General features: G+C 41.3%; 2 protein-coding genes across 6 annotated transcripts in view; both read right to left on the minus strand.

The window, feature by feature from the left end:
- Nucleotides 1-15,498: 15,498 nt before the first annotated feature.
- Nucleotides 15,499-43,875, minus strand: CAPZA2 (capping actin protein of muscle Z-line subunit alpha 2). 2 transcript variants are annotated; one of them, XM_042815932.1, is made up of 10 exons: nucleotides 43,795-43,875; nucleotides 28,960-29,023; nucleotides 27,583-27,634; nucleotides 26,859-26,922; nucleotides 26,159-26,365; nucleotides 24,657-24,736; nucleotides 23,646-23,724; nucleotides 20,166-20,237; nucleotides 17,365-17,427; nucleotides 15,499-16,485 (listed from the first exon to the last, which is right to left on the minus strand). In XM_042815932.1, the coding sequence occupies exons 1-10, from the start codon at nucleotides 43,867-43,869 to the stop codon at nucleotides 16,345-16,347; spliced, it is 897 nt and encodes a 298-aa protein (XP_042671866.1). In that variant the 5' UTR covers nucleotides 43,870-43,875; the 3' UTR covers nucleotides 15,499-16,344. The 2 variants fall into 2 exon arrangements, with proteins under 2 accessions (XP_042671866.1, XP_042671867.1); XM_042815933.1 differs by lacking the exon at nucleotides 43,795-43,875 and adding an exon at nucleotides 33,128-33,229.
- Nucleotides 43,876-66,344: 22,469 nt separating this feature from the next.
- The window catches only part of MET (MET proto-oncogene, receptor tyrosine kinase), an 89,701-nt gene continuing 83,956 nt past the window's right edge, over nucleotides 66,345-72,089 (minus strand). For all 4 annotated transcript variants that reach the window (XM_042815566.1, XM_042815563.1, XM_042815564.1 and 1 more), the window contains exons 19-21: nucleotides 69,873-70,038; nucleotides 68,847-68,983; nucleotides 66,345-68,693 (exon numbers count right to left, since the gene is read on the minus strand). In XM_042815566.1, the coding sequence (XP_042671500.1) occupies nucleotides 68,483-68,693; nucleotides 68,847-68,983; nucleotides 69,873-70,038 (514 nt within the window). In that variant the 3' untranslated portion in view covers nucleotides 66,345-68,482. The remainder of the gene's footprint in view (nucleotides 68,694-68,846; nucleotides 68,984-69,872; nucleotides 70,039-72,089) is intronic.

Here is a 72,089-nt window from a genome sequence, read left to right on the forward strand (position 1 = left end):
CGCGGCGGCAGCGGGCACCGGCAGCGTGATGAAACGCTACGAAACGGCCGGAGGCTCCCGGGGGAGCTGAGGGGGGTGGAGGGAAGGGAAGATTAATAGCGGGAACGATTGGGGAAAAGAAAAAACCTGCGCACACTGCAACTTTTTTCTTGGTTTTGTGTGTTTGCACAAGGATTTCAGCCGGTGTTTTCACAGCCCTAACTGGGGCTCGCTTTTCTGAGATCGGGATCACATGGGATTTTTGTACGGTCCGGTTTTTTTGTTTTTTGGTTTTTGGTTTTTTTTTTTCCAGTTTCTCTGCCCATCCCTCTTGCTAGGGCAGTGTCAGAGGCACACAGCACCAATTTGTTGGGCGTCGTGTGTCTGTTTGTGTGTGCATTGCTCAGCACTGTCCTGAGCTGTAAAACCCCGACTCGGAAGGCTCTGCACAATGAGAGAAATTAATGTCTTATTAAGAAAAAGCGTGTATGAACCATAATCACCAAGTAGTAAAACATTCCTTTTGTGACCTGTGTTTTTCTTCTAATTTGGCTCTCTCAGTGACACATTTCTACATAAAACTAGGTTTGTCAACACAGACATGCAGAAGTTGGTTACCATCACTAGCTCCTACTTTCAAGTGCTACATCATTTACAAACATGTAGGTGCCACACACTGCAGCTTCTTGTCTCAGATTTTCCCCTCAGTGTTTCTGCAGTCTACAGTGGGACAGTGCTCCCCAACATAGAATCATAGAATCATAGAATCATAGAATGGCCTGGCCTGAAAAGGACCACACTGATCATCTAGGTTCAGCCCCCCTGCTGTGTGCAGGGTCGCCACCAGACCAGGCTGCCCAGAGCCACATCCAGCCTGGCCCTGAATGCCTCCAGGGATGGGGCATCCACAGCCTCCGTGGGCAACCTGTTCCAGTGTGTCACCACCCCCTGTGTGAAAAATTTCCTCCTAATATGTAGCCTAAATTTGTCCCATCTCAGTTTAAAACCATTCCCCCTTGTTCTATCACTATCCACCGTCATAAGGAGCCGTTCCCTTTCCAGCTTATAGGGTCCCTTCAAGTACTGAAGGCCACAGTGAGGTCTCCCTGGAGCCTTCTATTCTCTAAGCATCTTAAGGCATAGCTCAGTGCATCTGTAAGCGATACCAAAAGGACATGAAATCCCATCAAAAGTTTCAGACATAATACCCACGCTCTCCTGACATTTTCAAATCTGCCACTGAAAAGGCCCCACAGATAGAACATGGTCACTTCTCCAGGATGTTTACAATAGCTAGAAGACACTACAGTAAAATCAATCTGTGTTTGTACAGACCTGTACCTCCTGGTGGTAGCAGAGGCAGCGAGACACAGATGTGCTCCTCCATGGGCCGTGCAGTGGTTGGGGTTGTGGCCGGACCATGCACAACTGCAGCTTCAGGATCTTAAGGGACTGTGGCCCCCACATGGCTCTATTGCTGTGGAACTAACAGGTTTTCCCACTAATAATCATAAAGCTTTTGTAAATTAGAATGTACAGGTGGCACTTTCACTGTAACTACTAAAAGGACATTTTTAGTCAAATTATAGAAAACCACATTTCAAACATCTCAGCCTCCTTTTCCAGTTAGAAAGGAAATAAATATTTTAGACATGTCACATCTGAGAAAAAAATCAACATTATCCCATCATATGGTTATTTCTAAACTAAAATATTGATCTCATGTTATCTTATGTATAGGTTAAAGAAAACAACAAGCACTCAGCATAGCTGTAATTTGTATAATTTTTGTCTATATATGCAGCACTGAGAATATTATTGCCTATAGTGCATAACTATGGTCAATTCCCTTTAAAAACAATCAAGAAAGAGGAACCAATGTGTCCAACAACAAAAATCTGCATGAGGTGATGAGAAATTACCTGTTAAGGGATATCCTGAGCCATGAGTGTCTGTGCACTCGTGATGAATTGTGTTTCTCTTGTGCCACTGAAGCAACAGCCAAGCTCACAAGCAAGAGGTGTTTGCAGTTCAGGCTCTTTTTAACACCACTTCTCTCCCCTCTTTCCATTCTGGTAGCAAAGGGTGCTGAGTATCAATAAAAAGTCTTACAACACACATTTTACAAGCCAAAAAGGCAAACTTTTCAGTACTATAAAGAGATTTTATTAGGATTTTATTGTGTCATCTGGCTCCAGACACTCACCCCTTTGCTAGGCCAAGACCTAACAGCATACAGCTGAAGTGATCACTGCATACAAATCACTTTAAAAGCATCTGTTACCTTTCTGCTGTGATCCTGCACACATCTTTCTCACTCAAGTGGTCCCTCACATTGTTCCTCAGGCACTCCAGTCCCTTTCTGCAAACGCTGCCTGAGTGCAGTAAACCAAGCCCAGCCTTCTTGGTTTCTCAGAGGGCTGTTGATGACTTTGCTAAACTAAATCAGGAAGCAGAGGCACTGACAGTTACCAAACGTGAGGCACAGAAAGTTACCTTTTTCTTTTCCTAGAAGAAAGAATACTTTTGAATGTAGGTCCTGTCAGGTAAGAAATAATAGTTGCTGCCTGCATACAACAAATGGGTAGTTTTAAAATCCCACCTACCTGTCACTGTCACACAGAGCAGAGCTCAGCGCTGCCCTCCGCTCCCTGTGAGGAGCTGCAGCCATCACGAGGCCTCCCCTCAGCTCCTCTGCTCTGAGGACGCTGAGCAAATCAAGGAAAATCAGCCACCCTGCATACATCTTGCCCTCTAGGCCCTTATCTGCCTTCATAGCCTGGGGTGGCCAGAAGCATTCTCTGAGGATGCTCAGACAGGGCACGAGCAGTCCCTGCATTGGCTTCAGGCACCTGTGAACACTGGGAAGTGATGTGATGGCAGCCCAGTCCCAGCCTAGACACCCCACATTCTGCCAGCCCTGCTGGCAGCAGCACCCTCCTTGCAACTCCCTGCCTGGTGCCTTTTCATCTAGGTACATGGTAAGCAGCCAGATGTACACCCATGCATACCTACACATACCTACACACTTGTGTACATGGATATAAATCCACTCACATACAATGGATATGCAAACATATGCAAACGCTAATTAAACAATATCTGGGATGAACTGGAGATGGCAGTCTAAACTGAAATCTGCAATACTTGCAAACAGCATGCCAATGGGAGGGTGTTATGGCATAGCACAGCCAGCACCTTTCAGACATCCAGAAGTTGGAGTGTAACAGCTTCCACAGTCCATTTTCAGCTAAAGCATGCAGTTCTCTGTCACAGTCCTGAAAATACGATAAGGACGATGAAAATAAAAAAAAAAAACTTAATAACTTAATTAATGTATTTTCATTAAAACAGAGATGCCTAAAGTACTTTATTGCAGGCTTTTGTGCAAAGTGCCCAGCCTGAAGCTTTTGCTCTGTATCTTGTGGCTGAGATATTATGCTACTACAGGAGTACACTTCAGCTGAAAAGAAGATGGTCATATTTCAAAATATGCTGCCATTATTAGGAAACAAAAATACTCATTTGTGTGCCAGACCATTTCTCAAAAAAAATTTTTAGATAATATTTGTTACGAATTTCCAAGTGATATGAAGGTCAGAGCATGGGGAATGAAGTTCTGCCTGTTTTCACAGAATCACAGAATAATCAAGGTTGGAAAAGACCTACAAGATCATCCAGTCCAACCATCCACCTATCACCAATAGTTCTCACTAAACCATATTCCTCAACGCAACATCCAAACGTTCCATGAACACCTCCAGGGTCGGTGACTCCACCACCTCCCTGAGCAGCCCATTCCAGTGCCTGAAGACTCTTTCAGAAAAATAGTACTTTCTAATGTCCAGCCTAAATCTCCCCTGGTGCAGCTTGAAGCCATTCCCTCTGGTCCTATCACAGTTACACAAGAGAAGAAACGACCCCCAGCTCACTACAACCTATAGAGAGCAATGAGGTCTCCCCTGAGCCTCCTCTTCTCCAGGCTGAACATTCCCAGCTCCTTCAGCCTCTCCTCATATGGCCTGTGTTCCAGACCCCTCACCAGCTTTGTTGCCCTTCTTTGAACCCAGTCCAGGGCCTCAATGTCTTTCTTGCAGTGAGGGGCCCAAAACTGGACACAGTACTCGAGGTGCGGCCTCACCAGAGCTGAGTGCAGGGGGACAATCACTGCCCTGTTCCTGCTGGCAGCGCCGTTCCTGATGCAAGCCAGGATGCCATTGGCCTTCTTGGCCACCTGGGCACTGCTGGCTCACGTTCAGCCGAGCATCAATCAATACCCCCAGGTCCATTTCCTCTACGCAGTCCTCCAGCCACACCGCCCCAAGCCTGTAGCGTCGCCTGGGGTTGTTGTAGCCAAAGTGCAGGACCCGGCATTTGGCCTTGTTGAAACTCATCCCATTGGCTTCAGCCCAGCTATCCAGCCTGTCCAGATCCCTCTGTAGGGCCTCGACAGCCCCCGTTTTATTAGTGCATAAAGCAAAGGTAGATGAACGAAATGTAGATGGATCCCAGATTCCCAAAGATCTGCTTAAACTGCAGGAGGATGGAGAAAGCGAAGGTCAACATACCCTGAGCACATGGGGTGCCCATGGACATGAAGACTCAGTAAAAAGAGGATAAAGAATCATAGAATCATAGACTGACCAAGACCTCCAAGACCAAGTCCAACTGTCCACTTATCACCAATATTTCCCACTAAACCATGTCCCTCAGTACAACATCTGAATGTTTCTTGAACATCTCTAGGTACAGTGACTCTACCTCTCTTTGGGCAGCCCATTCCAGCACCTGATCGCTCTTTCAGAGAAAAACTTCCTCCTAACATCCAATCTGGATGCAACTTAAGGCCATTCCTTCTAGTCCTATTGCTTGTTACACAAGAGAAGAGATCAACCTGCACCTTACCACAGCCTTCCTTTGGGCAGTTGTAGAGAGTGATAAGGTCTCCCCTGAGCCTCCTCTTCTCCAGACTAAATAATCCCAGCTCCTTCAGACACTCCTCACAAGACTTGTGCTCCAGACCTCACAGCTTCATTGCCCTTCTATGAACACACTCTAGGACCTCACTGTCTTTCTTGCACTGAGGGACCCAAAACTGAACACAGTACTCGAGGTGTGGACTCACTAGAGCTGAGTACAGAGAGATGATCACTTCCTTGCTCCTGCTGGCAACACTATTTCTGATACAAGCCAGGATGCTGTTGACCTTCTTGGCCACCTGATCACACTGCTGGCTCATGTTCAGCTGAGCATCAGCAACACCCCTAGGTCTGTTCTTCACATTCTTCCAGCCACTCTGCCCCAAGCCTGTAGCGTTGTCTGGGGTTGTTGGGGTCAAAGTGCAGGACCTGGTACTTGGTCTTGTTGAACCTCATCCCATTGGCTTCAGCCCAGCGATCCAGCCTGTCCAGATCCCTGTGAAGGACCTTTCTCCCCCCAGGCAGCTTGACACTTCCTCCCAACTTGGTGTCATCTGCAAATTTACTGAGGATGCACTCAATGCCATCCGTGTCAAAGAAGAATATGTGTGGGTAGTTATGAAGAAGGGATGAAGTGCAGCCTGGAAGGAAAGTCAAGGTTTTTTACCAGGAAAACCAACCCACTGCATTAGCTACAAATCACAGAAACAGAATTGAACCTGGCTCAGTTAAAAGGATGTCAGCACAAACACGGTGCAAAGAAAGGAGTTAACAAATAGTTAAGTCCAACTCTGAGCAGTGTTTCAGTAGTTTCAGGAAGCATTAGAAAGAAATCTTAGCCAGAAAACAACAAAAATAAAACAATACATCTGGTTTTCCTTTATTCTTTTTCTTTTTTTTTGTTTTTTTGCCTAACAAATGACATTTCTCCCTAGAAATTAGATGGGTATTCCACCCTGAACATCAGCATATGCAGGTGTCAGTGCAGGGCACTGTGCCTTCTCCAAACACATCTATGTTTAATAAAGCTTATTGAAAAGTTATTGAGAAAAAATCTACTGAGATATCCGTATTTATTACAAATTACACTGACCCACATATTCACTGAGCTATTTTATGAAGATCCTTTATAGAAATCAGGTGGCATACAAAGAACATCAGTGTTTGCGCAGGATTTTACGTGGTCAGGATTTGTAAAGAAATAATTAAAAGCTGTGAGGTTGGCCTCTGGTCAAAACAGAGCTCTTGGCAAAGTCAGAGTTTGGCATCCACACCCATCCACGTTCTGTACGTCATAAGAGGCAAATGAGGCTGTGGGAGAAAAGGGGAGGCAGAGACAAACGGCTGAGAGCCTGGGGGGAACCTGCACTGCTTTCTCCCTCCCCAGTTTAGGTTGAGAAGGACAACAGCTGAGCTTTTCAGATCTGTCCCTTGGACCAGAGCCAAGGGATAGGTCTGGTTTTTTCTTACTGAGGTGAATTTGGAGGTGCAGGAGAGAAGGCATTGAAGTTTCTTGCCATTCGGTATCTTGCCTTTTTTAATTAAGATGTTGAGAGTGGTTTTCAATTTGCTGAGCATTGCTACCGCATGCTAAATGAACCTTCTAAACTGAAAAAAGTCTTGACTCCTCTATGTGAAATCTGCAATTAATGTATACACATAGCATTGTCTACTTTTCGCTTCGCAAAATGGCAGAATGTTCTGGGTTGGAAGGGACATTACACACCATCCAGTCCCAAGCCCCTGCCATGGGCAGGGCTGCCACCTCCCAGCTCAGGCTGCCCAGGGCTCCAACCTGACCTTGAGTGCCTCCAGAGATGAAGCACAGCTTCCATGAGCAGCTGTGCCACTGCCTCATCACCCTCTGAATAAAGAATTTCTTCTGAATGTCTGATCAAAATCTGCTTTATTGTAGGTTAAAACTGTCACCCCTTGTCCTATCACTACCTCCTGAGAAAGAGTCTCTTCCTATCTTTCCTGCAGGCCTCCTTAAGGTCTCCCAAAACCCTCCCTTTTCCAGGAACAACCCTGATTCGCTCAGTCCATCTTCATAGCAGAGGTGCTCCAGCCCTCTGATCATCCTTGTGGCTTCCTCTGGACCCACTCCAACAGCTCCACATCCTTCTTATGCTGTGGGTCCCAGCACGGAACACAGTAATGAGCTGAATGCCTACACAGTGTCCTTGCCAGTGAGGTATTGGTAGAAACACAGGAACTCACTGACATTTATATTTTACTCATTTCCAGAAATCCAGGCGAAAGAAATGGAGAAGTCACAGTGCTGAGCCATGAGCAGATAACTACTGCTGCTTGAGGCTGGCTGCTGCTACAGGGAACAGGAACAGACTGCAGGCAGATTCAGAGACAGCAAACAGCACATCCTCTGTCACCAGAACAGGCTGCACTCACATGGCACACTGAATTTCACTCTGTCACAGACAGATTTGGCTCCTGAGCTGAATCTTGCTAAGCCTTTGCAACAGTGAGTACCACAACACTTTTCCCCTTGTCTGACAGAACTCTTCCCTACTTGGCCTGCTTGTATCACTTACTCACACCCCCTGTATGTCACCGTGACAAAAACCTCTCCTTGGAGACTGTGGAGACACAATCTTCTTTCCCTTTCTACAGGGGAAGGTCTGTATCAGGAGATGTCCCATCTCAGTAAATAAATACTGATTTGTACATCTTTTGAATCCTCACTTACTTTTGATTCCGCACTACCTCACTTCACTTTCTGTTTAGTCACAGTCAATAGAGCTCAAAAAGCCAATTCCTCTTCAGCTGCTGACTGAATCAGCTGCTGTGCATGGCAGCAGGGAGGCAGGCGACAACAAAAATCCCAGTCAGCAAGCAGATAGCTTCACCTACATATAGTTTCATTCTTTCAGTGTTTCCTAACCTTGGTGGTAGGCACAAACAGCCACACACAGGTTTCTTTCTCCTTCTATGTTCAATGGATGACGAGAGGTTTTCAGCAATAGATGGTAACTTTGTTGTCCGTGGTCATCACCACAAGGCTGCAGGAAATCCATCATCTGCTCAGAATATCCACTATTATAAATAACCTCAGAACCTCATTCACAGGGTCAGTTACTGGGGCAGTGACTGACTTTCCCCAGAACTTGGTTCTGGGATTGCCAAGGTTATGTCTGCTCTTGCCCAGTTTCTCAACATCATCATCACTGGCCTGGCTTGGGTAGCAGGCACTGCGTCACCACACCATGTCAGCAGTTACAGTCGGTTCAGCAGCTTTGCTGAGTCCCTGAGGAACCTTTTCAGATGGATGAAGTGTCCAGTAGTTGAATTTACTCTTTTGGAAGTTATGTGCGGGCATGCTCTACCTTCATCCTTTCCATTCAGGCAGTGTAATTCCAGTCACACAACTGCTGGTTGCCAGCAAAGCAGCCAGCACACAGCTGTGAGACACAGGGTGCTGCACTTCACTTTTTCAGCTTCAGCTGACAGCGATGCTTACAAGAGAGCACTGAATGAACTGCCTGCTGTCGGTACAAATATACCAGAATAAAGATCCGGTGTGTCAGCCCAGTCAAGTTCATAGCAGCTTTCTGCTCTTTTTTCCAGGATGCCCTCAGCTCAGGATGATTGCTGGCTGTCATTATTAGGATACATAACAATTTCTTTTCTTTTTATTTCATTTAGAATCAGATTTAAAATTATACAAGAAATCTCACTGCTGATGAAGCCTTCAATGCCAGTTTCTATCAGAAGGAAATCCAAGAACTCTGCTAATACCGTGATACTTCAGCATCACAGAGACCTACAGTAACAAGATGTGGAGAAAACCAAACAATTTGCTTTTAAACATGAGCAGAAACCAAAGGGCAAGATGTAGAGAAATGACGACAAGTGTTGAATTTCATGTTGAAACTAGAATTGCTGGTATTAATCCTGAACCTAAAGGCAGCACAGTCTGGAAACACTCTTCAAACACATCATTATGTATTTGGCACAGCACCCAAGAAAGGGTGGTGTATTTCACCTCTTCAGCTTTGACTGACACCAGGGCTTACATACAAGGTACTGCTGGATGAACAGTCTGCTATAGTACATATTTGAAGACACAGTAAGGAAGATGTAACATCTATCCTAATAATAATATTGTTAAAGGCCTACAGGAATTTAGAGGGGAAAGTTAGATTTTACCGTCAGCTGTTTCAGAGCGGACAGGTCTCTGTTCTACTAAGCGCAGTCAAGGTGCAGCTGATCCTTAATCACAGAATCACAGAATGGCCAGGGTTGGAAGGGACCTCAAGGACCATGAATCTCCAACCCCCCTGCTACATGCAGGGCCACCAACGTCCCCATTTAATACTAGACCAGGCTGCCCACGGCCGTCCAACCTAGCCTTGAACACCTCTAGGGATGGGGCATCCACAACCTCTCTGGGCAGCCCGTTCCAGCACCTCACCACTCTCTCTGTAAAGAATTTCCCCCTGACATCCAACCTCAATCTTCCCTCCCTCAACTTAAAACCATTTCCCCTTGTCCTGCAGTTATCTACCCTTTCAAAGAGTTGATTCCCCTCCTGTTTGTAGGCTCCCTTTAGGTACTGAAAGGCTGCAGTGAGGTCACCACACAGCCTTCTTTTCTCCAGGCTGAACAAGCCCAGCTCCCTCAGCCTGTCCTCATAGGGGAGGTGCTCCAGTCCCCTGATCATCTTCACGGCCCTCCTCTGGACCCTCTCCAACAGCTCCCTGTCTTTTCTGTACTGGGGGCTCCAGTCCAGGACACAGTATTCCAGATGCTCTTATGATGCCTCATAAGAGCAGAGTAGAGGGGGACAATCACCTCCCTGTCCCTGCTGGCCACCCCTCTTCTGATGGAGCCCGGGATGCTTTCCGAGCTGCCAGCACACTGCTGGCTCATTTTATGCTTTCCATCTATCAAGACTCCCAGGTCCTTCTCTGCAGGGCTGCTCTCAAGGATTGCTCCTTCCAGCCTGTATGGATGCCTGGCATTCCTGCGGCCGAAGTGCAGAACTCTGCACTTTGCTGTGTTGAACCTCATGAGGTTCACCCAGGCCCACCTTTCAAGCCTGTTGAGGTCCCTCTGAATGGCATCCCTTCCTTCCACCGTGTCAACCGCACCACTCAGCTTGGTGTTATCCTGCCACACTGTGGAATGAAAACCAAGATAAACTTTTCATTCAAAGATTTCAAGATTCCTAGCACTATTTGTTCAGAATTATTCCAATCCAGTCTCTGACCTTTGGACTCCTTTGCCACAGCCATTTTTTGGCCAACTATGGTTCTGCTTTCTCATGTTCATGTTTTCACAATAAAGTGAAAGTCTTGTCAAGTTCACTGGTCTCACATCATCTGCAAACTGGTTTAACAATGCAGCACCATTTGAAAGGGAAGAGGAGAGTTGACTTTTCTTCCTGGTACTTCATTTAAAACTGCTAATGGCTCCTGACAGCTCAGATTTCTACTCCAGTTGTTTGTTCAGGTATCAACCTGAAGTGTCACAGCAAAGCTGGAAGAGTGTTTAGAAGTCTGTTCATCTTTGGAACACTGATTTATTTTGTAATTAGCTTACCTCTTTCCTCGCTTTCAAAATGATATGGAAGTTATAAATGCCAGTTGTTAGAAAGATGGGAGAAACAAGTGCTGGGTCAACATTCAGACTGCAGGTACAGAAGATTCACAGAGGTTTTGGGACAATACCCTTGTTTTTGACTGGATTAAGATAGACTGAAATAGGAAGAACAGCTCAAGCTCCTCAGAGCTGCAGTGTCAGACTCCTTTCTCCAGGCTGAACAGGAGACTTGGAAGAACTGCAGTTGAGCACACCCTTGTACCTCTTATGATCTTGGTGACATATCTTGCATTATCACTGTATGTAGTGCCTTAAAGACAGTATGATGGCATCTATGCAAGGGCACAGCTGGAGCCCTTGCTGGCACCTCAATAGCACAGCAAGGTTTTGAACATTCCTGCCACTGAAAACCTAATGTCCAGATACACAGCTTGTGCAACAGATGCTCAGTTCTTAGATTGTACACATCCTACAATGCTGTACTTCAGAAAGTCAGCACACGGGACAGGCAGATGGCTGAAGAACTTGAAAACATTTAATAGTCATCGTACGCCAAGGAAATCAGTAGTTTTCTTCCACTTAGAGAACTCGTGGCAGTAATTTTTGTCAGATGCATAAATGCTTCATTTGCAAAAGAGGAAGTAGCCTGGTTTCCTGGGATCCTTTTACCCCATGAAGTCCCTTCTTTATCTCAATGGACAAAAACTCTTTTCTGCACCTAAGAAATGTTCCACAGGCACCATGTAAAGTAACTTTTGCCTCACCTCAGGCAGGCTTGCAACCTATTCATCCCAGCAACCAGCATTCCATTAGAGAAAATTTTTATCTGCAACAAGAGGCTGTGAACGCTGCAGGTCTTGCATTTGTATTGTTGCACCAAAGCCATACCTCAGCCTCCTGTGTTATCATTCCTAAATGATTTCTGAAGTAAGTTTGAAGGGTAACTCAAACACTGACTTGCAAAATGGAGAACTACATATCTATTCAGAGAACTGCTCCAAATTCTTTCACTTTTATCGACAGAACTGTACTTTGTACACACTTGACACTGAAATATATTAAGTTCATTCAAATATAAAACCAAAAGGAGCATTTTGGAACGATATGGATTTGACATGGGGACTGTTCAGTGGATGAGGAACTGGTGGTCAGAGGCTCAGTGTCTGGATGGAGATCAGTGACAAGTGGTGTCCCTCCAGGGGTCAGTACTGGGACCTGTGCTCTTTAACATTTTCATCAGTGACGTCGACAGTGGGTTTGGGTGCACCCTCAGCAAGCCTGCGGATGACACCAAGCTGCGGGGTGCAGCTGACACACCCAAAGGACAGGATGCCATCCAGAGAGACCCAGACAGACTTGAGCAATTTGCCCAGAAGAATCTCATGAGGCTCAACAAGTGCAAGGTCTTGCACCTGGGTCACGGCAACCCCCACTGGCAGTTCAGGCTGGGGGTGTAAGGGAAGAGCACAGCCCTGAAGAGGATGAACTGGGGGCACAGATGGATGGCAAGCTGGACATGAACCAGCAATGTGTCCTTGCAGCCAACTGGGCTGCATTCACAGTAGCATGGCCAACACAGCGAGGAAGGTGATCCTACCCCTCTACTCTGCACTGGTGAGGTTTAACCAGGAGTACTGTGTCCTCATATGGAGTCCTCAGTACAAGAGAAATGTGAATCTGATGGAGTTCACCTAAAGGAGGGCCACAAAAATGATGCAAGGGATGGAACAGCTCTCTGAGGACAGGCTGAGAGCTGGGGCTGCTCAGCCTAGAGAAGAGAAGGCTGCAAGGTGACCTGAGAGCATCCTTCAGCATCTAAAGGGGCGCGGCAAGAAGTAACTGGACAGACTCTTGAGTGGGGTCTGTGGGACAGGACAACAGGAAATGGTCTCAAACTAAAAGAGGGGAGGATTTAGACTGGATACAAGAACAGTTTCTTATGATGAGTGATGAAGCACTGCAACAGCTGCCCAAAGAGGTGCTGGGTGCCCTGCCCCTGGAGACACCCAAGGTGAGGCTGGACGAGGCTGTAGGTGTCCCTGTTCATTGCAGGGGAACTGGTCTAGATGGCCTCTAAAGGTTCCTTCCAACTCAAGCGATTCTATGATTTCCTACAAGTGATTATTAGTAAGGGTTGACTCCTGCTCCAAAGAAAGCCAACAACAAAAACCACAACCAACCAACCGACTCCTTATTGCAGGCAAATTTAAAAGCCCCAAGTCTAGAAGTTGTTTCAAAGCTCAAGATACTTCAAACAACCAGCAGACAGGCAACAATCCCTACAAGTGCCTCCTAATTAAAAATAAAAGCCTGACTTCTTTGCCAATGCACAATTGCATTAATTTGCAAGAAAGGATGCATGATGAAGTCCAAATGTTTTTCACAGTATATATTCTTATGAGGCAAATATTACCAACTCTTATCCTCTCTTGTGAGGAGTACATGGGTAAAAACCATGTTGTGCACCCCAAATTACAGATAAGCCAATCAAGGCAACACTACCAGTAAGAAAGCATGACAAGTATTAACTCTTCTGTTCCTTTCCTCCAGCTATTCAAAGAAATTGACTTTTTTTAATTGGATGCAAATGTTCACCTTTTACAAAAAAGGAATGTATTGTTTTATCATGGAGTTGCCACTGTCAAAAACTGACACTTCTGCAAGGTTATGAGCAAACAAAGTTTAATCTAAATCTAGTTCATAGGATGCAAGATTTCAGTTTTTCCAGTAAACAAATGTGGCAGAAGCTGCATCTGCATCAGCAAGTAACTCAGTATGATAGGAGAGGATCCATAAAATCAAACTGTTGGTGCTGAACCTCTACACCTACACTGTAATAAGTCTGGAAGTTGGAAAGCTAGATTTCTAGATTTCATGTGATTGTGCAGACATCCTCAACACACGGGTGGCTTCACGATGTCTGAAGGACAAACCACTGCTATGGCCCCATATCCCTCTGAGGAGCTGGAGTTTGGTGCAAAGCCAGAGCGCACCTCGCCGTGCAGATTTCTCCACAAGGAAGTGAACTCAAATGTGCCAAAGTGTGCAAAACACAAGAAACAGAAGTGATGTAACTAGCATTACAGTGATGGTAAAGCCGCCTCCTACTTGTAGTGTGAGAACAGAGTCATATAAAAAAAGGGTTGTTCAGGAGAATTTGAAAGCAGAAGTGTAACCCCTGTTTCTTGTGTTCACAAGGAGCAATTATTTACCTGCGTATAAGTTTAAAAAAATCCTCAGTGGAAGGGGGCACTGAGATGCATAAGATAACACATTTCATAAACACAAACCTTTTACAAGTCCATATCACAAGCCATAATACCTAGTACAGCAACATTGCACAATACAAAGCTTGTCTTTCTATTTAAAAAATAGAATATAAACAAGAATTAGTTCACATTGACACAACTGCCACAGCAAAATTTCTCAGAAAGTGCTTTACCTACACAAAATATCTTGAAGCCCACCAAATAAGTTGCAAAGTTCTACAATTTAGCAATACAAATTAGAAAATAAAAATGCAAGTGACATCCAAAACTTTTGAGAGAAATTAAGAACTCACGATGTGCCATCTACCTCAACTGAATTCCTGTCAGCTTCCTCCGGGGAGTCATTACTCCCAGATATGACATAAGGTACAATCCAGAAAAAGTAATGGAATATTTGTTTTACTTCTAAATTGCTTTACTGACACTGTAACTGTATGGATTTGATGTGCAAGGCATAGAACTCCTCAATACATTTAGTCTAAGATAAAAAGGTACAATACAAATTTATTCAACTAAATCTGTGGCTGAATTGAACATCCTCCAGGGATGCCACTTTTTGAAGACAGGAATTGAGACTATCATGGAACTGAATGAACAGAGAGGAAAGCACAACCACGGAGTACATCACAATAAAATACCTCTTTATTAGGAATATATTTAAAATTAGCCTTTTATTTCAGATAAGAAAAATAGCATTCTGACTTTCAGCCAGCGCTGATTCTGATCACACACAACATTCTAACAGCTAGAGTAGTTATCTGCACCACTGCTGCCCACAGACAGTTCTCCTAACTGTCCATTCACTGCCTTTTATTCTTCTTAAGTATGCAGAAGAGAATACTGTAGCAAGGCTCATATTTAGATCTTAAGGAACATGGACAGACTGACTAGACTGCGACTTTGGATGTGTCATCAGCTCGTGTACAACTTTACAAGCTTTCTTTAAATAAGAAGAACAAGATGGTTCAAGAGCTGATCTATAAAGACAACTAAGAGGACAATTCTACAGGAAGGCTGTTGTAGAACAAAGCTCATTCTTCTACTGGACAGTTCAGAACTGTAAAGTAGCAGCAATTTCAAGAACTTCAGTCAGCTCCATCCCCCTTTAAAAGAAAACACTGACGAACAGCATATGGGGCATTGCTATTCCAATCCAAATAGAAACCTACCTTTGGTGAACATTTTTATACTCAGTACAAGATCAGATTCTCTCTCTTGCTATGCTGTAACTTACGGTTTAAGGTGATTAACAGGACCATGCTGTAAACAAAAATAACCCTTGTGTAAGCTTCACTTTTTGGAGTCTGCATAAGTAACTAACATCTAGAAAAAAGAAGCTGTTTGTTTTTCCATCGTGAGCATAGAGTTGCATAGCATCTTTTGGAACAGGCTGTCATCCAACTAAAAATGAAATCCATGCATTCACTGAAGTGAAATACATAATTTGTAACAAATTTTGCCTTTTCTTTTAAAATTCATTTCCAATATCAGATCTATCAGATGGGGAAAGTATTCTCCAGAAAAAAACCACGTTATTTTTATCTTGCAGTTTCTTCCATATGAAGCTATAAGATACACATTTCAAAAAGAGTTCCATAGGCAGATGCTTCTAAAATGTGGGTGGAAACCATGAATGATGACAACACTACAATAAATCTCCAAATACACTGGAAATAGCCAACAGGCCACAAGTTCGTGGCTGTTTTAAGCAACACTCTAAAAATAAATACCAAAAATAGGCTATGTCAGGAAGCAATTTGATACTCAAATAAATAGAAAATTTGCATTTTAATGTCACATTGAATTTTAGTACATTTCAATCCAAGGAAAAAAAAATGACAGACATGGTAACGAGTACAGGGTTGTATATATATTACAATATGCCTTGTTATAATACACTTGTGGCTTTATGACAAAAACTTTAGGGCAGATGGAATTTAAGCTCATTTAAGTAACTGTCAGGAACAAAGCATTAAGTGGATTTCTGGAGTAAGTACTTTTATTTAATTTCAAAACCTTAAAACAGCATTAGACCTTGGACTTTTCTTAAAAAAAAAAAAAAAAAAAAAGTTTTGTTAACACTAAATAAGTATTCTCAAAGGTTTAAACAAGATAGAAAATGCTTTCCCCAAGATGACATACAGTGGAAGGGTAGATTTCAACAACAGGACCTACTGCTAACTCCACGTTGACCTTGACCTAGAAATGCACACTAGTGATCTCCGCAAGGAATCCAGCACATTTTGGAAGTTGTCCATTTCACATGAAAGCAAGAGAAAGGGTTATCATATGCAAAAATATTTTCAAACTGTTCTTAACTTGTAATCGGAAACTAAAGGCATGGTTTCTTCATTATAAAAAAATAAAGGTATAACAGAAACTTTAAAGGAAAATACTCAGCTATACTGAAGTTGCAACCCTTTGAAGAGAAAGAAAAAGGAAAAAAAAAGATCAATTAGCTAAGCTTTGTGCTCTAACCAAACTACTTACAGTGATTTTCAATGGCAAAAGCCCATGCTGACTGGGTGATTTGACAGTTCCAAATACCTTTTGTATTTTTTTTTTTTTAATTTTATACAAGGACACTAAAATGATCCAGTCATGCAACGTTCATTTTAAGCATTCTGCATCTCTTTTCCAATCTTATAGCTAAGAATCTTGTTCCAGTCAATCTTGGTGCGGGTAACTGGCAACTGCCGACGTAAGGCCTTGAATGTAGTGTCCGACATAGTCTGGTAATTCTCACTGATTGCAGTCTGTTAAACACAAAGTCATACAAAGATGCATGAAAAACAGAACAAAGATGTTACATAGAAAGTTAAATGACTGACTAGCCTGTTAGAGGCTTAATACACTGAAATATTTTATGAATAAAATATGTTTCTCCTAGATTGAAACTATTCGAAGACAGTTCAACAGATGCAATAAATCTGGTTCTAGGCCAGGGGACTCAGCAACCCTCAGTGTGGTTACTCAGTAACATGAATGAAATGTTGATCAGAGTTAGCTCATACATCATTAAGTGCACACACCAAAGTCTCCCACTGTTATTTCTGGGGGATGGCTGAGTCAGTCAACATCACAGCATGACTTAAACAGAATGCATATGATACTTAACACAATTTTACTAATGAGTATTTCTTTCCAAGCTGACTGAGCAAGGTGTCTGAAATCTACCTTATGTTAAAGACCTAAATGAACATGAAACCACTTCTACAAAGGGCATCTAAACAGCTGTACTTCTCTAACTTCAAAATGACTAACTCAAATGCATAATGCTTACAGTCATGTTCAGCAGAGCTGTGTAAGAGAGCCTCCTCCAAACAAAATCTGTACAAAAATTCCATTTAAGAAATGCACTTGGGATGAAAGGGATGAGAACCGCTGATATTTAAACACAGTAGGGTCCTCAGAGATTCATCTTCTGCTCTCAACAAATGACTTACACTATTATTATGTAGGCGAGTGCAATCACCAAAAGGTTTGGAAAGGGAAGGTACATTTAACAGCAGCATGCAATCTACTTGCTTGAAATGACATAATCTTAGCATCAAGGTCGCTAATTGCAGAACAGTAGCTCTGGTTAAATACATGATAACGTTTGATTATGGCTGTGGTGTTTTTATCCAACCCACCTGATACTCATTTTCCGCAGCCTCCACAATTTTTATAAACTCCTTCGCCGTCTGGGCTTCATTCTAGACAAAGAGAGTGTTTGAGTCAGGCTGGAGGTACTGCATGGCTCTGTGAAGACTACTTACATTTTGTTTGTTCCACTATCATGAGAGATTGCAGAAGACTCCATGAGAACACGTTACCATTTAGTGACTAAAACACAACTGAACTCAACACTCATCCAACAGATATACACCACATCCTTTCTTGTTACACCTTAATTAGCCATGCGAGTTCAGAGCACAAACTAAAATTATGAGGAAACAAATCAACTAAGTACACAGCAGTACTGGTTTATTTACATGAGTCAAGCTAGATTTAATTGTGGTAGGAAATGATGTGAAGAAATTAGAGCATTTCAACTGGAACAAGCATAAAGATCACTGCAGAGCTCATTAAAATGCCTTGATTAAAAGCTCTGTTTTGATAAAAAGACATAAGGAAAGAACAACATTTGTAAGTATGAAAAAACACACGCCTCTAAACATCAATACTTTGCTTGTTTTAACACTATCAACATTTAATCTCCAGTAGAACTTAAAGAACATCTGCTAAACAAAAAATACACAAACTACAAACAAATAACAGCAACAACAAAGATTTATCTCCAAGTATTATAAACTAGGCAACTCAGCAGAGGCAGGAAACACAAATTATATGCAGTCTTAAAAAAAACCACTCAAGTAAACATTACAAAAATGAGGGTGCAACAACTCAATTTCCAAAATTCATCATGATTGATAGCAGTGTTTTGATGCCTCATCCTTAAGCACGTAAATTCTTGTTTGTTTTAAAAATAAACAACAACCCTTCAGTCAATTTGAAGGCAAATTATCTAAAGTGCTTGAAAGAGGTGTTAGGAAGGAAGGGAGTGTTTAAAAATTTAGAAACCTCCAACTTGGGTCTTGGTGACACTCCTGAAGGGACATCTGCAGCAGCAGCTGGAAAGGTAGAATGTGCAATCCCTTGTGCCTACCCAGGTTTAGTTCTTTGAGCTTAATTGCCACTGGTGACAGAAGTGCTAATAAAAGAGTAAGGCTGGACTGCATGGCTGGAGAAAAGCTATGGCAGGCTCAACTAGAACTGCTTCAGAGTTTCAGAGAAAATGCATGTAGCAGCTGTGACAGTGCTCCTGAACACGGCAGAAAGAGATGAAGGTGCTAGAGAGCAAGCAGAAGAGTGCAGGACAAAAGGGCTTTGACTTTTCAGCGAACCGTGACAATGATTTCAAAGGCTCAGAGAAAAACTAGGGAAAAAAAAGCAACCCTCACTACAATTATTCATAGTTCCAGCAACTAGACAACTTTTCACTTCACTTCTTTCACTTGTGCCCATTGCTGGTACAAAATCACTTCTTTGCCAAACAACAAAAAAAGAAGTCATTAGGGCTCCTTTTTTTCTACTGTTCTGCCTGTGTGAGATAAGAACCTCTACCTGCTCTGAAGGCTTTAGCCATGGCTAAAAATTGGTAACCAGCAGCATACTTGCTTTTGTTCTACTAGGAGGCAGGAAGGTTATGTAAAAGATGTTCTTCTACTCTTTGGTCTTCTAAATTGCAGAACAGGATTAAGTTACTTCCAATAGAAAGAGAAGCAAAAGCTATTGAAATGAGACCTTCTTCCAGACAGTTCCTTCTGAAACATCTCTTAGTTGAATGAAAGACTGAACAGATCTCTTTGCTTAGGGGGTGAAAAGTAATTTTATATCTACAGCTACAGAAGTGTTATCTCTTGGCACTACAGTCTGCCATTCTCTATGCTGCTACTGCATCTGAAAAGCCAACAAGCCTTGCTTTATATTAATGAACAATGTTCTCTATTGATGAACTCAGATTTTGAGACCCATAGGGTCACTACTACTCTTTATCTTTAAAATACTTCTAATATTCATGCTTAAAATCTCACTTTACCAGTTTAACTTCTCTGGCTTAAATTTTTTAAGGAACACCCCAGGATGAAATCTTACCACCTGTATGTATCACCTCCAGAAAGCAGGAAGATTGTAACTTCAAAAACAACAGTTCATTTTGCAATACCAACTCCTAAAGAACATCTGCTACTATTTCCAAACTTTTATTTCAACCCCGTGCTCCTCATTGCTACAAGTACTGGAAAGAAAACTTTAAACTCCACAAGTGTTAATACTTCTCAAGCTGAAGCATCTCTGAAAGAGGTTTTTGTACGGAAGCCACGATGCTGAAAGCACCAGTTACAGACTGGGAGGAAATGGAGGAAAAGTACTCACTACTGCTTCTCAACTGCCAGCATCTGCTTCCTAGTTCTTAGCATACCAGTTACGTTGCCACAAACAAAGCAGTACTACAGGTGATCTCCTAGAAGCTGCACTAATAAAGTGGATTATTATAACTCAAACCTTCTTCATACTCAAAAATTAAATCTATAAAACACTCTGCATACCGAAATTTAAATGCAACACAGGTGTAGAAAGACGAGACAGCAAGCTGATTAAAACTACAAAGTGAATTTAGCTTATATAAGCCACATGCAAGCACACGTTTAATCAAAACATTTTAAAATTAACATTAACTACATGTAATTGTAGTAATTTAAAATTATTAAATGTAGTTGTAATGTAGAAGTAGAAAATATTACATATAAAATATTCACAGATTAGAATATTCATTCTCATTCACACAGGAAAGAAAACTAGCCCTCACATTTCTAAGTAATTTTTTAAGCTAGCTTCTGTTTTTAAATCAGTCACTTCAGTGTACACGTAAACGTCTCTAAAGTCCACTTACAGACACTGTTAGAGAATCCTGTATGTCTTTATGGCTCACAAGCTGAACATTACCATCTTCATAATAGTGAACCTAGAGAAAATTAGACAAAAACCTCATTAGGTGTCACAGAACGTCATCATACATGAAGATCAAAACGTCGTAGAAATCACATAGTTTTAGAAAGACAACACTGAAGAAGCTACTAAATTTAGAATAGTCTGGTGTTGACTGCCTCAAGAACTATTTCATGCAAACAAGTTTAGGCTTTGATTAACAAGAAGTAGAAAACTTGCTACTTAATGTGATAACTTCACTAAAAGTTCTTCAAGTGGTAACGACATATTTAACATGAGAACAGCTTTGGCAAGACTTCAGGACACACTGAAGTCCCTTTCTTTCCAGCTTTGCTCAAACTGTGTGCCAGGAATCATGCAACATTAAGCTCCCCTTTCTTCACCTGCCTGTTTTTGATATCTCCCTCTGTTAGGTACAGCTCAAAACAAACCAGGTACACATGCAGGCAAAGGAGCAATTCAGCACAAAGTTTGACAAAGGTAGTAAGGCAGAATGAAATTTATTTACATTTGAAATGTTAAATCTACAAACAGCTTCCTTGCGCATCCTGCAGGAGGAGGTAAGTGGTAGAACTCTACTCAAGCTAACTTTAGTTCTAAATTCAGTTGGGAAGGAGAGAAGGATCTGAAAACATTCACGTTCAAATGCAACTATCAGAGAACTTGAAAAATCAGAAGCATATATGAAATTATGTGTAATCATTTACAATGAGTGATGCAAAAGAGTTACGGAACTCCAACATTTAATTTTTTATCAAGTCAATACAATCACTGTAACTGATGGTATGAGAAATAGAAGCATTGATGCTGCACCCTACTAAGCAAGATAACATTTGAATGTGGTTATTAATGCACATTTGAATGGTGAATAAATACTATGATTTCATATACATTATGATCATGACATACGCAAGAGGCCCTCACTTTTACACAAAGAGAGAACATGACAAAGCAAGACAGCTATACCTAAGCACAAGAAGCATTTCCTGTAAGAAATTATTAGTTCATAAGACTCACTGTGTCTTATTTTGCTCACAAGTTCTTGTTTTCCAACAAAAGATATCCTAAGTACAAGATTAGCTTATTTTCAAATCAAACATCACGGGCTGAAACTTCTATCAGCCTTTTTCAATCCAGCTCCTCAGAGGTGAGAAGTGCTTACTCAGTGCAAAACTGTGAGCCCTTCCAATGAAACAAGAGAACCCAGTGAGGTATAATCTGGCCTTCTCTGCCACGATCCATTGGAGAGGGCTCAAATCTCCCCTGTGCTCTAAAGCCCGTATCAGCACAAATACCTGCCTCACCAAGTTATATTCTTAGCAAACATCCAGACCAAACAGGGATTTAACAGGGATGAAAAGTCAAATCTCATCCTGAGATTTCTTATGTCAAGTGAAATACGAGAATTAACTGTTCTGTACTATACCTCACTGCTGACATCCTTCTAGAATGCTACATCTGGGTTCAGAAGACTACAAGAAGGATGATGTTTATGAACAGAACCTCTTGGAAATGTTAACTAAGGAGGGATGAGAATAACAGATAATCTAACAGATAAAATCAGTAACCAACACTTATCAATTATTTTCCATGCATAGCTGGGGCACGTCAAGCACCAAAGGGACTTAAGTTTGAGTAAAAGACTGCTGTTGCACAGTATTCACCTTGTGTAACTAAAATAAAATCAAAACTGAAAGAGGTTAAGACAGTTAAGACTCCCCTATATTGGAATGTATTAATAGAACAAGAAAAAAAAAAAGATCATATATGTGACCTTAACAGTAAATAAGACACCAGAACACAGGTGATGCTGGAACTTCCCCCAAGGTACTTAGGAAAGATCTTATCAGAACCAAGGCAATGGCAGTATTGTTGTCATAAAGGTTCCCCAGTCGACTAAAGTCACGGTAAGTTTATAATCCAGAAGCCTGCTTCACTCCTTAAACTAAAGCACTCAAGGTACTTCTATATCCATTGCAGAAATTTAACAAAAATTTCTAAAACTCTGAAACAGAATTCAGCATTCCCTAGTGAAATAGGAACGCCCTAAGCAAGCAAAAAGCTCAAACCTTTAATTGCTTCCCAAAACATGCACTTTAATAAACAGAAATAATGTCTTGATTAATTATACAAGATAGTCATAAAGGACAAAATCAGCTTGAGATGCACATTTAACTCAATTCCCTGTTCAGGCTACTTTCTGTTGTCATTTAATCCAGCAGGCAGCTATGCATCACACAGCTGTTTGCTCACAGATTTCCCAGAATGAGATAATTGCCTGCTTGTTCTGGAAAATCTCCTAGACATTTAACCTGAAGTGAATGCTGTGGACAAAAGGAGTGTTTTGTTGCAAGACAGATTTAAATGATAGTTTATTTGGATTCTTCCAAAGTCTCAGCAGGTCTAGAAGTTACTTAGAGTGCTTACTATGACCATTTTGATGTAACAACATAGTAACAATTGTCCACACTGAATATCATTCTAGCTTACAGAACATTGACCCCAAGTGGGAAACCAGACTCAGGCCCCTGCTTGGGTAGGCCTGAACACAGCTACCACAACCCAGAAGAACATACTAAGCCTCACACTGAGAATATTTTGGTGCATCTTCCTTCTGAAATCAAGTCACTGAGCAGTAAGGTCAGAGGCAAAAGTTACTGAGGGTGCAGAAAGAGGGAACTTGGCTCACATCTAGTAAAAGAAAAAAAAAAACGGCAAAAAAACCCAAATGAACCAAAAAGCCCTCCTACACTGAAAGGCAGGCTGCAGTAAAATCCTAGTCCCTGATCCTAAAACTGTTTAAATAACCTCCTGCAAAATATGTGTACACATTCCAGGGAATCAATCCAGAAAGCCAAGATTGCCTGCCTACCACATGACAGTCAGACTTGCTCTTGTTTCAAGAATTCTGCATTCCTGCTTGGAAAACGTATTTCTGAATGCCTTAGAGCCAACAGAAAGGGAGAATTCTTAATGAAAAAGACCTAAATTCAAAAATTTCAGATAACAGAATGATTCAAACCAAAGGTACCTATCTTTCTAAACAACAAGGTGAGTAACGTGAAAAAAAGCTACTGTCACTTAAGAAGAAAAGACCTCTCCTTCAGAAAGGGACTACCCTCAAGAAGCTTCTCCGTGTAACATGGAATTCAAGTTTCTACTGGCTCACTGTACAGGAAATAGGTACAAAACTGAAATAGGTATATGCCCATCCAAGATGAACACATCTTCTGAAGTCCACAGAATCACTACAGTATTTGCAAGAATCAGGCAAACACGCAGCCAAGTGGCTAACACTTCATTAAACTGCTCTCTCTTTGGCTTCCTGGGCTCCCCAGTTCTCTCGAAATATTTAAACACATTGGCTAAGTCTCTCCTGATAACTGGATACTTCATTCATCAGGACAGTTTAGGATAAACATACCTGAATTTTCAAGATGCCAGCCACTTGAGTGGTTGAAGGGGAGATTGTAAACTTCCATTCTGACCTCCAGCGGCCATTCCTTTCAAAAATAAATATTAAAAACAAGCAGATTTCAGCTCATAAGTTAAGGGGAAAAAACCAACAAAATATACAATTGTCAATCAAAAGAAAAGAACAAAATACCCAGTGGAACTACATGTGCACATTGTCTTTCAAATCATAAATATTCAGCCCATAGCCAGTCATGAGAAAAACAGTTTTCCTGGAATACTTATCCAAGACTTGGATGAAGACCAAGGACATCTATTAGCAAGGAGCTTTTAACAACAGGGCTTAGCTTCTGAAAATATCTAAAGGCTTTAGTGCTCTTTCCTTCTTTATTAGTATACACATATAACCAATCTTTCTTTCTTTCCAGGACCTGGAAAATTTGCTGGATCAGCCAAATTCACTTCAGAGCAGGCTATCAAAAAACAGAACAAAAGGAACCTTAAAGTAGCAAGACTGCCTGCTAGTGCTGAAACTCTAACAAAATCTTTCAGCTCTTCTACAATTTCTGTTCCAGAGTAACTTGTTCCCATCCAGTAGAAACAAATTCAGTAATCTTGCATAATTCCTTAAAGGAGTTTCAAACACTGAATAGCAGTATGGGGAGACTGTAGTTTCACCTGATTTCTTCCCTGTAAATCAGACACTTTCATTCTAGCTAGGAGGTTAGTGGGTTAGAAGGTTAGCTCAGTAAAGCTGTGTTAGGATGGTGCTGCGGCCACGTCTTCAATTCCGCTTTGTCTGCACTTAAAGAAGAAAGTTTCAATACTCTGAGATCCAGCTCTCCTACAGCTAGGTGTAAATTCCAGAGCACTCAATGATTTCCGTAGTACAGGTAGAAAAGCTTGGTAGGGAAACATGAATGGTGTACGTGCACTTGTCTGACGTTAGGATAATCAGCGTGATGCCAACAGTGCAGTTGTTCAATGCACTGTATTTCACTGTATTTGTACAAAAACTTACCAAAAATTTTTTGCTTGGAACTGATGGCTCTCTATGCATGCAATAATGGTTTGCTGTCCATCAATTGTTTTACCATATACCTTAGTTAGAAATGAAAAAAGCAGAGTTAACATTTCAGCTATCATGTTCACACACAGTGATATCCAGTCCTAGTATATATTCCAATGTAAAATTCTATTTTACAATCAGTATGATTCTTATGTAATACTCAGCACATAAAATATGATTATATACTAAAAATTAGAAAAGATTACAAAATCTAGAGGTTGAGTATTATAACCTGCAAAGGCTTTTGTTGCTGTTTTTGTTTTTTTCAACTAGAAATTTCAAGCATACAAACTGTCATGGCAGTCATTGCTACAAGAGTTTCAGACACCAGTTACTCTTTAATTAAAAAGTGATTCAAGCCTTTATAGATTATTGCTGACGTGATAAAAAGGTAGCTTTAGTTCTCTGCTTTGCTGTGCTCCCTAAAAACAAATAAACAAACAATACAGAAGTTCTCTTGTTGAAAGTGCAATCTGCTTTCCTTTATAGAAACTTGGGCACTCATCTGACTTACACACGAATCCAATTCGTCACGTTAAATCAGCAAATGAATATTCATTTCTTTACTACATTAGTTTTCCATCAGGTTAATACAAAGCCCAGGACAGCTATCCACAGATCAGCTTGCCAAACTTATAACAGTCACAGCAAATCAAATGCTACTTAAGTCTAGAGTTTTATTTCAAGAAGCTGCAGAACTAGTGATGCTGGTGGTAAGAATTTTTATATGTTTTCATATTACACATTTTTACACATAGGATGAGTGACAGTTTGCTTTACTGACCGTTTTGTCAGTAAGCCAAATGGCACATATCTGTATCTCATGCAATATTTGTTTATTTATTTTGTTTTAAGTAATCTATCAGGTATCCAGGATCAATGAGGCCTATCTGCAGATATCTACAGAAGGTCTCAAGCCTTTTCTATGAAAGGATTGAAGTAGAAATATAACCCGTAGTAACTATCTGTTGGTAGTTGCTGAAATATTAAACATCTGAAGCTTCCCCTGATCTCCGTAACAAACCCCTGTGCAGATTAATTCTTCACAGTTGAAACCAACTATGCTCCTGGTTCACCAAGTTAGTTACAATTTCATTTAAAATTTTACCTATAGGAGATAAAATCCACACATATGGAAGTGGAATAAAATTTACCATGAATTTACATAACTTTTTTATTGACTTGATGTTAGGAATTTAATTTGCAGACATTCACAGAAACCAAACTAAGATAAGGCATCATAAGTTTTAAACAGACACATTCCTGAAGCAGAAAATTTCGTCTTCAGAGTCATGTATAATACCTGCAGCAGTGCCACTGGTGGTACTCTTCTGTTTTTCCTCACACTTTTCATAGAATATAGTAAAGGATGACAGCACTAATAGAGCATTTTTACTTTATTTTTCATTCTATGCTACACCAATAGTTCAGTGGTTAGATAGCTTAGTACTTACCGTGCATACGCCATTCGGGTAGTGCTCTTTCACATACGCCTTCATTGCTGTTTCAACTGAATTTCTCCAGGATTCTATGGCATTTTCAACTTCATGGGGTCTAGGATCTGTAGCCTCCTTTCTTAAGTGATCAAATTTAAAAGAAATCTTGTTCTTGGGATCCAAAAATTTTCCATTTCCCAAATCACCATGTTCCGTTATCAGAACCTGTATTATGAAATTTCAGTTAATCGTTTTAGCATAAAATCAAGAAGGAAAAAATATCAGGCACAATTGTACAATTGTGCCTTTCAGTGCACGCTTAACTGAAGATTCCTCAAAGAGTCACATTTTAAACAACATGTGCATGAAGGGAGGAAGAAGCTAAAAGGAAGCACTGACACAGAATCAAAATCCAGATTACTACCCTCTTACTGAAACAAAAGGCAATCAGAAGTTCTTCTCTATGGTCTATAATGACTTCAAGTACTACAGGTAAACAGCTCCTACAGCTCCAAATCAGAATGCAAGGCAATAACACAGAATGAAATGGCAAGTTCTTTAGATGCTCTATCTGATTAACTTACTAAACTGGTACCACTTGTGGGCCATAATATCTGTATTTTAGTAGAGAAGATGTATTTCCTTTCCTTTGCTTTCCAAGCTATGTTCCAATACCAGAACATCTTTAAAAACGTAAGGAATGTCACTGTATTCATACCTGCTCATCGTAACCGTCAATTTTTACTGGAGTAAACTGGTCCAAGTTGTACTGTGCAAATGCACTACAAGAGGGAAAAAACACCAAAAACCTGCATCAGGCACAATCTTTTTTCCTTAGTAAGAGACTTAAGACAATAGCTAATAATCTGAACGATAAAAAAATTTATTGCCTCATTATTCAGCAGTCCCTAAAATACGGGCTCACCTTGATTCGCTCGGCACTGATACTGCTATTCCAATCATTACACAACGATTCACATTCAAAAGTCACCTCGTATAGACACCCACAGGAAGCGAAAGAACAGAAAATGTAAATTCCACTGAGTTCCTTCCTATTCAATTAGACATCTCTACTCTTACAGAGGAAATTAAATCTGGCATGAAATACAGTAGGCATAATGTCTTCATATAAAAGTAGGGTCTTCCCTACTTCTACAAGCCTACTGTCTACAGCATTTACCAATAAACAGAAAACAAAATGCAAAAATGCAGAGACAAATTCCAAAATCCAGGTCTCCCATTTCAAATGCAGCTGTTATAACTGATCAGGATACAACACTGATTTCTTCGCTGCCAAAACGCTGCATCTTAATCAAAGATGCACAATGCTCACAACAGGGTTTTATTTGCAAAAGCACCATTTTCAACAAATCACTTACTGCCAGGGGAAGCCTTACTGAACTGATTTTTATGCAACTGAGTACATGGCAGCTGGTACTTACTGGGCTGCTCCTTCCCTGAGAAGATTGTCATTATTAAGCAGCAACCGAACATCTGAAAGGAAACGTTTGTAACATAGAAGTATACTTAATTCAAAGATTTTTCCAGTCACATAGCAAATGGCAACAAACTACTCAAAACAATTAAAACCCAAACCATCCCATACCATTTAGATAAGTAGGCAGAAAAATCCATTGCTTCAGATTTTCTAATTTTGACCGAACTAAATGAGAAAAGCCCTACTGAAATGGGATTCCTTCCAATGCATTCTGGTTAAGAAGATACAAGCCATACCCTATAGGCTGTGTAACAGCTCAAGGAATTTGTCAAAGAAGTAATTCTGAATTGCATATAAATGCTTCTGATCCTTAGTACTCTGACACTCAAGTCTTTGGCTAGACATCTACAATCAAATGTGTTGTTGTGTGTCATCACCAAGCATGCAGCTGCATTACTGTGCAGAGAGCTGTAACTACAAACTGGCTTAATAGCAGTTTTAGCAGCACTGCAAGAAGAAAATGTATTTGCTTTCAGAGATCTCTGCTCACCAGCAGTTTATTTCACAAGTACACTACAAGCTATGTCCAGGTATTAATTACCTGCTCACAGTTTAACTGAAGAACAAAATACTTCTCATTACATTCCTTAACAAATTTAAGCTCCTGTCACTCATTAGAAGTTTAGTGTACTCACCTTACTTCCTTATCTAAATAGCATCTGAGTTACTGTAGGCTACAGCTGCCAGTGTATGCCTTCTTACACTTTGTGTACGTCCACACACATTGGCACAGGACAAATGCAACAAGTTTTGAAGAAAAATAACATCTTAGATAAAGCTTAGGAATTAATAGCAGAGGGAAACTAATTCCAAGTCTCCTTACAGCTTACCTACATATCAGTAAAATGTAGGATGCCATAACTTAAGGGTTAAAAATGTTTGCAGGGGATTAATACCCTTTCCACACTGTACGCAGTATCCCTTTGTACATTCAAGGCTAACTACTCAAAATTATACTCAAAGAGACATTTTAATTTGAGTTAGTTTGATTTCTATTGAAAAATATAATTGTAAATTGCTGAAGTAGAAGTGTATGCCTTGTAAAAGAACACAACTATTAAACCACGGCTGAACAGAAACAGAAAGCAGGCTCATTTTCACATCACAAAGAGAACTGCTAAGTTCTCACTATTGCATTTAAGCTCCAAGCTGCCTTATGACTGCAAAGCTTGTATGCCATGCTACAGAATCAGGATTGTAAAGTTCTTACAGCAAGTGAGCTCCTACAAAGCTAAGCTACATGAGATTCAGGAGAGCAATCAGCAGTACGCTTTTGGGAACAGATGCCTTAAATGAAAACACGCAGCAGAAAGACACTTACCATTGAAAACCTCATTGAATTCCCCAGGAGGAGCATGAATTATGAATTTTGCTGCTATACGCACCTAAAAAACAAAAAATAAGTGGTTTTATAGAGCTGTAATTATTTTTATTCACATTAATCATGAGAAGCCAGATAACTTCAACAACCAGACATGAAAATGCACAATTCCTGTTTCATTGGTTCATTCACACTGCACTGCCCTTTTTCAGAAACACAGAAGATGGATTTCCAGCTCAACAGGACAGAGATGGCTACAAGTGACAGAACCAGGAGACAGAAGTTAAAAAAAACCAAAACACAACAACCCACAAAACAAAACAACACAACTCCCCAGCCCAAAGAAAAACACCTGAGAACCATAACTTTTTTGCACTCAAAACACAGCAGAGGTCAGCACTTCCACTCAAAGTACGCACGCCTGCCCTGGCTTTTTCTCTACCTGTACTTGCACAAGCACTTACCCAACTGCACAGTGAGCAAAATCAGAAAGGTAATCTTTCTTTTTTGCAGACCAGCCCCCCGAGCTGGCTTACTGCACTGCACAGCTGCAGACATGTGCTTGCCAAAGGAACACAAAGCTGCTTTCTTCACTATGGAACAACCAACCTGAAGATGTCTGAAATACTACCTTACCTTACCAGTGTCCCTCTGCTGACTCCCTTTCATTCTTGTTTTCCCCTTTAAGCTCTTAAGAACACTCAGAACAAATAAACAAAAGGTGGATTCCCAACTTGGCAAGAGTTCCTACTCTTTCTAATTTACAACTATCCAAGTTGAGGACGCATTCAAGGCTGTCTTTCATCTTTGTCATGATATTGCTATTCAAACCTAACGATTTGAACAGTATTTCCCATTTCTAACACCTTCAATTACAGTTCTGTGGAATAAAGATCTAGGAGATGCAGCTTCTGCACTGTTTTGGTCTTTCTGTTTGAAATAAAGAAGTCTGTGAAGCACGTACTTTAGTGACAAATACCTAAACAACCACAAAACACTTTACACTTAGACATTTACGGGTAAACGAAACTGAAGAAGTAACTGTCTGAGCCTTCATGAGCTCCTGAATCAACCTGTAAGAATCTATTATTGTCCAGGTTGATAATAAACCCAGTGCTCAGCCAGGTTCCAGTCACCTTCATGAGAGGTGATTCAAGCTCTGAGTGCCCTGACAAAGCACATGGCTGCTGCATCATCAGCTGAGTTCAAACTCAAGCAGACCCCAAACCACTTGCCAAGCAGCTTCCTGCTCAGTGCAAGTCAGAGCTGCTAATGGAAATGCTAATGGCTGTCCAGGGAGGCTGCAGAGTCTCCTTCTCTGGAGATGTTCAAGACCTGCCTGGACACCTACTTGTGCGACCTGCTGTAGGGAACCCGCTTTGGCGGGGGGGGTTGGACTCGATGGTCTCTGGAGGTCCCTTCCAACCCCTATGATTCTGTAAAATGAGAAGGCTGCCAGGTCTCAGCTGCCTCAATTGAATGCTGTGTTTTGGATTGCTGACAGCCTTTATCTGCTGCTTCAAATGCATACGTCAGAACTCCTCTTTGCACGTAAACGCATATTTTGCATTATACTGAGGTAAGTGCCACAGGGCTTACTCTTTCATCAAAAGAGAAACAGCAGCTAGGTGGGAGTGCCTTGTTTTATGGCAGCTTATTAAAGCACTCACCCAGATAAACCCAACTGCCTTCTTTGACACAAAGGAATTTAATCTCATTCGCATAAGCCAGAGATCACCCCAGCCAGCAGACTGGGCGCTTCTCCCCAGTGAAGGCACGCTGCTCCACTGCCCTGCAGGAGCAGGGGCACCCCGTACTGTGTGCAGTTCAATGCTCAGACCAAACCAACACAGAGCACAGACACCAGCTAAGGAACTGCCTTAATGGGCTGCTCCAGATGGAGAAGGGCAAGGTGAGCTCTGGGCTCTTCTGCCAGGGCACTTGAATCAAGTGACCAATTACCAGAGCCTGGGATTAGGCTGGACTTTGGGCTCACACCGAGGAGCAGCTATGGAGGCGTGCTGGATGAGGGGGCAGTTTGCAGGCTCTGACTCGACTCCAGAACACAGACAGGCCTGCTCATCCTGGGCATGGCTGGGCCAGCTCTGGGCATGCTCAGAGGCAAGATCTCCAGAGAGCCTGAGCTCTGAAACATACGGTGCAGTCAGGGGCAAGATAAAGGAAAACTCAGATGCTCGAACTGCACTTGAAATAACCATGTGGTTTGAACTGCAAATATGTGCAATGTCATATAGGAAATCTGCACTGCAACCCAAGTAATACCTTGTTTTCAGCTGTTCTGGTAATGCTACATTGATTTTGCTTTTTTTTTTTTTTTTTTTCTTTTTTTTGCTAGCAATACAAACTGCTTTTCTTCTTATTGTCAGATTTGCTGTAGTATGAATAATATCTATCCAGAAGAAATCAATAGTAACACATGTTTCCTCGGGACAGACTAAGCAAGATATTGCTTTCAGTGAACACTGAGTAGCAAATTAAATTCCTCAGTACGACTTTCTTCAGTGCAGCAATTCATCATAGACACCACTTTCTAAATAATCACCAATGTGCAAATCAAGACATGTAAGGTACACTCATAACTGCAGAAACCAGAAAGCTGCTGTCTATCAGTCAGCTGCTCTGTATTTTGCTAACCTACCTATGCGAACGGAGCCCTATTACAGCTAACCCAGCTCTTTTTCAGTAGTTCAACCAAATTAACTTATTATCAATACTTATCCAGCATTCTTATCTGATACACAAGACTGAAGATCACTTAGGGATTCTCTATTGCCAGAGAGTCCTTCCCAAAAGACACGCTGAAGGCACACTTTGTGCTCCAAAGCCAGACTAACACTAAAGGAGAAATAAATGTGCTCCCAACGTGCCTCACCGAGCTCAACATCTCCCCCTTTTGGCAACAAGAAACCAGTGGCTCAGGTACCACCCCAGAAAGCACGAGTTACAACACTGGAGCAGACAACTGAAAAGTGGTGGTTTAGTTAATTATTTAGACAAATAATAAAAGAAAAAAAGGATAGAGATACAGCAAAAGTACATTACTTGTAACACACAGCAATAAGCTAAGAAACATCAAGTGCAACGCAGTACAGATAGGAAATTAGGGCTTTCATTAAAGCGTAGAGGGATGCATGACAGTTGTGAACAATGCCAGTCATTTGAGACACCGAGACTCTTAAAACTTGATCAGAACTGATTTCACAATCAGAACACAAGGAACACAGCACTTTAAAGTCTAAGGGACAAACGCTTTTCATTCAAGAGAAACGCAGGCTGGCACAAAGTACGAGCACTTCATATGAACAGCAGCGAGAAGCAAAAATCCAGGTTATAACCGAGCATTCCTTCAAAATCTCAAATAGCCAGAACTGAGAAAATACATTATATGTCTCAACTTGTTACTCTAGTTTTTCCCAAACTATCATCTAAAACACCACAGCAGTGTTTTCCTGCTGTAGTTTCCAAGATTAGATTTACAGTCACTGTTTTAGTTAGAAGTCTTCCAAACAGCTTACAAGAAATTGCAAACTTCAGAAGTTCTAATGATCAGTGCTTCACAAAAAAAACCAAAAACTCTTGTGGGCAGCTTTTACTATCATTCTTTGCATTTAAGTGCACATTTATTGTATTTAATTAACTGAATGCAGAAAACCAATCTAAATACATCTTCCTAAAGGCTTCTGCAACTTGCTTGCAGCTTTGAGGATTAATTTGGACAAGCAACAGACACATCATAAGGGAACACAACTTCTTCAGCACTAAGAAGAGAAGCACCCCCTGCTGCAGATGCTCTATTTTCACTTGTAGATCAGAATTCACAGTGCGGACTGAAATGCAGTCTGTGATCAGTAAGTAAGAGTCAGCAAGACTGAATCACTCAGTGTAAGTGAAACCAAATACTGCCCAGCATATCAGTTAAAAGCTTGATTCCTATGTAGAAAATGATTGCAGCTAAGGTAAAAATTCAGACTGATGAGATGAAAGAAGGAGAAAAGGAAAGCTTTGTTGTATGCAATGAGTGTGGCTATCAGACTTTACTTCGTCTTGTTAGAGATTGAAGCAGTTGTTATACAAACAAGCACCTAGATTCGGGCATGTCAGTATTTGCTGTTTGTTCAGATTACACAAGGACAAAGCAGTCACTTACTGAACAGTGTTTTGCTTTCATCCTTTTGCCTTTGTTTCCAATCTCTCCCAAGGCACACCATCACTCAGGTACACACACAGATCCTCCTTCTTCACCTTTTCCAGACTGAGCCACCATGAATTTTGCTTGAATTTAAGGTCACATGCAGTGACTTAAAATGCCCCCAAACCGCTCTTCCTGTTTCTGACAAATCGGAAGCTGACATTGGTTGAAAAAGCCCAACCTTCTGTGCTGCATGTGCCTATATATGGCCATGAACACACGCTCAGACACGCAGGGCTCTCACAACGCCGTGCCACAGCGTCAGCTCTGCTGTGAGATACGCTCATTCCCAGCCACCGGCCAGGGTACACCTGACAAGAAGAAAGGCATTACAACCTTAGTCAGCTTTTCTTTTTTTTTTCCCCCTTTATCTTTTCCTCTTTAACTTATCTGAATTACAGTTGTACTTGTCAGGCAGCCTGACAGTTCCTTCAGTGAACAGCCACACTGCAGAGGAAGAACACACCAGTAAGCAATATGCTGTGAAACCGCATGCTTTGCCATTATTCCTTCCTGCACATCACTTACTGCAAGTTCAGCTGCAGATTCACTGCAGCAGGGAGACCCGCCCTTCCTCTGCTCTCATAACAGGTTAAAGTTTACTGCTCGAGACCAGTAACAATGAAACTGTGAGTACATATAAAAAACCCTTTTAAACTAAAATCTTTTAAAAAACAAGCAAAATAAAAACAAACAAACAAAAAAAAAAAACCCAAAAAAAACCCAAAAACAATGGAGTGGGAGAAAAAAACCTTGGTAATCCAATCCCACCCTATAGAGCCATGACAACTTTGTTGCTGATCACAGGAAAAGAGTTTGCTTGAGCAGTTGCCTTTATCAGCAATTACAGCAATTATTGTACAATGAATAAGGCACCACGCATCGTGCATTTTATGTTCCTGAGAGAGCCTTCACTTCCCTGTAAAACCAAATCTCATACTCACAGGTGAATCTACGTTTGGCAAAACAAGCAGGTGAGACGCCCTATTTAGTAGAAGGGAGCTCTTTGTTCCTTCTCTAGGAGCAGTAACGGGCCCCAAGAGTCTGGTGCCCACTGCCATGCCTTCTGGCACGGTTCTCGCTGGCTCAGGAAGCCTTTCTGCAGACAACTGAGCAAATGGCTTAGTCCTGACCCACTGAGCTCTATCTACAGGCAGCTAGGGGGGCTTCTCACAGCTAGCCCATAGCTGCAGGAAGGCTGACACTGTTAAGATTTCCAAGTAGGTGAAGAAATTTCAATCCTCTGAAAAACCTGTCATTCACAGACAAAACCATGCAAGTCAGTCGGAGATCAGCACTACTGACAGTGGGACTGAGCAGAAGACTTAGCCAGCTTTATCAAGTTCTGAGTTTGATTCAAACTCATGTTTTGAGTTCATCCAAGGCAGTTTTTCTCATGATACTCCTTCACTGCTCAATGAACAACTAAAGTGCTCTGGTATCTGGTACCAAGTAAAATTCACTTTGCACTGATGCATGTAGAATATCATGGAACACAGCCCAAGGGTCAATCAGCTACCTTAGAAATCACTTACAAGATACAATGGCTGATGAGCTGTCAGTATTGCAAACATCAGAAGAGTTCAGAGATTGTGAATCCTTCAATGCTTAAAACAACTACAAAAAAAAGCAACTGGCTTTCTTTAGAAAGGTACATACTTGGAACTCACTAGCTTCAGTTAATTAAATACCAGGGTTGGATACTCCTCAGAATGTTCCACCAGCAATTATGATACATCTTTTAAAATAAAAATGATCTGGGGGTGTTTTGCAAATGGCATAAACTGATCTGCTGTGCTGCTGCCACCAAAATAAATAATCTCCATCCCCTCTCACCTGGGTGCCCCACGAACCCAATCTACAAACTCCTTTGTATCAGCACTGCTTGTCTACTTACGTGAGCATACAGAGAAGCAAACTGATGAAGCAAAAAATGGCTGTAGAAGGTGGCAAGAACACAGCAATCAATTCCTTCACTGTAAGAATTTCACAGAACTGCTGCTTCTTGCTGCCAGCAGATTGGTGAGATGAATAAGCCTTCAAAGGGGCAGACAAGCTCTGAGAACATGCATGAGAAACGGATTACCCCGAGTGGGCAGCAAACCATCTCCTCAGCATCTCAAGAAAACAAATTCACATTTGTGGATATGATTCCAAATAGCAAAGAAGCATTCTGGTATGTGCAGCATCTCACAGAGACACGGAGCAAAGGCTTCACTGCCTTTGGTGGCAGGGAGGGGATGAATATGAAAATGACGTTTGCAACTGCTTTGCTTCCAACCTCAACTGAAAAAATGCACTATGGCATTCAGTGCACTTCTGGGAGAGCTGAGAAAGAGAACAGCAAAAACGTGGCTCTGTGGCACAGGAAAGGAGGGGCACATTCCATATCAGCGGCTTTAAATGAACAGACATTTCCTTCATATTGATGCCTGAAGCTGCATTAAATCTGTAGAACAAATATTTTCCTCAATCCATTTAGCAAGTATTCTGTAAACTGAAACAATAAAGAGAAAAGGAACAGATCCTTGTATCAATCTAAGTCAGCCCCTGGGGACAAAAACGCCGTATCATATTGAATTGGATAAACCCTTTCACTTAAAAATGGAATTGTTAAAAATAATACACAAGTATTTAATAGCATGTAACACCACCAGCTCTTAATAGCAGTGAAAAAAGTAAATCCTAGTCAAAATGAGACAATGAGGTACTTCAGATAGCAGTCAGCAGTAGCCAGTTCAGGCAATAGCCCTGTCTGAAGTACTGACTCAGATGATGAAATTTATTTTCACAAAAAATAACCATCTTGAAAAGTGTTGATTGCTTTCACTCTGTAACGTCACCCACTTCCTATACACTAATTCAGAAACATTAGAACAGTACTGAATTTAGCAAAACACGTTTTGTTTGTAAACCTTAAACCATCAACATCAATCTGAAACTTCAGCTATCACCATCAGTTACTAAAATCTGTGAACAAAATAAAGTACTGCTAATTAAACTATAGGGAATTGAATGTATCTTTTTTTGCCTGCATCTGTATTTCTCTGAAAGCCTGCGCCTTGCCAGCAGTGAGCTAGAGAACAAACAGGCCAGGAAAACAACACACATACAAAGGAGATTCCAGAACCATGGCACCACATGTCCCAAACTTGTAGTGCAGAACATTATTCCTGCAGTGGTTTTACTCCAATTTATCTTTTCTGTAGTCCTTTTTCCAGGTATGCGCTTGAAAGCTCACACATACGAGCAACCAGGAAATTACCAAAACAGCTGAAAAAATTGAGAACATTGCAAGTTCAGAATTTATACAAAATCCAGCTTTTTATTCATGCATCGTGCTTCTAACAGCTCTTTAATCTCTGAGGACAACAGCAAATTGAAAAACAGAGGTGTGTCCAATAAATTTGCATCTAGTCCTGCTCTCAGGAAACTACATCTGTGTTCTAAAGCACTCAACATGCTTCAAAACATCACCAAAACTTATTCTTTGGTATTGCACACTTCAACATAGTATTAAACCTGAACATTTTTAACCAATCCAGCACGCAAAATACCACGTTGGGCAGCCAGCTAGGAGCTAGCCCAACCCCCCTATGATTTGACAAAGGATCTGATGTAGATTTACAGCTAGCTCTTACCCAGCAACCACTAGAAGGCAAGCAGCAAGGTATTTTTCTGATGCTTATTTAATATCTATCTGATCCATAAAAATCTCATCATTTCCTTGCAAGAGTCATTCCTAGAGAATCAAAACAGCCGTGAAATCTTACACTTATTGTAAAGCAAAGCTCTTAACTTTTGTTTGAGAAGTTAAAAGCATACAGCATGGCTAACCAAACCTACACAAAAGACTTGGTAGTGCCACCTCCCCAAAGCAGAACCACGCCATTCTGCCAGCCCAATGCAAGCACTCCTCAGTTCCAGCAACCAGGCCTCTCTTTCTCAGCAGCTGCTGCATAGCAGCATCCATCACAACATGACAAATCCTCCATTTACATGTGCAGAATACTCATCCACTGTAAAACCTTTCTGAAGTGAGCCTTCCTATTAGTTCAAGCTCATCATTGAACATTAATTATTCCAAGGATACCAAGCCTGGATTCAAGAGCAGCGGGGAGTAAAAAGGAAGAAGCGCAGAGCTTGCTCTGCGAGAAACACCTACTCCCAGACTGAGATGCACCTTGCCCATACCCAAATCCACCCCTGCCACTACAGTGCCTTAAAATTATCTCTCAAAGTTAATCTGCAGTTCTGAAGTTTTAACATTCGGTCAAATTAAGAAGCAAGTTATGAAGAGCCTTGCATTCTGGAAGCTGATTACTCAGCAATGGAAACAGCAACTCCATGCTCTTAAAAATCTGCTTTCATTTCTGCTTATGCTGTTCCAACTTTTTAAAACCTCATTTTCAGAAACTAAAATTCAGTTTAATACAGTTCTGTCTGAGAAAAATATGATTTGCCATATACTGTGGTTAGAATTTTTATACCATTCCTCTTTGGTTTGCAGAAATGAAATCAAACAAGGATGATATTTCACAGCAGAACTGTAGGTTGATGACTGCTATTGAGCAATAGAAAGCTTCATCTACCACATCATAGATCATTCATTCTCTCCCATTTCAAGTACTGATAGATCAGCCAGTAACTTGTTCTACTACTTTTCTCTATTTTGGAGTTATTTTCTTTTTAACCTCATAAATGTAACTGGTGAGGTTCCCTGGGTAGCAAGCTTCCACAAGAGCTGTGTGAGCACAGAAGCAGAAGCCAGGCTTCTGATGGTGCACCCCTCATACATATGCAGTCCACAATGCGGTCAGAACGCATGGAAGCATCCAGTCTCCTCAAACTGGTCATAACAAAAGAAAATATGAATTGCAGTTTTAGAAATCACTTTGATTTAGAATAACAGCTTTCATTTGTATGCATCTTCAAGTCTCAGATGTTGGTTGTTTTGTTGTGTTTTTAACTTGTCCAGAATGCGGGCAAGTTTGCTTTGCATCATGCCTCTTTACAGAGACACGTAGTGAAAATAAACAATAAGGATCAGACAGGCTGCCACATGAGAAACTGTCACTGAACAGTTTCTGAGTGTGAATGCTGTCAGACACTGGAACAGGTCACCCACAGACTGTGCAGCCTCCATCCTCAACGGTACCCAAATGCGAAAGGGCAAGTTCCTGAGCAACATGATCTGAGCTGGCCTGCTTGGACAACGCAGCATTTGGGATACCTCCAGGAGTTTCTTCCAGCTTGCCACTCCACAAATAAACTATTATTTGCAGTTATACATACAGTAAGTGATCAATTTTTCAACATTTTCATACAGACAAAACGATTACAGTTTTGATTCTGTCCTTTGATCTCAAAGTAGCGATGCATTTTTGAAAATCTTCTTGTAAGTCACACTAACACATTTCCCTACCTCAGCTATGGACATAAAAAAGCCTTGGGAAGGCTGCCACGTTCAGAATTACACAGCAGTCTGAGATGCACTCTCAACTTCCTCATTCTTATTAAAGAATTGTCACAAAGTCTTATCAAATGGTAACCATTAAGTTGAACCTTACATCTATAGGAAAGCAACCCCCTCTACAAAGCATCTGTTCTGTTTCACTCATGGAAAAATATTAACTTTGACAATGAGACTGTTTCCACAATGTGATAACTTAAACATACACTAACTTAAACACACACTAAACTAAACAAACACTAACACAGTCACTGTTCGCATGTTTTTCACATTCAATTATTAGAAGATTCTCAGCCACAGGAACACGCTACAGCATTCCTAGTTCCTTTCAGAGCTTCAAGAACAGGAGGGAGGGCTCACAAGGTTCCCCTGCAAGACAGATTAGCAAAGCTACATCTTTAATATACTATAAAGTATACATTTATGAACTACAAAGAAAGAACATTAGAATATCTGCAAAACATCCCTTTCAGTTACGTATTATTGTGCAATCATATCCATAGCTGACTATTAAAATCTTGCTTCTACTCCAAAATGTTCTGATCCTCATTTCCTACAGTCTCCAAGTCTCATTTGGGGTAGTTCCAAAAGTTAAGATTTCAGACCCTCCCAAAACAAATGATTTAGAGCACAAATTGACTTACTAAACATCAGCATTTAAAAATCAGATTATTTTTAAAAGAATAACTATCTTTAAAAAAAGCCTACTGATGCTTCTGAGCTGGTGGGTTGGTTTGCCCCTGCACAGGGAGCTCTGCTGCCGACATACAGAGCCTTGACACAAGACAATGCATTTTACTGGTTTAGACTTTTCATCTCAAAGCATTTACTAGAGAAAAGAGTTTTCCTTAACTACTATGAATTTCACTGCAGAGTTTTGCTAGCATATTTATACTTAGCTGTGCAGCTTTTCACACCTAGTTCAAAAAGCTGTCAAGTTACCTAATGCACCAGGAAATATGCGGTAGCAAAGCAGGTTCATTTTCACAAATGGGACCATTTCCCCATCAGAAGGGAAGTTTTGTTTTACCTCCAGCCAGTTGGCCGACTGCTAAACTCCACCTTACTCAATATGCCTCCCTGAACAAGTAGAACTACACTGAGGCAAAACCTTACTGAAAGAGGCGGGGTTCCTTTCTGATCCCATGTTTGAAAACACACTCACTTCCATGCTCAGCATTTCAAAGAATGTGAGCTATTTTTGCATTAAAAAACATCGTGATGTTCTCTATCTTCCCATCAACGCTCTCCTCTTTCTTCACTGAAGACATCTCTGTTTTCTCAGGCTACCTCCACATCAACGGCTATTTAACTCCTGTGCTTTGTAGCGAGGGGGGGGGGTTTACATTGCAATAAGAAAAAAAAAAAAAACAAAAAACCCTACAGCAAACACATCCTGATGAGTCACCAAAAGGCACTGACTACAGAACATCCTTCGGATTCAAACAGTTGCAGCCCTATTTTGTGTGTGCTATTTATTAATAAGTATTTACATTAACAAATACATCTTCTACAATGAAAATAATCCCTTCTGTTAAGCACTGCTTGCATTCATGTAAATAAATTGCAGTTTGTATATACACATTAATAAGCTCATAGAAAAAAACCAAAACGTTCTTATATATGCTTATCAGCTTGACATAGCCAGAGGTAGAGCAATTTGTACAGGAACTGAAACATAAATACACTGCATAAAATGGTTACTGAGCTTAAAAAAACCCTACTTCAAATATCTTGGATAAAGAAATAGATTTTTTTATTCAAGACTTAATCAGAGGACAAATTACTTCTGAAGTGAAGGAAAGTGATGATTTTCCACTGCTGTCTCTCTTAAAAGTTCTGGACTTCAATATTTCCACTTCTCACATCTAATTTTTATTTACAGACTGAAACATAAACATAATATTTTCTTTTCCACCTAACTGGAACATTCTTTACTTTCAGAGACCTACAGAACACCACAAACCACTGTGTCTCAAAGAAGCTGTCTTCAGTACTGGACAGCCCCTGGTGATCCATGGGATGGAACAGCTCCCCTTTGAGGACAGGCTGAGAGCTGGGGCTGTTCAGCCTGGAGTAGAGAAGGCTCTTGGAGACCTGAGAGCCGCCTTCCTGTGTCTGAAAAGGGGCTTTAATAAAAAAAAGAGACAGACTCTGTAGCAGGGTCTGTTGCAACAAAACAACAAATACTTTCAAGCATAAAAATGTGAGATTTGGACGCGATATAAGAACAGTTTTTTATGATGAGGGTGGTGACGCACTGCAACAGCTGCCCAGAGAGCTGCTGTGTGCCCTGCCCCTGGAGACACTCAAGGCCAGGCTGGACGGGGCTCTGAGCAACCTGATCTAGCTGTGGTCCCTGTTCATTGCAGGGGACGTTGGACTAGATGGCCTTTAAAGGTCCCTTCCAACTCAATCCTATGATACACCATCCTGAACAGGGAAACGACGTTTTCTCGCAATTGGCCTTCTCCTTCCTTGGTTTTAGAGCTCCCTTACCTGAACTAAGCACTTCTTTCTGCCTTTGCAGCACTTACAGTTCCTGCCTGCACACAGAGCAAGACACAAACCAAGCACAGTTCAATAACTTGTAGCTACAGTGGGAGATTAAGTGATACCACATCTCTATCAAAACTTCCCATAGCATCACCAACTGTCTGTCAGCCCTTGAAGCCCTTTGTTTCATATAAAGGGAGAAAGTTACACAAAGAAGCAATATGATTATTCCCTGTGAAAATGAATGTTCGTACGCGTGGCATTCCTTCTGGATTTACATTACAGTCCCTGTTAGATGAGGGAGAAGTGCTTTCCACGTGCTACCCAGCAGCATTATTTCAGCTCACTAAAACTCAATGCTTAAGAAAAATCTTGTCTAGCTTCGTAAATGTTAGCTTAAAAAAAAATCTGTATCATTCACAGAAAGTGTTAGTTGAGACATCAGGAATGAATTAAACTGAAGAAGTAAAGTCCAAGATATATATGTATACAAAGTATTTGCACATCGAAATTTCATTCCTTATACAGTATTCATTTAGTGGCTCAGTAGAAGGCAAATCTATTCACTTCATTTTGCAGTAACTCAGATCCCCCAAATGCTTTAAACTGAATATATCTTCTACTTAGAAAACTCAGAGTGCACAAACTTATCAGTTTAATATCACCAGAAAATGATTATAGTTTTTAAGCAGTATACATTTTTGTTGTAAAATGACAGCACAACTTAAATATATCAGTGCTTTCAAAAGCATTGCTAAAAGGCTACCTAAAATAAGTTACATGTCAGAGTCAAATATAAGTCCGTAAACAGCTTCTCCAAACACTAGTGAGAGCCACTGAACACAGTGAATGCTTATTTCAGCATGGAGATATATATAACACTGGTAAACCTTCTAAGAGGTTCAGATTCATGAAAACATGCCTCTTCCGTGAAAAATTAAAATCTGGAAGTAACACAAGATCTGCATGGATATTTATTTGCTTTTCCATGAGCTTGCAGCATTATTCATCTTTGTTTTATTGCCAATAAATATACAGTCAGGCTTGGAAAACTCCAATCATGTAGAACGATCAATTTTATAAAGGACTGAAATGGATAGAGGAATCCATTTAAATTTGCAATGGAAAAATGCTGACTTTATTCAATTACAAGAAGACAGGAGGAGCCTCTGGAAAGTCTGTGCCAATTTGGAGAAAAAAAACTGCAATTAAAAGACAAAAGAGAGTTCAGAACTTAATTTCATCAGTCACTCGAGCACAGGCAGTGCTTCTCAGCTCACACAGAGGTAAGAAGAAAGCATCACTGTACCTTACGTTATTTGACAGGACAAGAGGCAATAAGAACAAACTGAAACAGGAAGTTCTGTTTGGCACAAGGAAGTTAGCACTTCTGCTCTTTATGGCCGAGTGCTGGCATAGGTTACTCCTCCTTTGGGATCTTCAGAAGCAGCCTAGATGCAATCATGGGTAACCTGCTCAGGCCAGGTGAACCCTGAGGTTCCTGCTAAGTTTAGCCATCCTCCAGCCCTGTGATCTTAACTTGCAGACTCAGCATGTTCAGGCATATACTCTATCAAGCGGATTAAAGTTACTTGTACATTCTAGAAAGAATACAGTCACAGACTGCCACATATAACACATGTGCATGTGAACCAGATAGAGGACCAATCTCAAAACCTGTGGCTGGGAATAGAAATTAGAGATATATGCACTCAACATCCTGGCCCACCAACGCCTCTCCAGCTCTGAAACACAGCCCTGTCAACCTACAAAAGTACAGAGAATCTATCTTACTTTGGACATCTATCTTCTAACTTCAGAGAAGTTTAAAGCATTTCTTTTTTCTGATGTGTCCAACACTTAAGTCACCTCAAAGTTTCTGCTGCCACAACAGTCCGTGTTTTTTTAGGATAGAAATGCATAAAACTGTGCACTATGTGAAGATGTGCGCCATGCACACAAAGCATCGCAGCCCGGCGCTGAGCAGGCAGCTGCCATGAAGCTGGTTCTGAAGGGAAGGCACAAATTGCTGGTAACGGAGCTCTTGTAACACACGCTGCTCCTTCAGAAATGTCCTATGAAAATCTGCTTGAAGCCGGAGGAGTTCCCACGGCCACAAGCAGAGGCCACACACACACGCACTCCCAGCCAGCACGGACCCTCTGATCCCCGACCTCAGCCTCCCTCCGTTGCCGCCGCCTAATAAGAAACGAGAAAGCCTTCCTCGCCCCACACCCTTCCTCCCTGAGGGCACCCCGGCTCGGGGGCCAGGCCGAGGTACGGCCCCATCCCTGGGGAGAAAAGGAGGCCCGGGAAAGGGGAAGCGGAGATGGAGGAAGGGCCGGAGGAGCCTTTTCTACCCCCGGCTCGCCGCCAAGCGTCCCCCGACCGCCGCCGCCCTCAGCGCACACGGGATCCCGCCTCGCCGGGCCCCGCTCTCCCGTCCGCCTCGCACCCTACAAGGAGCGGCGGGAGCTGCCCCGGGCCGGCCCTGCCCCCCCTCCCGCCCGCGGACCCTCCTCCAGCCCTCGGCTGACGGGCCGGGACGCTGGGGCGGCCCCGAACGGCGACGGTCCCGCGGCCCGTCGACTCAGAAGGCCGGGGAAGAGCGGGATTCGGCGGCGGGGAGCGGCGTCCCCGTGCCGCCCATCCCTACCTTCTCTTCATCTGAGAGCTGCTCCTCCAGGTCCGCCATCTTGCCGTCCGGCGCCCCGCGGCTCCGCCCTCGCATGCAGGAAGGGCGCCCCCGCCCCTACGGCTGCGGCGCGTCTGCGCATGTGCGCTGCTGAGGCGGGAGCCGGCTGCGGGAAGGGCGGGCGGTGGGCGGTAGGCGGCGGACGCCTGGAGCTGACGGAGAATGCAGGGGAGTTATGGCGCTTGGGTTTGGGGGCTGCTATTGCGTTTGGGGACCACGAAATTTAGTGTCTTCATCTACCAGGAGCCCAGGGGATGGTAGAAGAACTGGCGCTGGCTGAGAGCGCTCCTCATCTCCTGTCAGGCGCTGCTCAGGAGCTGGTTCCCTCCAGCGCCCTCCTGGCGGGACTGTCTGAGCTCCGGGCTCAGAGAGACGGAAGGAAGCCCTGAGGAAGCTGAAATGCTGTGGTGAAAAAGGAAGCCGAAGGCTGAGAAGAGTCAGATGATATTTCTGAGATACCCTTCCTGTTTCTCAGTGACAACTAGAGAAAACATGGGAAATGAGGGAGTTAGCCAGCCAAGTTCTGCTGCTTGGGTTGTGTGGAATACTGGGATAAAGGCTGAATAAAACGACTGTAAGCACCATCTCATTAATAGGGATGCCAGTTTCCTGTGTGGTACAATAGCACATGCACATGAAATAACACGAAAATCCTCATTCCGCATTCTGAAAAATGACAACCCTTCAGCGCTATGATGTGAATCCAAACATTACATTATTTTTATTGGGTACACCTTTCGGTTGTATTAGTACCAAGAAACCAAAACGACAATTTGGAGCTTGAGAAAGATCACACGATTATTATAATTAAGTTTGTGGGTAGGGTCTTGTGATGAGGATGTTGGAATTGATGGTTATACCTTGTTCCTCAGAATTGAAAAGCTAAGAGGCTTAGTATGTTATGCCAGAGTGGCTATTAGCTGTTACAAAGTCCGGGTTTTGGAATAATGAGATAATTAAAGCTCTTATTCGTTAAATGAAATATGATCTACAATGGTCCACCTAATCTTGCTAGAGAATAAGGTGAAATTCTTAAGGATTTATTCCTAGTATTGGGAGGAATTAAGTTTTTATCGTTGTTTCAAAGTGAAGGAAGTATGGCAGGGCATAATTTCACATACAGTGATAATTTTATGAAAAGAATTAAAAAACCAGTTTCTTCTTGGTTAAGCACAGTGTGTTCACCCAAGCTCTGATGGACAAGGAAAAGCAGATCATTGACTGGAAAATGTACAGATGTCGAGATAGATCTAAGTCAATTATAATTAGTGGTATGATACAGTCACCTTCTAGCAAAAGATCTTGGTATGCTCTGAGGTTCATCCATCTCTGTTGCAACAGCTGCCATATAAAATTGCTTAATACTGTCATGTGCTGTACAGCAAAATATTCCCAGTATCTGTAGCATTCCAGATGCCCTAAGGGGACTGTTGTATTTAAATAAAAGAAAGCAATACTGCGTAAATGGTTGTTGCAGGTCAAGTGGGCGTTGGAAAATTGGAAGAACAATGCCACTGAAAATCAATATACAAAGAAAAGATGGAAATAAAAAAGTCAGTGAATGTACAATTTGGGCAACATGTCTGATTTGGAAAAGTTGAAGAGAGATTTTAAATATCTGTAGCCATGGTGGACAAAGGTAATGAACAGTACTCTGTTCATGTTGGGAACAAAATAAACAACAAACAAACCTTATATGTGATGAGGTCCTTGCTAGAGGCAAAGCAGTAGAGCATAAAACAAGAAAGGTATGTCTTGACGTAGTTTGGTTTGGCAACATCTCTCACTTGTTTGGAGTTAACAACTACAGTTAATGGTCTGTAGCAAGGAAAGCATTGCGTAGCATTCAGTTTCACGCAACAGGAATCGATAATTTCTACACAGGAGTCTTAAAATAAACCAGCTGGGGAGGTCTGTGTTGATTTTGGGATTTGCCAGCTACTGGGGTATTGCCAAGGAAACTGCTTTATTTAAAACGTAAAAAGAGGATCACTCAAGAAGGTAGGTCTTGGCAAATAAACATGACTGATTTTCTCATAAGATACGATAATTAGCTGCAGGTTTTACTGTGTTTAAACAAGGGATTTTTACTTAAAATTTGCAGAAATTTATCATGGTGAGAGGAATGATTCAGGAGAGGACTATTTAGTCATCACAGATATTAGTGGGAACCTTCTGTATATTACACTGGCAGGTGCTTTACTGTGACCTTAGGACTTAATGGGAAATGAATAATCAGAATAATGTGGAAATAAGTACTGCTCTTGCCTTATGACTCAGTGTTTTGAAGTGATTTTGTGTCTTTTCAGGAAGAATATGGACACTTCAGAGGGAGTTTAAAGGAAGGAGAACTAAAAGATTTCTGAAGATGCAGAGCAAATCACAGGATGGGAAGCTTAATGATGCCAAGATTAAAAAGTAACTTAGAAAATATCTCCTCAGGGGGTGACTGCAGTATAAATAAAGCAGTGATGCCTGAGTTAGTTTGGAATTTATCTGCATCTTATCTGAAGTTATATTTCCTCACCTGCTGTTTTAGTTTGAGCGAACTCAATTTCCAACCACTAGCTCTTATGCCATGACGTGCCACTGTCTCTACACATCAATCAAAGTTTAATTTGCACTACAGTTACATGCAATAAAGTGAAATATGCGATTACTAACTAGCCAGCCCACGTTTAAATGAATTTCTAATCCCACATTGGAACTCTGGGCTGCCCGGTCTGTCTGATGAGCAGTGTGTGGTTTACTAGTGCAAAGAGAGAAAGACAATTTAAAATAAAATAAAATAAAGCAGCTATTGAGTTCTACTTAATTTAATCAAACACTGTAGAGCTGCTGATCAAGCGCCTTGCTGTTTTGCTGCACTGATTCTGTCATTTCTTTTGGTAGCGACTCTGTAGGCCCAGACCCCCACCCTTGATCAGGACTGGGAGAAAAAGCCCAGCAATCCATCCTTCAAGTTTCTTTGCTGGGCAGTCAAAATGGCTTCAGAGAAACAGCTTCTGTGCCAAAGCAATCCTGAAGACTGTCAAGTGGGCAATGGTACCTAGTGGTTAGCGCAGCACACTTCCTCTTGGCTTCTGCACTGACCCCAAAGATTGAGATAAGTAATGCAGAAAAAGAAAAAATAATAATACATTTCCATTATTCTGATTGATAGCTGACCTTTTGCATGTGCTCAAAAGACAAACCAATGAGAAGTGTACCTAGTACCTACCTGTTTAATGCAGAGGATGCTTCTGAGGTCAGTGGTGGACTTGGGCTGAGCTTTGCACCTGCTCAGATGTTGCTGCCAGCTATGTGGCAGGAGAAGCACTTGGAATGGTATGCAGGGCTGTCCTTACTACTTGCTCCTCTCTGTGGGAAGCACTTCCCTTCATCCTGACATCTTTCAATACAAATCCTCACATTACTGTGAGCTGGTAGGAGGCATACTTCAATTTCTGAGGTTGCCAAATACATGTTAGATCTCAGGGCCTTGAGAATTGCCTGCCAATTTGCATCTATATTTGGGGGAAGAGGAGAGCAGTATCTGATCTTCGCTAACCTCCCAGTTCACTCTTTTTACCTTACAGAACCTTAACAGTTAAAGCAAACAGGTTTATTCTGCAAGAGTTGAATGCTAAATCCTTACACTAAATGCTTAAAGCCACGTAGGGAAGAAAGCTATAATGAAGTCTAATTCTAGCACAGACTTTAGATTGAGCTTCCTCCTTGCTAACACAATCTTTTAGGCTGCAGCAGGTATTCAAGAGAATGACTCAGTAGCCCTTTACCATCTGTGGAAGTCTTGTTTCTGAGGATATTTAGATTTTTTCAGTGACATTTCTAAGATTGTCACAACATCATGTTTCACAACAATAATGTTTTTTTAAAATGCTTTTTAAAATTTCGCATCGTGTTTTATGTTTATGACTATGCATGTTGTAAGTATCTGGGTGACAGGCTTGACATTTAGAGTGGATTTTTTTTGCTGTGTTTTAGGGGACGATTATACCATTGCATTCAGATTTGATCCAGGCTTGCTCTGTGGCTTCCTACTCTGCTTCTATTCCTGGGAGCTTTCTCAGCTTCTTTTTCCATCCCACCCCCTCCAGGAATAGTCGACTATATATCTTGCCTTATGTAATTCAAATTCACAGTCCTAGGTTTGCCTTTCTTTTGACACATATCTATGTTTTAGGAATTATGAAGGCTGCTCTGAAAGTAATGTCTCCTATTTTTGTTAGTTTGGCCCACAGCCAGAGGTGGTGGTATGGCAGTAGAGGTTGAAACTTTCTACCAATGTTCTGTTAAATTTTGTTGCCATGCAAGCAGCAGAGGGGCAGTCTGACAAAATGGCATTTGACATAGAAGTGCATATGTAGCAAAGGTGTGTCATTGGATTCTCCAAGTGGAAAAAAGTTGAACCCATTGACATTCATCAATGCTTGCTGTAAGTTTGTGGAAATCAGTGGATGTGAGCACAGTGAGGTAGTGGGTGGTGTGTTTCAGCAGTGACACCATCACAGCAGCTGTGTGACAGTGGGTCACCAGCACTGGTGCAGGTTTTTGTGAGTGAGGCATGAAAGCTCTTGTTTATTGCTGGTGAAAATATATACCAGTGGTGACTGTATTGAAAAAATGGTGTTTTGTTGCTGAGAATTTGCTCTGTTCAATAGTGTTACTGTGCTCTTTGTTACAATTTCCCTGGAAATAAATGTGAGGCATTACTTTTGGAGCAACCAGTGTTGATAGCCATGTTGTTTCTTAGCTTCACTTTAAACGCAGACCAGTAGCTCCCTGTTTGCAACAAGACTTACTTATCCCCCAGAGCAAGAGGTACCAAAGGAAGTCTACTCATTCAGAGTGGGATTATTTGTGATACGGAATCTATATTCGGAGATAGGGATGCACAAATGGAGGGTGAAAAAGAGCGAGTGCTGAGCATCCAAAAAGCAGCTAACCAAAGGAAGGAAGTATAGCTTTGTCTTGTTGGCTGCTACTCTGCCTCAGCAGAGAGAGGAAGTTGCAGGTCTTTGAAGGGAGCCTCAGTGGGCTATGGTGGCAGCAGCAATTGCAAAGAGGTGGAGGCAACAAGAAGATGATGAGGATGAAATGCTGCACAAGGAAATAGCTAGGCAGTTCTGAGCTACATTTTAGAAGAAGCAATGCTTACATAATCCAGATTACATGTTGATTTTTAGAGGTGCTAAAAATTGGATGTTTTGTTGATTCTGAAGCATGTAATCTTCACTCACTGTGTAGGTGTCAGTAGGCTTCTCCCAGCACATTTGTTATCTTTGCTATTCTAGTGTGTGAACCACTTAAAGGCTACAGTGTTAGCTTTTAAAAATGTTGTCTACTTGCCCCCCTTTTTCTTCACCTGCCCTTCGACTTCTTGAATGTGTGATAAAGTTGTCAGATTTGCAAAAGCACTTCATCCAAAATTCTCTGATGACAGACAGAATGCTGATTTCCTTCTGAAATGCAGAAACAGAGCACTGTTGAGTAAGGAAGGTTATTGGCTGCTTATAAACCTATTTTATTACAGAATGCCTTAATAATTTGATTATGATCTATTTCACTATGGTGAAGTAAAATGGCATCCTAGAAGTATTCTTGCAGTTATTGGTGTTAGATGGATTGCCAGTATCAGTCAAGTTTAAGGGTTAAAATCACAGCATCAAAGTTTGCAGAAAAAATTGAAAGACTACTTGGAATCTTTTTCTCTAGCATTTTTTTTCAGTGTCTGGGGAAAAGTTTCTAATTTAAACATTAGTCTGTGCTACTGATTTTCTACTAAATTATATTATAGCCTTGTGCTTTAACAGAACTTTGGAAAGAATGATATTAACATGCATATATGTTAGCATGCTGCTTTTCAAAGATACATAAATTAGCTGTATAGAGTTGCACATACAGCTAGAGGGTGTCGAGAACATTGATAAACTGGAAAAGGGTTCAGAAAGAATAATCAGGGACTGGAAAACGCAAGCAATTCAATGTGGTCATTTTATCAACAAAAGGCTTAAATGTTTGTAAGTTTTATGTGATCAGAAAGTTGCTAATAGGATGTTTTGGTAGAGTATGACATGACCAGATATTGAAACAGGATACTTTCAAGCTACAGACAGACATAAATTTCACTTACAGAGTAGTTGATCATTGGGACAATTTAGCCAAAACAGCACTTGGGTCTAGCAAATGTAGAGCAAGTGTTTGATGCTTTTCTGGAAGAAAAATTCTACATTTCAGCAAGGAATTAAGCCCATGGCCTGTGCTGTAGAAGAAGGTAGCAGGAAGATCCTGAAGCAGTCCCACATGATGTTGTAGGGTATGATTCTGTTAACCATTCTCCAGCTTGACAACTGATGGAGAGAAACTCAAGTAGCTCCACGACAGAGCCAAAAAAAGAGAGCTGGAGCACAACAAACCCTTCAAAGTGAAAGGGGACTTGGCTGCGAAAAAAAAGAGCACCAGGGAAGTTACTGAAGTTGAAATGGGCATTAACAGATTAGAGGTCAGAGTCAAATAGAAGACCTGTGAGTATGAGATTATCTGGGGAGTTTTTTCAGTGCCTCATTTGTAAACTTCTGAGTCTGAGCTATTGACCCTGGGTTCCCATCACACCAACAGGGAGATATAAGCATGCCAGGGGTGAGATTCATTTGACCTAGTTAAGATGCCTGATTTAAGATAAGACTGTTGCTTCTGATGAGGTGCCTAGTTCAGATGCAAATGTTTAAATACGGGGGCCTATGTTATGAGAGCTGAATCCCCTTTCAGTGTGAAAAGATTAGGGGCAAGAGGGTATGGACTGAGGAATGGGGACATGGGCTGAGGGAAAAGCAAAACAGGGTTGAATTTACAAGGCTAATTAAAGGGAGAAAAGATGATAGTTAATTCATCATTACCCTATGCTCCTTGAGGAATTCATGCTCAAGGAGGTAAATCCCATGTTTAACCACTAAGGACTTTGTAACAGTTTTTGTTTTCTTTGTGGAGTAACTCTTGCTTGAACATCACAAATGCTTTATTGGTAGCTATGACTAGTACAGAGGTAGAGCAGGATTAGCAAAGCAAGAGGAGATTGGGATTATGAGGTGGGAGGATCAAAGCATGAGGGTTCTACATTCAATAATAGTTGAACAGGGCTTTTAATTGCATGTGTGAAAACATCTCAGGCTTCTCAAACATTAATCTAGCTTTTCTTTGGTGTACAGCATTTGTTTGTCTTTACTCTCTGCATTGATAGGTTGGAAAGAGAAGGGAGGTCCAGGAAAAAGCAGCAGTGTTGCCAAGAGAAAGCAAATAAAACTGAGGAAAGCAAAGGAGCTGGAGTACTACTCTCCCCAGCCATAAACTTCTTACAGGAGTAGAGCAGCCAAAGCAGCCAACAGGATTTGAAAAGCTCCATGAGAAACCACACAAATTCCTTTCCTTCCCTCTCACTGAGCCTGGTTCCTGTTTATATTTTAGTTATTCCCTACTGAAAAAAGAAGTGTAGTATTCTAAGTGGATTTGTTTATAATGGGACATTGTTTAGCAATTCTTTCTTTCAACAGGAAATGGTAAGTGTGCTGATTTGTATAATGAGGTTAAGATTCACTAGAGGAGTCCCAATTCCTTTTTCTCTCTATAGAAATGAGTTTCTTATGATAAAATCTCAGTTAAGATAAACCATACAAGAAAATACGATCGCTGAGATTTTCTGTGCCTGCATCGCTCAAGAACAATGCTACTTCTAGCTTCCTGACACTATGGGGCCTTCGCATTTATAGGGCCTTCGTATTTGATCTTGTGTCATCTAGTGAAAAATATGTTCATTGGAAGAGCTTGATACAAAAAAAAAAAAAAAGTGTTAAAAGAAATGAAATGCGCATAGCGCTAAAATGGTTTGCTCTCTGCTATTGTTACATACAGTACCAACCACTGTCTTTGAACAAAAGCAACTCTTACAGCATCTCATAGGATACCCCAGTCCTTTATAAGAAAAGGATTCCTTAAAAGCAGTAACCATGTTGTGTATTGGTAAAGTCTCATGCACCTATTTTTTTCTCTGCACCATTTCATAGAACTGAGTGATACAAGTTGCCTATAATAGGAGTGTAAACTCCACAGCAGAAGTTACCTTTGCCTTTAGAGCACTAGACCTGTTTACTTGGGACATCTTTCACCTCTTACTGAACAATACAGTGATGCCATGGAAACACCTCATATGTACAAACGATTTTGAGGATGTTGTCTTTCCCTTGTCCTTTACCTAAAGTACTCTAATGTATGACTATAATTGCACGGTTCTCAGTTTTCTGGAAATTGGAAGGTCTCTATGTGACTGTAAGAGAACAAAGATTCCACCCACTTGCATTCTGAAACTGATGATAGCCATAGGCCAATTTGGTTAAGACTAGATCATCAGAAATCAAGGAAGGAGGCTACAATTGAGTGTGTGCGTTCAAAGGCAAATGCAAGTTCTACATGTCCATATGTTGTCTTGAGGTAACATCTTGTTTGATTCCAAAAAAGAATATTTTCTTGTTTTGAGGTCCATTTTACACCGAATTGAGTTATATAGTGCTGCAGATACCTGCTGCAAGAGCACAAGTAATACCACAGGCATAACAGAGTACAGTGTGGGAACTATTCATCATTGCATTTCATGCTTCTTTCATACTCCACCCTGGGCAACTTCATAGGCTTCATGAAGATAGACTTTGTTCCAACAGCTTACATGGAACAGAAGTCCATTGGAGTATTTCCACTATTGATTATGTCTAAGACAAATCCATTTTGATAATAGCTTTATCACTTCCTGAGAAGTATGTAACAAACAGAAAAATGACAACTTTTTTGTTGCAGTAAGTTGGGATGTAGGGAAGTTGCCTTCTTCCTGTATCTTAACAAGTAAGAAAACCAACTGACAGAAGTTCAATACAACATGGGAGGAAATGCATCCCATTGCAGCACCCCCAGGAAATAATCTTTTGGCTAAGAATGGTAGCTCAGAATAAAAGTAACGTAAAAAAAGACTAAAGGTCAGATTATGCTGTTTTCATTTCTTCCTGCTCAAGATACACATACAGGAGTAAGACATGTTAACTCTGAAAAAATGTCAGCTCTTTCTAGCTCCTTAACACACATTTTATGTGAGCTTATTGGCAATTGGTGGTTCTTGGAAGCAGTGAAATTGTTTCTGATAAAGTCTTTGTGAAACCAGGCAAAACATCATCAGGAATATCAATAATCACACAAAGGAAGAAGTTAACTCACCCAACTAATAGGAGGATCTCTGAACTAGAGAGCTCTACTTGTCGAGGAACAGCCTCTATCCAGGCAACAATCTTCCTTTGGAGGCTAGCCCTTAAATGAGCCCAGGGAGGGGTTGGGTGGACCCTCCTGGTCAGGTGTGAAGCACAGATGAATTGCTTCCACCTGTCCTCCCTGGGTCAGGCACTTCCTTCATCAGGCGCTCAATCATCAGTTCCGACCCTGACATAACAGTTCTCTTACAGCAATAGAAAATATTAAAACCAGAACTGTATTTGGTAGTATCCAATACCTCACTAAAGATTTGCAATATCTAGATGAACTATTCTGAGCCAAAAAAAAAATAAAAAAAGATTTTTATCCTGGAAATGGTACATACTTGCAGTTCACGTGTCTTTTTAAGCAGTTTTCGCATTTTTAGAGAGTGATACTTGCTATTTCCGTACCTGCTTTAACATCCATTGCTGCTGTTCTAATGATACCCCTGACTGGTACAGCTCATTAGTCTGAAGGAAAGCCTCATGCACTTTCCCTCCAGATGGTAAGCTCGGGCTCTTTTCAATCTGTGGAAAGCTAATGCAAACACAGTGCGCTACTTCCTGCCTCAGCGGAAGAGTTTGAACTTCTCTTTTCAATCTCTCACATTGGATCAAGGTATTTGGCAAAAAAAGAATCCTATCCCTGTTGTGATCACTAGGATGAGATAACAAAGAGATACCAAGAGAAGCAGGATATCCAAAGCTGTAAGGTAATGTTATCCAGCACGGGAAAGGAATCTCTATCCTGACTGCTCTTCTTCAAATTACTGTGGCCTTCATATCAAAAGTCATTTTTAGGAAAAAAAAAATAAAAATGGAGACCATCAAGGAGCATTTATAGGCGTTTAAAGTGCGACGCAGGAGAAGACAAAAAGCTTTCATGAAAATGGAACGTTGACAGGTTGGTGGCAGGATGTGGGACTTTGATACCGCATGAAAAATATGAAATGGTAACAGGCAGGAGGTGGTGGGACATGGAGTGCTATTTTGTGTACTGCTTGCTGACACGATGACATAAGAAGCTGTTTCTCAGCCTAGGTGGGTGCATTTGCAGACTTGATGTAGCTGAGTCCAATTTCCTCTTGCATCCTAGCACTATCCTGGATGTTGTATTTTGTCTGTTACCTCATGTAGCTCTTGGTGGTTGGACCTATGTTTGTTCATTTCTGGCAGTTTTTAAGTCTTCATCACTGCTTATTTGTTTCTGAGTTTGGCCTTAAGTTATAGCCACAACCTTTTCTGAGTCACACCAGGTTGCTGCTGCCACCATTTTTCCCTGCTTTGTGTGTGGGGATGCTCTTGCCAGCCTACAAGAAAGAAATAGGAAAGGAATGGGAAAATGAGAGGGTGGGGAGGAGGGGGAGCAATAGATCTCATGCTGTTTTCTTTCTTTTGACCCTATTGAACCTTGCAGTTTCTGGGCAGTACTGCTTACCTCTGATCATGGGCTGTATTCCAGGGAAGGATTTTTCAAATGGGCTATTACCAAACCAAAATTTATTCCAGCCCTCTTAGCCTGGCAAAGGTGGGTTTCATAACACGTGCAATGGAAGAGCTGCTGGAGTGCCAGACTGTGGCCAGTCCTGCAAGTCAATGCCATGAGGCTACTGCTGCCCCGGGTATCAGGTGGAAGGGAAAGGGTGAAATGAGCCAAGTCTCAGGCTGCCCCAGAGGGTTTTGTGTTATGTATTAACACGTATGGGGATTTCTGTGAGCCAAGCAAAGCAAAACAAAAGGAAAACCAAAACAAATAGTGAAGTTGTTGCAATGGGTGTGGGCAAAGTAATTCCCCTAATGTCAGGAGAGGAACTGATGAAGACAAAGGAGAATTTCAGTCTTGACTAAACTGCAAAATCCCAGAGATACACTCCTGTTTTTGGTGCTGTAGCTATCTGTTTGCCCAGTGTCATCTGCGACGTGCCTTGTTCTATTTCATGCGGATTAAAGATCAGAGACACCAGGCTGTGGATGCAGAAACCCACAGTGAAACATGAGTCCTTGGGGCAGAAAGGAGTCTGAGGCAATTGGTATGGAGGTCTCAATCTCTTCCTGCTGCAGGACATTGGCCTCTACGAGGCTCTCTTTTGTAGTGTAAGGCAATCTATGCTGAGAACTGGCAATGAACATACAGTGAGTGAGCACTGAGTGCCAAGAACAATGCCGGTATGGATGTGGTATGAAGACTCTACAGAATTTTGGGAAAAAAAAGCCAGGGTTCCCTGTTTCTAAAAGGGAATAGTTTCTAATAAGAGGAAATGTTGAATCAGTCAGAGAGACGGCGCGTCTGAAATGAAGCATGAAGCATAAAATCAGGTGACAGCAAAATCTGAGCGACTCTGTGAAATTGCTACTGCTGCAAGGACTCCTCACGGGGCTGGACACCAACCAGCTGCTCGAGGTGAACAGTTACAAGAGAGCCCTTCATGCTTTCCCGTGACACACGGTCAGAAAAGCGTTAATGGCTTAGATTTCTCTGCTAAAAGGTGATTCAAATCTACTAGCCAATGTTGGATTTAGCAGATCCTGAACAGATGCTACTCCACAGAAAAGAAAGTGGTTTTGTTTTTTTTTTCTTTCTATTTTTGCTTGTTGGTATCCATATATACGCATCTAATAAAAAGCCATGAAGGATATCCAGAGATTCTTATCCAAACTATTTTGGAGCATATTATAAAGATACCATCTAAAGACAACAATAAATGTTCCAGTGTAATTGCCTTGAAGCACCAGCAGTCTGGAAATCTGAGAACTATTGTTGACGTAGGACTTCTCTTTATTTCAGTCAATTCATAACAACAGTACTGATCAAACACATGGAATCGTTTGAGTTGGAAAGGACCATAAAGGCCATCCAACTGCCCTGCAGTGCAGGGAGACCTATGGCTCCATCTGGGTGCTCAGAACCCCAACCGACCTGGCCTCGAGTGTCTCCAAGGATGGGGCATCCCTCCTGTCTCTGGGCAACTTGTTGCAATCCTTCACTACCCTTATCAAACAAACAAACAATTCTTTTTTCTTATATCCACTCCAAATCTCCCCTCTCTTTTAGTTTGAAACCATTTCCCCAATTTTCTCTTGTTTGGTAGTTATTTGCCATTCAAGTCATACATACATCCTGAATACACAAGACTCCCGGTGTGAAGATAAATATCAGCAGATTGGGAAAAGAGAAACCTGCTCTGAAGAACTGAAATCTGGATTTCCCAGACAGGATAAAATAAGGCAGAAAGAATTTAAGGAGCGTGTGTGTTAAGGAGTTTGAACACAGTTTCAAGGGGAAGAAAAAAGAATAGATCAAGAAGACAAGTATCGAGATTTTATGTGCGATTATATTAAAAACTATTAAAAAACCTATATAATCCCAGCCCGGCTGCCTTCACACAGCTGAAGGCTGCATGTTGAAAAATCGCACTTCCCAAGCATTCCTGCGATAAAGGAGCACACCGTGTACGAGCACAGCTATGCACAAGATGGCACTGTTGGTTTTGCTTTTACCGCTGTCTCCCTCTTCTGAGGAACTTGTCTTAATTAGCTTCCCTTTGAAAACAAACATGCTGTTCCAACAGAGGGTCAGTGTACATTGTTCTGGGCTGCTGCTTTTATGTTTATAGTCGTGTAATCAATATGTTGGAAGGGTAATTAATTTTTAACTTTGAGCCAATTGCAGATCAAATGCCAGTAGAGTTACTGGGTGGAGGCAGTTTAATTTCAGCGATCCCGATGAGCTGTAAGGAGTTTATAGTGAGCTGCTGGAGATCCAGACGACCTTCTGCTTTGAAATACCGGTGCTGTCTTTAAAACATTATTACTATACAGATTAATGAGTTGTGGCATAATTCTGATCAAGTTCTTGTCTTGTACTTGCTGTATTTTGGCCTGTCAATTCCTATTTCAAAGCAGCTTTATTTGCTTTGACTATTCTGTTCTTATCGAAGGCATGGTACAAAGTCAACTTGAAATTGATCAAATTCACTTTCTGCTTTTCATCCCTTTTCAGTCACTGTCTGCCTTTAGGGACAATAGAAGGCACAGGGCTGAAACGGTGACCCTCTGTACTGAGACGGGGGAGGTTTGGATTAGATATTAGGAGGAAGTTTTTCACACAGAGGGTGGTGATGCACTGGAACAGGCTTCCTAAGGAGGTTGTGGATGCCCCGTCCCTGGAGGCATTCAAGGCCAGGCTGGATGTGGCTCTGGGCAGCCTGGTCTGGTGTTTGGCGACCCTGCACACAGCAGGGGGGTTGAAACTAGATGAGCGTTGTGGTCCTTTTCAACCCAGGAAATTCTATGATTCTATGATTCTATGTACAAGGGGATACAGGATGCTGCAAGAAGCCGGGATTCTGAAATCCCTCTGCCCCACGTGTGAGGGTCACCTGCCAGGCTGGGCTCCTGGCTGCTGTCCCTTTCCCCTGCCTAGGGTAGCTCTAACCACCTCTCAGCTGCCTTACTTTGAGATGTATGCTGCCTCCATTCCCAGTGCTTTCAGCCCAGCCCTTCGTGCTTCCTTGTCTCTGAGCTGACCCGTCTTGATCATATTTTCATCCGTTCTCTCTTTCATCTTTCACCTTCTCTCTGTTCTTCAACATTCCAACAAATTAGAGTCCCAACACTCAGATCTCCATCCCTGTCTTATTACTCTAATATCTTCTTCCTGCTCCTTTTATTTTATTTTGTTTTATTTTACAATCAATAAATGGGCCATTTTCATGGATAGGCTATTGATCACTTCTTCAGTTGCTGGTATTCTTTCTTATCTGGTGTCTGTGCTCTCTGTTACATTATGATTTCATAGAGGCTGTCCATCCTTGTGCAAGTCTCAGGGCCTCTCTGCTTTCCTCATCTTCCTTCATCTCTTGGCTGACTGATACTTTGATCATTTAATTGGATCTCATGCCAAGTAAAACCAATAATTTAATTTCAAATTAAACTTTTGTTTAGTCTAACATTAAAAAATAAAGCCAAATTAATACAAAAAAATAATTAACGTTCTCTGAACAAACCCAACATTTCATAGTTTTGGGTTTAAACTGTTAATTAAATTCAGACTGGACTGAACAGCAATTTCTGTCCTTTTGAGTCCTACTTTTGAGTAAATCTTATCAGTTAATAGGACTGTGTTACTGAGCTGCACTGCAAACATCTCTAATTTCTGCTGGAACCAAGAATAGCCCTCGATACAGATAGGCATGGCCACCAGCTACTGAGCCTTGTTGGATTTTTAACCTTTCCAGGAAGACAAAACATCTAAGTAGGATAACGATCAGCAGGGTTTAGGGTCCACACCATTGCATTTCCTGTCACCAATAAATCTTGTGACTAATAAAGGCAAGGCTGCAGTTCTTGCAGCAGAGCCATCCATGGACTGCAGTCTACAGTAGTTTGTAAAATATTAGATTAAGATCATGAAATTTATTCTCATTTTGAGACGAACTCGAGACAGATATTTGCAACATACAGAAAGATTGAAAACCCAATTATTGCAACCACAAGATCTGAAAAGAAAAAATCCATGCTGTCTTTCTGCCTGTCTGTTCTGCAGGGTGCATTTTTTCCACTGCTTCAGAGCAGCGCTTCTAATGAACATTGGGTAAAATTGGCTGTTTCGGGAGGTGGTGGGATGGGACAGTGGCGTGTAACGATCTCCTTACAGTAGAGGGAGCTGATGTTCAGCGAGCGCGGGCATGAGTTTTTGTTGCTGTATGACTCCTTATCACAGTGCAGGCGCTAAAGAGGAAAGATTCACTTCCGTGATTTTGAGAGGTCTGCTTCTGCATCCCTCACCTGCTGAGCACCATCACAGCTGATGCCTCTGGCAGTGCAAATGAGAGTCCCCTGCTGGGGCCCATGGATGTTTTCCCCGTCAGGATTGATGTATGGGAGAGATTGGCAATGTTGTCTGCGTAACCTTGCAAAGTGAATCCCAGCACACTTCCTGCCAAAGGCTGATGATTCCATCTTTCAAAATATTCTAACTTCCTACTACAGCACAGTCAGTGTCTCTTTTGTATACCTGGTTCTGCTGTGCTCCTCGCCCTTGGCCTGGGCTCCATCTGATGCATCTCACGAAAGAGTGCTGAAGAAATTCTGTGATTTGCAGCACTGTTTAAAAACCAGAAATCTCTGGTTCTCTGCAACTGGCTGGTTGAGTTATGCAAGCTATTCAAACTTAATTAAAATAGAGACAGAACAAGTGTGTAATAACAGAATGCATATGCACATATGGACTGGGGATGCAACTGAGTCCCAGCTCTTGGCTTTGCCATCACTCTCCTTGGTGAAAGCTGTCCTCCCAGTGAGGCAATTTTCCTGCCTGCTATGGTTCAACTGAGGTGAGCACAAAAGAATGAGTCGGTGAAGGCATGCTGTCCCAAGATAAGTGTAGGATGTATATTTAATAAGAGAAAATAGAGGACCAAGAGAATTACAGACCCATCTAACTTGTATAACCTGAAAGATCCTCAAAGAAATGATTAATTTGCCCTGCTAACACCTATTGCAATAGTTTTTGATCTGTATGTATGTGTGAACAAAACTTCTGAAGAAGTCGTGTTCTGTAGCACCTTGATTTTCCAGACAACTTGGGCTGTATCACTGGTGGTTTTCTTAAGCCACGAGCACCAGAGCTGCTGACCTCATCGCTCTGTGAGGCAGTGAGAAGTATGGAGGGTACTGAGTTCATCCTTGGCACCACACTGAAGAAATGTGGGTAAACTGGGAGCAAGAAGAAAGCTAACTTGTTCAAAAAAGACAGCATATAAGTGAGAGTTGAAAACCGTTTACTTTAGAAAAGATTAATATGGGATATACTTTGTCAAAAGTTCTCTGCAAATGTGGTGGTTGTTTGTTTGCTATGTAGACAGAGTTAGGCAAAACAGAAGCTGGAACCCTGACCCTAACCCTTATGCAGCAGGGGAGATCTGGAAAAGCTGTCCAGGAGAACATTAGTGCTACACAAACAATGAGGTCTTGAAATCCTTGTAGCTTGGGCAGTTATTTTTTAAGAAAACATGCTAGACAAACATTTGCTAAAGCAGCTTATGTGCATTCATCTGGTCTGAGTGACGTAGGGTGGGCCAAGTCATTTTCTGACATTTCCTCCAGCCCTACATGTCTGTTGGAGTGTTCTGAAATGTATTGATGAAAAGAATCCAGTTTCCAAACTAGGCAGTAGTATTTATTATATTTACCAGTGTGCTTACAAAGGGAAGCTCCCATCTCCTAAATCGGTCCTTTCTGCTCATTCTCTGGTCTGCTTTCTTGGCATTAGGCCTTATCGTAGTGGGAGAAAATTACCACTAGCTGCTTAAACAAAGCAGTGTTCAATTAGAAGCAGCAGAAAAAGGAGGGACGAAGGAGGCTTTTGTGATGATATTTCTACTGGGGAATTCTGCCAGTATTGCAGTGTTTCTTAATCATGGGTGATTTTGGTGTTAATTTCCTCAACCAGTCTTTCTCAGAGTGATTGATTTTTGAGTTGTTTGCCTTTGTGCCTGTTATTGGATAATAGCTCTACGCTGAACAATGTACTGACGTTATCTCAGCTGATCACAGCACTAGCATTTGCCTCTTTAAGCTGCCTTTTATCAGTATCCCCTTGTCTTGAAATATAAATATTGCAGAGTGAGGGACAGCGCTCATATTCTCTAGTGTAGCTTTGATCTGTGAGAGGATGCATTATGTATTCCCTCCATATCTAAAGAAAACTCATTCAACAACATAAACATCAAAAGTTTTGGATACCTTTCATGTACATGAAAAATATAACAGTGGCATCACAAACCGCAGATAAAGCAAAGCAGCATTGCTCTCTGTCTCTGACTGACGCAGTCTACATCTCAGCCATGCTTTAGCACTAAATAGAAGTTCCCTCGAGATTCTACCAGTCCATCACTTAATGCTTAAATAGTTGGGATTTGTAATACATCTGGGAAGTAAAACACTGGGAAGCATTTCAGATCTAAAGGAGCTGAGCGCTTCAAGCAGGTGGCTTCTTTCCAGAGAAGGCTCTTCCAGCTTTCAGAAATGCTGCTCATAAAATCTGACCCTGCTCTTAGGGGTAGTGTATAACTAAGCAACGGGGTGAGGAGGAGTGATTTTAAACTTCTGTAGAAAATATCATTGAGTAGATTGAGCATTAAAATTCTCTGGTCTCATTGTGGTCTCTGATTTACTGGTTGTGACTGAACGTATGGATGTTCCTGTGTTTGTCATTCAGGTGGTAGAGACTTCTTTAGTTTTCACTAAAATGAGGACATGACAGTCTGAATCCTGTCTGAAAGGTACCAGTGTATTGCTCATATATGTTGTTCTTTATGAATGAGTGGGTCTCTTTTATGATATCTGCTCAGCAGAGTGGTGCATAGGCACAGTATGAAAAATACAGTGTAAAAAAGCATTACATTAAGGATGGTTGTTAGTGGCTTCCAGCATGGGCTCTTAACCCTCATGGCCACCAATTTCCCTGCAGTGAAGTTATTATTCTAACACCATTTCACGTTTTACACACTAAAATGTAATACTACATAAATTTTAAGGCAATGATGGTGAGTGCTACAGAAACTTCAGAAGAGAGTGCATGGGAGGAGTGCTGTGTTGATATCAGTTTGTTCAGCCCACCGATAAGAATTTGTTTGTATTGATCACCACAATTCAGATGTTGTCTTCCTATTCAGCATTGTCTACAGACCATAATATTGGATGGATATTGGCACAGAGAACCTTCACATTGTGATGCTTTCTGATATTAGACAGGAGGGGGAATGGTTGTTTACAAGGGTGGATAGTGATAGGACGAGGGGGGATTTAGGTTAGATATTAGGAGGAAGATTTTCACTCAGAGGGTGGTGACACAATGGAACAGGTTGCTCAAGGAGGCTGTGGATGCCCCATCCCTGGAGGCATTCGAGGCCAGGCTGGATGAGGCTCTGGGCAGCCTGGTCTGCTGGTTGGCAACTGCACATAATGGGGGTTGAAACTAGATGATCATTGTGGTCCTTTTCAACCCTTTTCTATGACACTATGATTATGAAGAACGAAAGACAAGAAAGAAGATGAAGTACTTGGTAGATCAGTTCTGGTGGATGAAAGATCCCTCAAGTACTGCAGAGAACTCTGTAGTTTCTGACAGATAACCCCAAATGAGTTTGCCTGGACTCTTTCCAAACCACTTCAATTTTAAGAAGAAACAAAACCTATTTCAAGATGCCTGGAACAGCTAACAGAAGGGATTTCCCTTTGTTTATCCAAGTAAGCTGACAGATTTATTTTGAATATATTCATTCTCTTAGATTTATGATATAGACTCACTTTAAAATAATTCACTCAGTAATTTTTTAATGATCTTAGAAAAACCGTGCTGCTATAAATTAATATCAGGATACCTAGCAAATACAGTTCAGAACTGTGTATGTTGCAGACATACTGTTAGTTTTCCAGGATATTTTTGGGTAAACTCAATCTTCACAGAAAGAAGCAGGAGTAGCGCTGCTATAGATGCCCTTTACTTGCATTCCATTCAGCAGCCAAGGCTTACACTTGCAGTGAGGTGAGTTTGTTTTCATTTCACCAGCATGATTAAGTGCTACTGGGGTCTGCGTGGGCCTGACAAACCCTTACCCTCTTTCTGTCTGATTCAGAGCTGATGTCCAAAGGTTCTGGTGATAGCTACAACAGGTCAGTGCCGCAGAGATGCACGGAGGACACAGGCAGTGCTGGAGCATGCATACAGTTACTGATCTGCTGAACTCAGAAGGAAGTACTCCTGGTCCTGTTGTGGCTGTTGTGGCACTGCTTGGCCAGCAGTTTGATATGAAAGCCGAGTTCAGTAGATAAGTTTCCAGAACAGGAGCTATTCGTTTCATTACACTGCTCTATAAAATGCAAAAGTTACAGAATGTTTGTGACTTCTGAAGCTGGCTGTCCAGCAGTAACCTCTTGTACGTTTGGGAAAACCACCAGCATGTGACTGGGGCTGGCTGTGACTCATTCCTTGCTGTGTCCTGTTTGCTGACTCAGGTGTGCTTGTTTTCACATCACTCTGTGTTTGCCTCAAGTTTCACAGCATATCCATGAGTTTCACCGGACCACAGCTCAGCTCTCTTAAATTGCTTTTTCCTTTTTCCTGAGCCTTACAGAAGACAGATTGCAGCACCCGTGTCTGAAGTCCTTTCCTCCTTGCTAACTGAATTTCGAACCGTATTTTTAGTGTTTGTTTTCAGATTTGTCAAACTCACAAAGTACGCCAGCAGCCACAGAGAGCCGCAGACTCGTGGCAGCTGAGGTGTCCATGTTTGGTCATGCACCCTAAAGTTTTGGCAGTGGCACTTTTTATGTTCAAAAAGAGGATATTCGGCTGTCATTTAAATTGGAGAGGAGCTCAGTGTGTGCTTGCTTATTGGAAGTCTGGCAAATATTAATATGTAGTATTTGTAGAGACCCATAGGGCCTCGGAGGCCTAAGTGAGGAAAACTTTTCTGTTAAATGGTCAGAATTACAGTGAGGTGGCACCAGGCTGCAGCACAGCAGTTACCCCCAAGTGGAAAAAAAACACAGCAAAACTAGATTAAATGAATCATTCCTCTTTGGTATTCTAGCTTGGATTATATAACCAAAATCATATAAGGTCCAACATATAGTTTCTGGCTATATTTGCTTTAATTCCTACTCCTTATATCCCTGCTCCTTTGCTGGATCCTGTGAGGTTGCTGAGGCAGGAGGCCAACCTGCTTCCCTGTGTTGAATTCAGAGCTGAGAAGGATGAGCTGAAGTGACAGAAGGAGGAAAAAAATTAGAATGTGTCTCTCACCCTCCATCTACTCTCAAATAAACTGACAACTGAAAAACTTAAAGCCCAGCATGTCGGAGCCTCACTTCTGCCCTGCCCTGATGGCCTCGCATCCAGGAGAGTCTCTTCAGGCCACCTTGTCCCTCAGGAGGTCATGGAATGGCCACAATGCCTGAGCTCAGTTGGAAGAACAGCCTTTTGGCATGCTTGTTAGGGGTGGCTGCACTGTCAGTGTTAGCAGGTGAAGGGGGATTTCAAAAGGCAAACTCCCTGTGAATGTCCCAGAGCACAGGTCGTGGGCCAGATGCTGCTCACAGTCGTGCTGGTGTCAGCTGCATCCATCAAGTTGCTCTGGGCTCTCCCTGCTGCTTATGAGATCAGGATTTCTTGTAAATGTTTTTATTAGCAGATCTGGCAAAACCTGAAAATTTCCTGTGTCTTTCTTCGATGCTCGGAATACTTAGTTCATGACCTATTTGTTAAAATAATGGAAATTGGAATATCTGAGGAAGAGATGTTCGGTTTAATGAGTAAAAAACTCATTAGGATTTGTATTTCATTTATCAGCTTCTATCTCTGCCTGAGATATAATATTATAGCTTAATGCCAGAGATGGCATTTTTGAAAGGAGAGGTTAATTTCAAGGGTTATGACTGTTTGCATGCCGCTTTACCTTTGCTCAATGATCCTGCTTCTGCAACAGAGATTGTAATGCACCTTTTCTCTTTATCTGTTTACAAAAGCCATTTAAGTCTGCTCTTCCTGGCTGACTTTAACACTAGATACAAAAAGTTCATAATATGCAAAACCTTAAAGACCCAGTTATACAATGTACTATTTTTTTAAGAAACTTTTAATGTAGTTAGATGTATTAAAAACTCCCTTTAATAGAGGGAATTGTTTAAAACTGTTGACTTAGTAATGAATTAAAACTTTCGGGGGAAATCAACAGCATATTTTCTGTGTGGTGAATATACCCTCCCTTTTTTTTCATCTCTTGGCTTTTGCGTTGGGTGTCTCTTATGTAACTCTTTGACCATGAGCCATCCCCTGTTAACATTGATGTCAGGGGACTGCTGCCGGTTTAAGTCAGCTGAGGATCTGAAGCAGGGTGTACCTGCTATAAACAAAGTTACTGGGATGAGAAACTGAGCATGGGAGGCTTGTGATTCTGTTGACTCTTTCACAAATGCAGTACATGACATCCCTTGCAGTCATGAGAATTAATCGGAGGAATGTGTTACAAATCTGGTATTTAAGTTCAGATCATCATTTTTCTGTTTTACGCTGAAGACCCTGCTATTAAAAACAGGCTGAGTAAAAACTTGGGGATGTTTTACTGTCTTTTCAGGGCAACTTTGGAAATGCACTGGCAAATAAATTAGATGTAAATAAATAGAATAAAAATATCAGACCGTTTGGTTGCATTGTGCTTGTGACACAAAGAAGAGCTGCTGTTTTTGATGTCTTTGTCCCAAAAATATTTCAACGTTTTGAGATGAAAACAAACAAATACATTTTACGTTAAGAAGTGAATAAGTCTGGGAAAAAAAAAAAAAAAAAAAGTGATTTCCTCAATACTTTGAAATTATAAGAGCATATAAATGCTGTTTGTAACCAGTTTGACTTTATGCATTAGAATATTTCTGAGTAAATTCAGTATAAAATGCCAGCCAGGTAAGTGGTGGGAGGAAGCAGCTTTCAGTGTTGCCATGCTCATGAGTAGCACAGGACACTGAACGTTGCAGTGTTTGTTGTGTATCACAGAATCACAGAATTGTAGGGGTTGGAAAGGACCTCCAGAGATCATCGAGTCCAACCCCCCTGCCAAAGCAGGTTCCCTACAGCAGGTACCCACTCAGAACTCTGTTCACAGAAGCGAACCGTGAGTTCAGTGGGAGATGTCTAATTTGCCCCCTAGAAAACATGGAGGAGAAGAGTGGGGCTGACTCCTGTTCCTCCAAAAGAACTAAGGGCTGGGGGAACTGGGTGCCTTCTCTCTTCAGGCATCACAGATACGGAGCACCCCATAGGAACGAGGTGCTTGGTATGAGGTGTGACGGATGACCGCGATCCTCCTGGCCACGATGGGGTCAGATGCACTTTTTGCTTGAAGTTTCTTGTGGCTCAGGGCTGATTTGGGTGCGGTCTCTGAATAGAGAGTAGACTTTCCAACCAAACAGACTGTGCCAAAATTGTTTGCTACAGAATATTCACGCTTTTCTTTGAAGCATATAGTACTGCAGTGATGAACTGCGTGCTGATTTATCAGAGCGCTCTCCGTGTTTTTATGTTTCCGAGTTTTCCTCTCTTTTGCTCTCTTTCATGCAGTTCCATTGGTTGCTCTTCCAGCCTCAGTCAGGAAAAACATGCAGACTTGTACCAGCTTAATAGTCTAATGTTAACAGTAATAACAGCACTCAGGGCAGAAAGTATTACAAAAGTTCACTTTAGTAACATGTTTATTAGGTCATAACAACAACTATAAACATAAGTACCATTCAGCTCTTTTGCCGATATATGAACTTACTAACATCAAATCTTACCAGAGTCACATATTCTTACAGGTGTCCCAGACACAACATTAACCTTATTGAGCAAAAGTTCATAAATAGTAAAAATGTCATCTGTTTCACATTGCAGCGTTCCTCAAGCAGGTATGTACAAGTTTGGAGTATCTTCTCCAAATCTAAATTTCCTTAGCTGTTTTAACAACCATAGAGATGATTTTTCTGCCTGCAGCAAAGCCTTTTGTCCTTGAGCAATCTACAATTAGTATTGCTCTCAGCAGGCATGAAAGTTTGCTTCTGAAATGAAAGTGGTGATGAAGCACAGTACAATATTATCTGCTCATAGTTTGCCTACACACTCTGCCCTCATTATAAATCTTTCATTTATAACGCCGTCTCCCAAGAACAACATTATCTCTCTTATATCAGTTCCTTACCCACACTACCTCTCTTTGAAGATCTTAAAATGGCTGGCTTGCAGCAATGGAGATATTACACTTAGGGTAGGGTGGAGTGTGTTTGCAGTCAGTTCTTTTCCTTTCTAGTATTTACACAGTATTCTTTTTCAGGTTGCTACTATTTATGAATCACGTACGCTGACATACATTTTCTGAAATGTTCACAGTGCAGTATTTTGTGGCCTAACCAAACTTTGTAAATGTCATTAAAAATAAACTTTTTTTTTTTTTAATATAAAAATAGAATACTTTATGTGTTTACACCAACAAACCCAGTTCTATTCTATTCTAAACAAGCTATACAGTAGTATGCACAGAATTCCACAGGAACAGAAATGACATGTGATGCTTGCCCTAAAGCTATAGTACTTCTCTCTAATGAATGAAAGTTTATTCATTCTCTCTTTTCATTTCTTTTTCTGGGCATAACTTAGAAATAAAAATAGGTATCATAACTCACTGGGTCGTGTGATCCTAGAAAAGATAAGGGGCCATAAAGGTGTTGTTTCTTCTTTTGATCAGTCTTCTGAGCTCCTTAGGGCTGCTGTGAAAAAGTGATTAACATTTTTGCTATGGCATTCTCTTAGGTCAGGGCTGGCTGCAACACCTCCGCTCTTTACTCACCTTTGGCAGCAGCTCCACCCAAGGATAGGTGGCACACCTTCAGCTGCTCGCTGTGTGACTCATCAGACAGCAGCTCTGTATATTTGCCAGCCTGCCTGCCTGTCTCCTCTTCCTCTCCAGAATAACGCAGCCCATGTTACTGTCTCCCAGGGATTAGCCTGGCATTTAATATGGGCGCCTTCAAGTTTTCCATCTCTGAGAGCAGTTACTTCTTTACTGAAAGTGTTGGAGGCTGCGCATTTTTTTCAGTGAGATATCTGCAGATTTATCAAATGTTGGAACAGAGTTAACACTAGGAATGCTTTAAGCTGGATGCTTTTCTGTTCATTTTATGTACCGTCTGACTACACCAGAGGCCTGGCAAGGCTGACTTACTTATTTTACTGTGCACTTATTTTACTGTGATGTTGACTTCTGCTGTTGACTTTTACCACGAAGCTGGCTATTGGCTGCCTATCTTCTGAAAAACCTTGTTGACAGTGCAAAAATCCAAAGTTTGGACTATGCAGCAGGAAAATATATTTTTAAACTCTTGTACATTTCATGGTTTGTCTTTATGTAAAAACCATTCTGCACTGCTCATTATCCTAAAGTACATGCAACAATAATAGTCCTTCCAGCTTTTCTGATTGGTATTCTACGTTCTCCTTCATGGCATTGATGATGAATCTTTGTTCTTGGGTCTCAGCACACATGAATGAGAACTAGTGAGAAGTAGCTCTGCTTGGTAGAACACAATATCTCTATTTAGTAAATTGATGCAGTTGTCCAAATACTTGGAAATTATTGTGATGGTTTACAGAATCCCATAGCCTTAAAAAAAGATGATATCACGTCCTTGTTCTAGTGCAACTTGGGCAACAACATAAACATGTGCAACAGTGTTCTCACAAAGATCGGGCAGTAAAAACTAGTGGACAAAATGTTTCAGTTTTTGTCATACAACTAAGAATGGATTTTCCTCTATTTCAGACATCCTCGTCATGTGTCTACATCCATGTCTGTATTGTCTTGTGTTGATAGAAGGGAAGGATAGGGAGCAACGCACTTCACGTTGACGTAAGTAGCATTGACGTGAACATAGTGTTCCCCAATAAAAGTGGAGAAGATTGTTGATATTTTTGAAACAAGTTCAGAAAATGCCGGACGCATCTCAGGTTTTGGATGCCAACATTTCAGCATGACTTCATACCTGCCATCCAAACAAAAGAAGTGTTCAATTATGAAATAATAAAAAAAGGAAAAAAAACCAACACCTCTTCTACGCCACAGTCTCATATACTGTAATATCAGAAGTTACTGCAATATCAGCAGTTGCAGAAGGTTTTGCAAACTATTTACTCACAGTGGGTCAGGGCAGTATTCAGGTTGGAGCAGCCTTCTTCCTTGTAATAAGTAAACAGTTATATCGAAAGAATTTACATCAGGATAAGGTGGTGCCCCTCTTGTCATAAGTTCCCATAACAACACACCAAAGGACCACTAAGAAAACAAAGAAATAAATAACAAGTGATAGGCTTGGAGAGCTTTACATTGCAGTTTTAGAACATGGTTTGACTCACATAAACATTCAAATGCATTAGTTTTCCCTTTGAAAAGTTATTATTTTACTGCATTCAGCTTCATTTTAAGTGGGCTAATAAATGCTGTAGGGACTCGAGGAGCCACTTAAGTTAGAGCCAGAAAAACTCAAGTAAATAAATGAAAGAAAATAAAAGCTTATAGGCCTGCTACTTAGCTGGTAAAAACTGGCAGACATCCTTTGAGGTTAATGGAGTGCTACCAATTTACATGATCTGATGATCTGACTGACTTTGTGTAAATAAGTACTGAAGTGGTGAAAATTCTACGCATCACAGGCTAATTTGGATCTGGACTGAAAAGAGAGCTAAAATACAAGGTGATCCAGCCAACTAATGACTTCACCCTATAATTTGTTCTTTTAAATGGCCAGGTAGTACTTGAGATTGCTGTAGGCAGAAGGTAAGCATTTATAGAGCAAGTAAAATCTTTTTGTGACCCATTGCATTTTATGATATCAAAGTTAAGCTGCTTGGTCAAGCTTTGTAGAGTCCCTCCTATAGCAGGGATCAGCTCCAACTTGGCTCCTTAGTGTACCTTGAAGTGGAATTAAATTCCTAATTCTTTTCTGAGTTCTAATTTTTTACTGAGTAGTAACACAGTCAGGTCATGTCTTGCTGCTTTGTGCCTGGGACATCTGTCTTTGCTGGATATAAAAACAGTCTCCTACTGTACATGAACTAAAGTTAAATTCAAAGACAAGTTTTGGTTTGAAGTCAGTCCATTCATTAAATGCTAGAAAGTGACAGGAGAGAAATTAATAAGTGATACAAATATATTTGTACTTTACCACATCTGACTTTGTTGTGAACTTCTGAGTTTGTAAACTTTCTAAAGCCATCCATTTCACTGGCAGTTTAGCTCCTGTTTTATTGTGCACACTGTAGTACTCTTTATCATAGACATCTCTAGCAAGACCAAAATCAGCCACCTTGACAGTGAATTTTTCATCCAACCTGAAGAAATGACAAAAAGTGTTATCTCCATCTGAGCAGACAGCATTTACAATGATGGTTGATTATAATGAGTGACTTGCATTTTTGAGACTGTGAGTCTGGAAGGCGGTATTTTATCTTGGAACTATTAACAAATATTACAGTGAAACAAAACTTGATACGCATTTAACAACAGTGAATGAACTCAGGAAATTACTAATATTATTTTTATAATAGAACTCAAATTACAGTTCTCTTAAAACAATTACTTTGTAGAAAAAAACTTTGCTAATAGCCTATATATCCTGGCTGGCTGTTACGTCATTTCTTCCGCAGCTATTTCTTCTTCTGTATCCTTAGAAACGTCTCATTTTTATTTCCAAATCCAAATATCACCTTTCTTATTCACTCTCAGTTTGGATAAGGAAGGACCTATCATTATCTCAGTGACTACTCATATCTAATAATGCAATCCTGTCACTAGGAATGTGTGACTGTAATGAGATGGGTACTGGTGAAGAATGGTGGCATAAGCAGAGTTCTGCTGAGGTTGTAACTCAGTCATTTCACCAGATCTTCCTAGCTTTGGTCTTCCTAAGTTTGGAGTATGTCTTGATAAGCAGTGTTATTGACAAAGAACAGACAGAGCAGGGGGTTGGCATGCTTAATCCTATCCTTCATTATGTGTAGGCCTAGCTACAGGAAGTGCCTATTTGGGGGTTGATGGGGGGTGAGGTTGGATGGCACCTCTGAGGATCATCTAGTCCAATCTCCCTGCTCAAAGCAGGGTCAGCTGATGCAGTTTGCCAAAGACCATGTCCAGCTGAGTTCTGAGTAAGTCCAAGGATGGAGATTCCAAAATCTTTCTAGGCAACCTGTGCACGTCTATAACCACTTTTGTAGGAAAAAAAAAAAAAAAAGAAAAGTCTTTTAAATGGAATTTCATGTATTTAGTGTGGGCCTTTTGCCTCTTGGCCTGTCACTAGGCACCACTTGGAAGAATCTGACACCAGCTTCTTTACTCCACCATGTCAGATATTTATGTGTATGGATGACCCCCATCACCATCTGAGCCTTCTCTTCTGCGGGCTAAACAACGCCAGCTGTCTCAGCTTTTTCATGTAGCATTTATCTCTCTTGAACTTTATGAGATTTCTGTTTGGCCAATTCTTTAGTCTGCTGAGGTTTCTCTGAATGGCAAAGAACAATCTGCTGTATTTACTGATGTAATAACTAAGCTAATAGCAATGAAGAGAGTAGAAGGCAAGTTTGATGGGTTAGCAGGAGGTAACTATGCCATAGCTGTTTCCTGCATATCTTGTAGAATAGTCAAGTATTTGTAGGGACTATATTTGCTTCCTGACTTTCTTTCTGATGGACTTCACCAGTGTAGAAGGAGCTTTGTTTATGAATGCTGAATTCCCCACGTCTACTGAGGAATGTGGGTCTTCAACCCTGTATCTTCCTCCCATGTGGTAGCAGCTCTCCAGACTTTGAAGTGCTGAGCCATATAAAAGTACAAAAGCAGCCATTCAGTTGGCAATTTGAGATACCCTGATAGCTGTTTCCTCCTCCCATAAGAAAGAGGCAGTAGTTCAGAGGAAAGTGTCCCATTGCTATACTTTGGACTTGGATTATATGAACCAAGATTTTTATCCATTAATGTAATTCCTTTGTTCTTAGAAAGGCTGAAAATCACATTGGTTGATACTTAAACAGCAGCTGCAAGAAAATGTGCTTTTCCAGAGGCCATTCAACTACACAAGCATGCAGACTTTGAAAAAGAACAAGAAATTTGATGTCATAGGTAAAAAGCCTTTTTTGCAGCCAGAGCTCCAAATTACCACATATTAAAAAAACCCAACACTCTAATATTTAATGCTGTATCTCATTAGTTCACAACACAGGTGATGAATCAGCAAAATACTATTGGCAACTACTGTATCAGTTAGACTTTGTGTGAACTGAACTGCCTGGCTATGCAGTGACTGCTAAGATTCTTTGCATACTCAATTTTAAATGTAAATTAGTGTACGCAATTGAGCCAAATTAAGCTTATACTCATATAATGA

The sequence above is a fragment of the Centrocercus urophasianus genome, unplaced genomic scaffold (genome assembly GCF_019232065.1).
Source record: "Centrocercus urophasianus isolate 14NV4802_14NV808 unplaced genomic scaffold, USGS_Curo_1.0 seq_15, whole genome shotgun sequence".
In the NCBI taxonomy this organism is placed as follows: domain Eukaryota; kingdom Metazoa; phylum Chordata; class Aves; order Galliformes; family Phasianidae; genus Centrocercus; species Centrocercus urophasianus.

Excerpts from the sequence above, each read along its gene's own strand:
- CAPZA2 (XM_042815932.1), bottom strand. The coding sequence starts at position 43,869 with ATGCGAGGGCGGAGCCGCGGGGCGCCGGACGGCAAGATGGCGGACCTG. Across the intron at positions 29,024-43,794 it reads AGCTCTCAGATGAAGAGAAG|GTGCGTATAGCAGCAAAATT; the intron begins GTAGGGATGGGC and ends TTTGTTTTTTAG. Across the intron at positions 27,635-28,959 it reads ATTCAATGAGGTTTTCAATG|ATGTTCGGTTGCTGCTTAAT; the intron begins GTAAGTGTCTTT and ends GTTTCCTTTCAG.